Raw genomic sequence first — 72,089 nt, 5'->3', positions numbered from 1 at the left:
CCATGAAATTGGCTTTTGAAGAATGGCGACATTGGCTGGAGGGGGCTAAACATCCGTTCACAGTGATCACTGATCACAAAAATCTCGAATATATTAAATCCACGAAACGTATGAATGCGCGTCAGGCGCGATGGTCGCTGTTCTTTTCCCGATTCCGTTTTCAAGTCACGTACCGTCCCGGAGAGAAGAACACGCGCGCCGACGCTCTCTCTCGCTCCTTCCCAGAGAGCAGAGAGTCTACGGAGAAAGAGCCCGTCCTCCCAACGGAGTGTTTCCTAGGCGCGCTGGACTGGGAGATCGACCGGGCGATCGCGGCGGCTAACCCACACCCCCGGTGTCCTCCTCACCGCAGGTTTGTTCCACCTGCGCAGCGAACTCCTCTCATCAGTTGGGCGCATTCTTCGCTAGGTACAGGTCATCCCGGATCAACAAAAACGCCACAGGTGCTGGGAGCCCGTTACTGGTGGCCGGGACTACACCGAGACGTCATGCGGCACGTGGCCTCCTGTCCGGACTGCGCAAGGAGCAAGGTGCCCCGTGTGCCTCCCGCGGGTAAGCCACTGCCCTTGCCCATACCTGTTCAGCCCTGGACTCATATAGCGGTTGATTTCGTGACAGACCTGCCTGACTCAGACGGAAACACCACCATCCTTTCCGTGGTGGACAGATTCTCCAAGATGGTGCGCTTCATACCTCTACCAGGACTACCTACGGCTTGGGAGACAGCGGAGATCCTGTTTAAGGAGGTATTCTGGCAGTTCGGGTTACTGGAGGACATCGTCTCTGACCGTGGGCCTCAGTTCACATCTCAGGTATGGAGGGAGTTTCTGTCCAAACTGAACGTGACGGTCAGCCTCACCTCAGGATACCATCCACAAGCCAACGGGCAGGTGGATCGTATTAACCAGGAGCTGGGACGATTCTTAAGAGCCTATTGCAGTGAGTACCCGGACACATGGAGCTCTTTACTCACCTGGGCGGAGTACGCACAGAACTCCCTGTTCGAGCACAGGCAAAACGCCATTTGAGTGCGTGTTGGGCAGACAACCCCCTCTCTACCCATGGAACGCCGCCTCCTCGGACCAACCCATAGTCGAGGAGTGGTGCCAGCGAAGCGAGAGGGTTTGTGCGGACACTCATCACAAGCTGGAGGCAGCGGTAAGGAGGTTCAAAGCCAAAGCTGACCGCCGACGGAGCGAGGCGCCCGCATATCGAGTCGGTGACAAGGTGTGGGTGGCTACAGGCGACGGCCGCCTGGGACCAAGAGGAAAACTGACAGACCGTTACACAGGTCCGTACACCATCTCCAGACAAATAAATCCAGTCACTTACCAAATACACCTGCCTGCGGACCGCCGAATCTCGAGGATGTTCCACGTGTCTGCATTGAAGCCGTTCCGGGAGGGCCCGTTGAGTGCAGAGGGTGCACCACGTCCCCCTTCTCCGCTGCAGCTGCCAGACGGGCAGGCTTATGGGGTGAGTCGTTTGCTGAGCTCCAGGTGCAGGGGCGGTGTTCTGCAGTATCTGGTCGATTGGGAGGGCTACGGACCAGAGGAGAGGTCGTGGGTCCCTGCCTCCCAGGTGCTGGATCCTTCCTTACTCACCTCCTTCCATCGGGAGCACCCTGGTCTTCCTGCTCCGCGTGGCCCGGGGCGCCCGAGGAAAGCTCGGCTGGCAGGATCTTTGGGGAGGGGTTCTGTCACGGTGAGTCGGCCCGGACGCCACCAAAGGGCGTCCCAAGCGACCCGCACACGCACCACCACGCCCCCCATCTCACAACACACACCCTCACAGCGCAGGACACTCCCACACTCCCAATCACCTGTGTTCTGACACCTGTTCCGCGTTAGGCTCTCCCTTTATATTCCCACATGTCGATCCTTCCAGCGCTGCTCATTCACCTGCCTCAGCGCCTCGCTACGCGGGAGAGTCCTGCCACTTCAACTTAAGAGTTTTACTTCGGTGTTCACCTTTCTGTTTAATACCTGTTTTGCCTTTGAGCCTGAGTCCTTTTGTTGTCGTTTTGCTATGGATAATAAACCCGAGCATCCGATACCTCTGCCTCCTGCTGCCTCTGTCCCAGCGTCACAGTGACGGGGTTGAGACTAGGGTAACGGGGATGAAGATGGTAACAGGGTTGAAGGGACAAACAGGGCTTAGAGGACAGGATGCTGGAAATTCACAGGTGAGGTTAAATAATGATGGATATGTTAGTCATGAGATTCAGCATTGTGACTAATGTTAGTGTGATGATGATCTGAATGACAATGTGTCTCCCATGTGGCTTTGAAATCAAATCAATGAGTGGTGTTTTAAAAGGCCTCATCATGTACTACTAGCTTGTTTGTTTGATCAGTTCTACATGACATAAAATGATGAAAAAAACATCAACATTTAGGAGTGCTGCTGGAGGACTTTATTGTCCCCATCAATGTCAAAGAAGGACAACAGATAAATTGCAGTTGAACTGAGTTTTATTAACCCAAATTAAAAACAATGGCAACTACAACAACATCTAATCTAGAAACATTCTAAACCGAATAACTCATGTTGACAAAGTGGAGTGTGTGTGTGTGTGTGTGTGTGTGTGTGTGTGTGTGTGTGTGTGTGTGTGTGTTGTGTGTGTGTGTGTATGTGTGTACACGTGAGGGTGTGTGTGCGTACGTTGAGGGTGTGTGTGTGTATGGGTGTGTGTGTGTGTGTATGCCTGTCTGTCTGTCTTTGTGTGTGTATTTGTGTCCTGTAGTGAAAAGGAAGAATCAGCCTCGGTGTTTGTACTGAGTACGCGGGCCGTGACTTAAAAAGTGCATCACAGACACTTGTGGATGTTGGGCATAAAGGTAATCCAGCACAGGATGTAGGTGTTGCCATATTGCTGGAGCCTTTGTGTCTACTGGGGGAGATGGTGCAAACGCACACAGGCTCTGGGTGTCTGCCAACATACAACACACCTGTATGAAGGGTGGCCTGTTGATGTAAAGGCCCAAAGTGGACCGCCTGAACTTGGCAGCTGTATTTACAGCTGTAATTTTCTGAAAAGTCAACATGTATCAAAGCCTCTTCCCTTGACATGTTCTTCTTCAGTTCACAACAGAAGGCATACTGCTGCTTAATGTTAAAGTGATGCTGTTTAAAACTGTGGAAGAGCTCCATGAGGTCTTCTTCTGTGCTCTCCAGATTGACAGTTGCCTTTTCTCCCTCTTTCTTTTTATCCATCTCCTCCTTTTGGGGTTAACATGGCAATTTGCAGTTATTAGATTTATTTTTGACCATGGTGAATCAGAATATTTCCTTAAACGTTGGCACCTTTTTTTATTTTTCCTTCATTTTTCTTTTTTTCAACTTTTTCCTTGAGTTCTTCTATTTGCCTCTTGAACTTGTTTCTTTATTTTCTGTTCCTCCTCTGTGCCACCAGACGTTGCCTACAAAACAATACAATGAAGTTAAGGGTTATGTGCCTTGGTCAAAGACACTTCAGTCATGACATGTTGGCTCTAGTAATTAAACCGGCAACCTTCCTATCACAAGCCAAGTGCACTAAACACCAGGCCATGGCTGCCCCTAGTATTAGTATTGGTTAAAGAATGTTAATCAAATATAATAATTCTTAAAATAAGTAGGTAACAACAACCAAAATCTTAAAATCACAACCCCATCACAATCTCTCAACCCCGTTACTGGCAAACGTAACGGGGTTGTGATTTTTGCACAAAAAGGCAACTGCTCTACATACTGTATACCAGAGAGATAGCACAAGGCATGGATGAGATTCAGAATTAGCATATAATTTTGAAAAAAAAACAACTTTTTTTATAAGTAATAGTTTTCTGTCTTTTTTTTATGTGACGGTGTTGTCACTGAGTTTAGTGACCACAATATCACAAGATAAATGACCAAAATTTAATAAAAGAAGGAAGCCACTTGCCTGTCTTTGATGTCCTGTTGTCCAAAAGACTTGAGTGATGTCACTTCTTGATGTACATGCTCATACGGATCATACCATTGATTTTGTGAGGGGGATTAATTTGTGTTACGGGGTTGAGGTGTTACTCAGGTACAGAACTAAATAATGTGTTTTTAATGAATAATTATCAATTAATTTTGAAAAAAAATATCACAAACAATTAAACACAGACAGTTGTTTAGGTTGATAGCAAAAAATATAAACTTTTTTATAGTTGTATTTGGTATATTCTAATTATATTTTCATTGAAGGCCATGAGGGACATGACAAAATAGGGGGTGTCAGCAAAAATAAATAAATAAATAAATAAAGTTTTCATAAAAAGGTCAAACAAAAAAAATTATACTGTATTAAAGGAGATATTTCAATGTATGTGTAAAGCTGTTAAAATATAAATTTTTGTGACCAGATAGATAAAATACACCTAAAGAGGAGATAGGGACTCAAAATGTGCCATTTCCAAGGAATGACCCAGCTACTAAGATACAGATTGCATTTGGGCTTGTGATGCCAATGAAGTTGGGCCCTCTTTCCAGTGTGAGTGGTGAGTGAAGCATCAGAGTGAAGCTAATTTTTTGAGAAGTTGTCCATAGTGAAACATTCAGATCAAACTAACATCTCGACCAGATCCTGTGAACATCCCCCATGCCCATTGCGCCACTGTGACTTTGCATCCCCACTGCTTTTTCTATGACATTGCTGGGTCAAGAGAGGTCATGGTTCTGCACAGGCTCTTGATAGGCCAGGGGGCTCCTCTTTATACCCTTGCATCAGGCACAGTACCAGGACACCTATTTCCACAAACTTTCCCTGGTGGAAACTTTCACAGATATCTTACAGCTGAATAGAATGCAGAAACTTCCTGTTCAGGCAGCACTGTGCGTTGGCGTATGGGGGTTTTATGTGGATGTGGCGCTCGCTAATTTCACCAACTGCCAAGTGAGAAAACCCTGAGGTGATGATCCTGTATCCAGTAGGTGAGGTGATGACCCTGTATCCAGTAGGTGAGATGATGACCCTGTATCCAGTAGGTGAGGTGATGATCCTGTATTCAGTAGGTGAGGTGATGACTCCTCACGATCCCTCTGACTCACTCTTGCTCACTCTGGGAATGAGTGAGTTGGGAATATGACTTGTGAGCATGGGACTTGAGAATAGCAGTTGGACAGGTGTACTTAATAAACTGGCTGGTGAGTGTATATTACAAAAATATGTTAGTGCTGAAAAAAGGAAAATACAGAATGGTGCTTTTAATGAATAGAGAGACTTTTGTGGTGTTGTTGTGATATCATACATCACATGACACTTGAAATATGGCAGACGTATCACATTCAAGGTTATGTGCATAGGGCACTGCACACTCATGTGCTGAATGTGCTTTACTGGTCGAGTAGTGTATGCTGAATCTGTTTAGTTTGTTCTGTTTATATGCCATTTTGACTTCATCCATTGTTCTGTTTTTCACAATACCTGCTGAATCAAGTTTTGGATGTTCCTGGGTAGAATGTGGGCAATTTTTGGGGGGTTAAATTTAAATATTTTAAGCATAGGGGAGACCAGGTACAGTTGTAACACTTTTTGTGAGTTTTCCAATAAATCAAAAACCTTTTACACTGGAATAGCCAATTTGCTGTATTATGAACTTCAATGTGTCAACTACTGAAACAATGTATTTAAGTGGGTTTATGAAATATGTACAGGTTGCAAAATTGATTTTAATACAGTCACTCCACTGTTACAACCGTCCCAGGGTACAGGGACGGTTGTAACACATGCTAGGGACGGTTGTAACGTCTAAAATTTATATAATTAATCAATCAAATACTCAAAATGAAAAAGATTATTTATCATTTATGTTATTGTGACTATTCATTTCTTTTTTTTTAAATAGGCCTAATTATTACTTTCACACTACATGACAAAACAAAGAGGGGCACCACACATGGTGTAATGGGGAGGATGCTGCAAGTGGTGTGTAGGATGCCACTGTTGCCACAGTGGGTGTTGGAGCTGTAATACTTGCAACTACATTCACTGCAGCTGCAGTGAAAGATGGAACCTGTGGTGTCACTGCTGGCAGTGGGTGATCTGTGACCAGGGATGGTGCAAAGGCCCCGTCATTAAAAATATCTCTTTTAAAAGGCCAAATTCCAGTGCATACAAACCCTGCCTGAATATTTGATGGTGTTGCAGCCAGGGGAAGGGCACTCTTCACAATGCTTGGCAGATCATCATTGTCACTGACTATTTGGTTCGGGGATGGTTGTAACAAGGCGTTATAATCGTTCCAGTATCACCAGTTATGATTTCACCTCATGTGAACGAACCTGACTGCTGTCACGGTGAGGCGGCCCCCTACCGGCCGCCTCCATCCACAGCGGCTGTTGTTGTTGTTGTTTGGTGACGTCATGTGCGTCCCTCAGGTGGGCGGAGCCCGTGATCCGTCTCACCTGTTTGCCTATATATGTCTTGTCTTTGTACCAGTTGACCGCTGGTCATTATATCCTTAATTTGGATCTTTTGCACGGGTTTTGGTTTGCACACTTTCTATTAAACCATCCTTTTTCCCTGAGACTTGGCGTGATCGCTTCCTTTTCAGTTGCTCACACCGCCCGTCACAGAATGACCAGCCACCCTTCGGAAGCCGCCAGTCTCTTTTTCTTTCTCCTTCGTTCGTGGTCATGTCTCGTGGTAAGTGTTTGTCTGCGTAGTGTTTTGTTTGAAGAGCTCCGCCGTGCTTTTGTGTTTTGTGTGTATGTGTGTAGCACGGTGAGGACCAGGGCAGTCTGCCCTGGGAAAGCTCTTCGTGTCTGTTGTCAGTTTGTGTGAAGAGTTCCGCCATGTTTTCGTGTTGTGTCCGTGGCACGGCAAAGACCATGATTGTCTTCCTGGCGATAACTCTTTGTGTTGTTGTGAATGTCTGTATGCGTGAACGGACGTGTCGATCGGTATGCGCGCTCGTTGTTATATGTTACATGTTCTGTGTGTGACGCTGGTGCCGCTCCTCGTCGTCGATTCGCTCCCCGTTTTGTCTTGTGTTTCATGTGGGGAGCGACTGCGAACGTGAGCGGCGCGTCACTGTGTCTGTTTATGTAGAGCGCGCGTTTGTGGGTCCCGTCTGTTTGTGTGTACGCCGTTTTTTGTTTGCTTGTCTTGTATTAACGTGTGTGTCTTGTCCTAGCGTGTTGTCACCTGTTAAATGTAATTCCACATATGCTCCTCCCCTTAAATGTGTGTTTGGAGGGGGACCGGTTGTGGTCCCGTGCCACGGGGTATGGAACGGAGGGCGTCGGTGAGGCGCGTTTGTGTTGTGTGTGTGTGAGGTTGTGTTTTCTGTGCAGGTGCTTCTCCTTGGCAGTGTTCCTGGACCTTGTGGGGATCTCCACCTGGCAGGAGCCCCTAGTGTTGTGGGGTGACCGGAGCCCGGTCATGAAGAGCCCCTCCCTAGAGGGCTGGGGCCCCCGGATGTTTGGGGACCATGGGGCTCCGGTCTGAAAAGCTCCTGCTGAGGAAGGAGATCCTCCCTCCTGCCCGGGGTGACCAGGAGGCCCTTGGGGCTGCTCCCTAGCCCGCGTCGGGGGTGCTCTGGGCCTCGGTCTCTGGCGCTCCTGGGTTGGGTGGAGGAGTCCACCTTGCGATGAGAGGCCCCGGGAGGGGTTGGCTCCCCAGGAGGCTGGGGTGACCCCTAGCAGAAGGCAGGGGTCAGCTCTGGGAGGAGGTAGGTCCAGGAGGTGAAGTAGCCACACCTTGGAGAGGTAGCCTGCACACACACACATACACGAGGGACGAGAGGAGCCGTAGCCCCTCGTCCTCACACCTGTGGGGCTCACCGGCTGAAGGCCGGTTAGGGCGTGAGGGCCCTGCGACTGACTGGTGCGTGGTTTTGTGTTGTTAACGGCCCGGTCGGTCCAGGGTCCCGCCCAGGGAGGTGAGCTGTTTAATGTTGTGTGTTTTTGTGTTCCAGCTCCCGGACGGCAGGAGGTGTGTTCCTGCCTGTCTCTGCCTTCCTGCCCCTTCGTGTTTTGTGTGCAGCCGCTGTGTGCCACACACCCAGTGGAGGGGAGTGCGGCTTGGTGGGGAGGTCTGTCACGGTGAGGCGGCCCCTTACCGGCCGCCTCCATCCACAGCGGCTGTTGTTGTTGTTGTTTGGTGACGTCATGTGCGTCCCTCAGGTGGGCGGAGCCCGTGATCCGTCTCACCTGAGGGTCGTTTGTTTGCCTATATATGTCTTGTCTTTGTACCAGTTGACCGCTGGTCATTATATCCTTAATTTGGATCTTTTGCACGGGTTTTGGTTTGTACACTTTCTATTAAACCATCCTTTTTCCCTGAGACTTGGCGTGATCGCTTCCTTTTCAGTTGCTCACACCGCCCGTCACAACTGCTAGTTGGACACATGTTAATCATTTCTATTTTTAGCTTACAAAACAGTGATTCTAATAATACTTGTTTGGATTCATAGATATTTGATCTCAGGACAGTATCCAAAAAATACCTCTGATAGAAAAGTTAAATTTTTACATTAAAAAAAACACTTTTGGTGATTACTTTCTCTGGGAGTTTCAAATGTGGCTCCTTTTTTGTTAGCAAGAAGACTAACTGAGCATGTGCACAGTGTTCAACCTATATTCAACCCCATTATACCAATGTCATGTAATATTTCCTTAGTGTGACGCTCGAAATATGAGGCACGACGAACGTCGAACTGTGCAACACGTAACGTTTAATGTGACAAAACAAACACGCGAAGTTCCATGCGGAGTGCAAACAGTAAACATACCTCTCACACAGGCATGAAACTTTAGACAAAGACGAGCACAAGACATTGCGCGAACGCACATTTTATAGGTGATTAACACAGACCCTCGTGATCTCGAGACAAGGCACAGGTGCAACTACGAACACGCTCACAAACAACCCACACCCACGGAACTACAAACATGGACATAATTGCACGCAGAAGACATAATGACACGCCCACAGGGAAGGGTCCGGAGCCGTGACCGTGACAGAGCCCGCCACCAAGGGCTCGCTACTCCCGGAGCGTCCCGTGCAGTTGGAAAGCCCCGAACCTACACCGACGGGCAGGTCCGGAGCCGCTGGGATCACAAGCCTCCGAAAGCCGTCTCCCCCGATGGTGGGAACCGCCGCGAACAGCTCTAGAACACCCTCCCTGGGAAGACAGGGGAGAAAACATTAAACATGGGCACGTGGACGATCACACACACTGGAACATTCAACACAAGGGGCACAAAAGGGAATAGGGGATTAGGGATACATAACGGAACGGACAATCACACAGGCATGGGCAACCAGGAGATTGCTCTCCCCGCTTGCAGGAGAGCAGCCAGATGCGCAAACCCTCCCATTGCTGCAGGCAGCACCGGAGGCGGAGCCCCTCCATTCTGCGGATCCGGTCCTTCCGCGCGTGCAGCGCTGCTGGGCGCTCCAGGCAACCGCGCGCCCGCTGGCTCTGCTTTAAGCGTTTCCGGCTTCTTCCTGGGCGCTGGCGGGGGTTTCGCTTGATGCCGTTCACTGGCCGGGGTACGAGGTGCCTCTGAGGGCAACCCAAAATACACCCTCGGGTCTCGGATCTCCTCCGCTCGCCGGGGTAGCACCTCCTCGCCCCCTGACGTCTCCATCCCCTCCTCCTCATCCTCCGAGGCTCCTGGGCTCCGTGACATCGCCTCCTCCAAGGAGATGCAAGGCGAGCAGTCCATGTGGCTCGCCTCAGAGCCCGACCGTGCTTTGTCCTCCGGTCTCTCCCCTTTCTTCGTACGCACGGTCGCTTCTGACCGCACAGAGGGGAGAGAGCCAGGCGCTTCCTCGCCCTCACTGTGAGATTTGGCGAGGGTAGCACACACGGCCGGCGGAGGGCTGACGTCGGGTTCCTCCTCGCTGCCATCTCCGATGGAATCTGAGCAGACGGACGGGGAAGGACTGACGTCGAGATCGTCTGTAATACACCGTAGGTGCTGAGTGAACGGAGGGAGGGGGACTGACGTCTGGATCGTCTCCTCCGTAATACAGGGTGGGCGCCGAGTATAAGGAGGAAGGGGGACTGATGTCTTCACCCTCGCCTTCTCCGTAGTGCGCCTGCCTCAACACCTACGGAGGGTAGAGGGCTGGCTTCCTCTGTCACGAGGGGAACGGAGTGCTCTAACGGAGCAGAGCTGGCACCTCTCTCCGTCTCCTCCTTGGAGTCTTCGGACTGGAGGGGACTCTCCTCCTCCTCAGACTCCGCGCTCCCAAACTCAACCTCGGCGGGGGGGGGGGGGGGGGGGGGGGCGAAGACCCACTCACTGGTGCCTATGTAGAACGGCCCAGTCTCCTCCAGGTCTGCTGGGGGGAAGGTCCCTTCTGCAGGGTATGCCAGGGGCGGAGCTCCGTGCCTCTCGCTCCTTACCCTGCGTGCGGCCAGTCAGAAGCACTCTGCCTCATCCTTGGTCTCGGCCGCCTGGGCTTTACGCAGCAGGATCGCACAGATGGGGTCCTGCTGCATCCTCTCCTCCGGGTTTCGTACCTCGTGGCGACACGCAGGGAAAGAGGTATGATGACGTTTGGCCTTCTTCTTGCCCTTTTTGCATGCCGACGTGTACCCTGGCATTGTAAGGCTCGTCTTTCTGTGACGCTCGAAATATGAGGCACGACGAACGTCGAACTGTGCAACACGAAACATTTAATGTGACAAAACAAACACGTGAAGCTCCGTGCGGAGTGCAAACAGTAAACACACCTCTCACACAGGCACGAAACTTTACACAAAGACAAGCACAAGACATTGCGCGAACGCACATTTTATAGGTGATTAACACAGACTCTCGTGATCTCGAGACAAGGCACAGGTGCGACTACGAACACGCTTACAAACAACCCACACCCACAGAACTACAAACATGGACATAACTGCACGCAGACGACATAATGACACGCCCACAGGGAAGGGTCCGGAGCCGTGACCGTGACACTTAGGCCAAACAAATAATACAAAATGCTGGTTGCCAACGAAGCAGTTTTCAAGTGCAAGTGTAATAATCAGCATAACTGGTTCATGGACTGATTAATTATTTATTCTGTATTTAGTGTGATATGTGTCAAAGCCTAAGAGGGCAACATCAGTTTCAGTTACCTAATTAGCACAACCTAATGTTGTTTGAATAGCTGTTGGCTGAAAGACAGACAGGAAGGCAAAAAAGTATTTAAAATAGTCACTTTCTCAGTGTAAACTGTTTTCTATAGACTGGTGAGCTGTCACTCATACATACAGTTCTCAGTCTATAGCTTCCAGATGTCCTCCTTTTTAAAAACGACTGCTGTTAAAGTTATTTATAATGACAGGAGACCCAAGGTTTGAGTTCCCCAACAAAGTTCCTAGTTACTCTGTATGTGTCCTTTTTTCTAACCTAGTCATAGACAAAGAGAATCCATACTGAGTATGTTTACACAACCACCACTGGCTTTTATGGTGAGAAATTACCTAAAATTATTCAACATTAAGATGCCAATGAGAACAGACTACTACAAACTTATTTCATTATTTCCTATTTGCACAATAATGTCATGATTATTTCTAAACTACTCATGATTTAAAACACAAGTCAACTAAATGAAGGCAGAAAGGATTTGTGGTGCTTTGCATGAATTGTTTGAGTTAACCATATAATTTTATTATATAATTTCAGAAAGGGATTTCGTGTCATTAGAATATCTTCACAGAAAGTACAGATGACTAACACAGCCAGCTGAACTCAAAGAGTTGTGATTTAAAAGGCTATGACAGCTCTCTCTCTCTAGCAATTCAAGCGTCATCAGGTGCCCTCGGAATGAGTTTATAAGAGGCACTTAGTTCTAATTCTGAGCTGGCACTTGTAGTTACTGTCATCACGAGCATCAGGGTCGACTGCCCCCCCCCACCTGCAATGCTCACTCATTCATTTATATACACCCCCCTCGCCCCTTTTCCTGGGATCTTACATAACCAAGCAGGAAAGGAAAAAAAACATAGCTTTAATGTTCTCTTGTGAGATTACAGCCACAAAAAACGAAGCAACATCGTGATCAGACTTAAAAGAGGAGTGGGAATGCCTTGTACTGACAACAGCTGTGTGTTGTGGTGGTAGATCACACCCAGCTCTGAGTATCCCTAAGTGGAAAGAGATGGAAGAGGGTTGTAGGATGAGACAGTGAGTCTTAACCACTCTTACAACTAATTACAGTGGACTAACTAACACAATTCAAAAATAATTCAACACTTTAACAAACACATTCAAAATTGGAAATGAACCTAAAATTTGAGAAGAATCTGAGAAAGTCTGAGAAGTCTGAGAAGTCCCAACAAATTCCCCAAGCACTGCGACTTCACCAGTCCTTCTTTGGGGCTGCATTCTTGTTCCAGTCAGACCCCATAAACCACTTTGCCTAAACACTCCTTCACAGTGTAAGGATGCTTCCACAGCGACTGAAGTTTGGGGCAACATCTTGACACGGGTGGTTTGGCCCAGGGCCGGAGTGGGCCCCTTTTTCAGTCCGGGAGTTTCATGCCCAAATCCGGCCCAAAATTATTTTCCCTCCCAATCGGCCCAAACTAGAGATTGACATGAGCCGGCCCATCGGGAATCCTCCCGAATCTCCCGATTAGCCACTCCGGCTCTGGTTTGGCCCCATTCAGAGTGGATGTCCCTGCCAGTGTGAGTTGAGTATGAAGTAAAAGGGGCAACTAGCCACGTGGGCATTCTGGAAAAATCTATAAGGACTCTCTGTCCAGCCGCCATGAGCCCTGCTCCGTGGTTCATCAACCGTCAAGTCTCAAATAGTGTGATACTGACAGTATTTGCTAAGCATAAAAAGCTCAATGAATCAAACAACAAAGAAGACAGCGTTGTAGGTTATCTTTGTTTCAGTAGACATGGTAAGCAGAAGGACAAAAGGAGAAAGCAGTATACATAAAGAAAAAGCCATTGTGGAGATAATGCTTCGAAATGTATAATGCTGATGGAGCTATTTAGATGTGTCACAGCCACCATAAGCAGCGATGTCATGACTGAAGAACCGAACGAGAGTGTTGAGGGCCAAGCAGTATCCACAGGCTGCTTATGTCAACGAGGGACAGACAGCAGAGAGACAGCCAGCAGAGACATACAGCAGAAACAGAGATGGCTGAGAGACAGATAGCTGAGGGACAGACAGCAGAGAGACAGACAGCAGTTCCATGTGAGCCAGTGGTGCTGGTGAGGGGTCAAGCAGGTATAGTTACATTTATTCAAGTTATTGTGTCCTCATTTTCCATTGTAAACTTCTAGATCTGTGGGATTAGCCTACATTACATACTTGCTGCCTTTCCAAAGTATTTTAGGCAGAGGTGGGTAGGAACGCGTTACATTTACTCCGTTATATTTACTCAAGTAGATTTTTAGACAAAAATGTACTTGTAGGAGTAGTTTTAATATGAAAGACTTCTACTTTTACTTGAGTAAATATGTGGTGAGAAAAACTTTTACTCCGATACAATCGGATTTGCGCCGCGCTCTACCGTTACTTTCGTTTTGTAAATAATTCGTCTTTTCAGTGAGAAGACTGACCAACCTCTCGTCACCCGAGTACGAGTGACCAATCAAATGAAGCCGGTCAATCACGTGATCACATACGCAAACTTTCTCCACCGTAGTAGGAAAGTGACAGAAAAACCTCCCGAGCAACCCTGACCTCACATACAGCCAATGTTTACATTAAAAACGTGTAAAAAGGACAGCTATATAATGCGCTGCAGGGTTGCCAAGTTTTCAAGATCTCTTTTAGTGAGATTTAAACCGGGGTGGGGGGTGGGGGTTTGGGTGGTGAACGTAAATTGTTGACGGGGGGTGGGGGGGGGGGGGTGTAAAATGGACACAAATTAAGTGTTATATCGCGATCGATCGATCGTCAGTGGTTGGCGCCAGAGCGAACTAGTAACTCATTGAATCATAAATATGGATCAGAGGTAAATAAACTACATTTTTTTCGGCGTGAGAAATCGGATGTGTGGCGTGTAAGCGTGTGAAGACAGTCAAATGCGTGTGTCTCACGCTCAATGCGTGAGAGTTTGCAACCTTGGCGCTGCCAATCGTGTCTGCAAACGTGTGGACATTTCAGCCTACAAGAACTCAACATCAAATATGAGGAAACACGATGCGATAAGTTTGCTGTATGTATAATTTTGTGTAATGCTATATCTCTGAGGCATAACGTTTGTATGATGTAATTATTAAATGTAACGCAGTGCAATACTAAAAACCAGTGTATAGAGTGTATACACTAGCAATATATGATGATTAAGTCTGCTACAAATTCAGACTGATTCAGTTGGTGTCAAGTTGTAGCTACACGTATTGGCTGACAGTCTCATCAGTTAGTGCATTTGTGGAACACATTAAAGTTACACAGGCCTAATAATTAGGAACAAACAAAAATACATATTATTTATAATATATAATTTATATATATAATATTTATTTATAATAAATTATTTTTATCATTAAAAGTCATTGTTTCCCGTAATTCAATTTCCCATGATGTAATTTACTGACACGAGACAGTACTCATGCATTTACTCACTACTTGAGTAGCTTTTAATCAAAGTACTTTTTAACTTTTACTCAAGTAATTTTTTGGGATGCATACTTTTACTTTTACTTGAGTAACATTTGGTTCAAGTAACTGTACTTTTACTTGAGTAAAATTGTTGAATACTCTACCCACCTTTGATTTTAGGTTTACTATAATGAAAGAAGAAAAAAAACTTTTTTGTTTGTTTTCAATCTTCCCATTTACCATATCCACTTTTTCAAAACATTTAACACAATCACCATTTCTATAGACTATATGAACTACTGTCTATACTTTTGCACTAATACAAATGGCATTTAATCACAATTTCTTCATCACTGTTCACGAAAAACTATCAGTGTTCACAGCAAAAGTCTGTACTACTGTGACGTTCGGGGTGGCGCGAAGGACGAGACACGGGATCCTTGTCTCCGACAGACGTCACTTTTATTTACATAGATAAATATGTACGTGACAGACGCCCCCTCCAAGGGCACTACCCGTCCCGGGGTGCCAACAGGACCGAGCGCCCCGAACCCACGTCGACGCGCTCAGTCCTGCGTCTGGGAGGTGACCGCCCTCGGCGAAGCGTCCGCCACGAACCGCCTAGAACACCCTCCCTGGGAAGATGGGGGAAAAGACGTTAGACAAACACAACGGAACTTTTACGAACACACAAACAGGTATATTCACACAAAAAGGAACAAAAGGGAAAAAGGGGTTTGGCACACATACGGGAAGACTTACAAACACTGGCACACACACAAACGAAACAGGCACCAGGCTGCGCGCCAGGAGGAGAGCGATGAGGGGAGAGAGATCGGGAGCCGCAGGTGCTGTGGTGGGCGGTCCTCCTCCAGCCCTCGCTGCGAACCCTCTGCTGGGGGCAGCGTGACTGGCAGACGCGCCTGGTGCAGCGTGGCTGGCGGACGTGCCTGGTGCCGCGCAGCCAGTCTTTCTCCTCGGTGAGCCGTAGGGCACATAGGGCATTCCCCCTTCTCCTCTCGACCGCCCCCTGGAGCCGGCAGTGTGGTCTTCTTCCTCCATCTCCATCGCCTCACTGCCCTGGCTCCAGCTCATGGGCTGCTCCGGGCTGTCACCCCGGGAGTAGTCTATCTCCTCTCCTCCAGAGCGCTCGGAGGATGGGCCCACCTCGGGAGTCCACTTCCCTTTCACAGTCCCAGCAGATAGCTCAGAGGGGGGAGGGCTCTCCTCTTCCTCCTCAGTGTAGGAGCCCTCCTCTTCCTCCTCCTCCCCACCGTAGCCAACGGTGGACACGGAGCACTCCGAGGGAGGGTAGTCCTCGTCTTCCTCTTCTCCCCCACCGTAGTCAACAGTGGGCGCGGAGTACACCGACGGAGGGTAATCCTCATTCTCCTCCTCCACCTCCCCACTGTTTTCTACGGTGGGAGAGGGGCACACGGGCGGAGGGAGGTAGTCCTCCTCCTCCGACTCCTCCTCCTCACCGTAGTCTATGGTGGAAGCATCGCACACTGACGGAGGATGGTCTTCCTCTTCTTCCTCCAAGTCCTCCCCCCAAACTCCTCCTCCGGGGTTGACGCAGTGGCGCCGATCAAGCAGGCGCCAACCCTCAGAGGCGAGAGGTCGCAGGAAGGAGAGGGGTGTCGCTTTCTCCACATCCGTACCACCCCCTGGTAGAGCTCCTCCTTCAACTCGGGATCCTCTGTCACACGAACCGCGCACAGCATGAATGCGCATACCCGGTCCGTCTCCAACTGCTCCGGTGTAGGCGCGGCGTCTCGGTGCGGCGGAGGGGAAGAAGCGCGGTGATGCCGCTTACTGGGGCACTGACTCTTTTTCGGCCGAGTCGTGTAGCCTGGCATCTTCTTGGTGTCTCTTGTCGGCTCGTCGTTCTGTGACGTTCGGGGTGGCGCGAAGGACGAGACACGGGATCCTTGTCTCCGACAGACGTCACTTTTATTTACATAGATATTGCGCAATAGCGCACGTAGAACATGTACACAAACACAGCAACATGTAGACTGTAGACAACGACGAGCACAGGACACTGTGCGAGCGCACATTAAATAGACAAACCACATAATCCCCACGTGATATTGAGATAGGCCACAGGTGAGATGGATTATCACAAGACACAACCACAACCACAAAGATCCACAGACGCAGACGATGCATGTGGACAACGTAAACACACACCCAAAAGGGAGGGGCCGGGGTCCTCAATGTGACAACTACAGAGAAATAAGTTAAACAAAATTATAAAATAAAACTTAATAAAATAAAACACTGAAACATTACAAAAACATGGACACTGCAATAATTCAAAACTGAAGTGAAGCACACATGGTTTCAAGAAAAACTAAACATTTCTCCTTTCTAACGCAACAGGTTACAGGACAAGTGAACTGGACTGGTTCTCATTAATAAATCATCGCATATCCACTGGAATTCTAATTGTTCTGGCTTTTGTTAAACAATTACGATTCTCTCTTGAACAACAGCAGTGGGGACCATTCATGAGCAGAGAAGCGACTGTCTGATCCGTCTCAAGTAAAAGCGGTTTGCACCGGTTCTCCCGAGGCCAAAGCTCCGACTGCTCTGAGAGGCACACAGCCCTCAGTAGATGTCTGATGATCTGCGCAGCCGCGCCGACGCTGGGAAAAGGGCGAGTTGTTAAGCTGACAGCCACATCATTTAATCTCTTTAAGTTGGACTCTGTTTTGTCAACAGGCTCTTGCTTAGGGAGGTACAGTGAGAGCATTCTAAGGATCTGGCTGATTTTCCTGAGGTTGAACACTGCTACAATACTGATTACACAATATAGATACAGGCATAAAACAACGTCTTAAGGATAGCATGGTGATGTACAGTCAACAGTACAGTACAGCAAATACAAACATGGATTAAATTAGTAAAAATACTGAGGGAATACGATTTATGTTTGTGGCATGTAGCATACTTACAATAAGTGCTTCAGTCGTCTACTCAGAAAAGGTATCTTTAGCTAGCCCAGAGAACTTGGAGTCCAAAAATACCTTTAAACCTACAATACCGCCAGAAACAAGACTGAGTGCTGAAACAGACTGAGAACCAGTTAAATTAAAATACAAGACAAAATGAATGCTATTACTTGACAAGACACTTCAAGTACAAATCTAAAATCAACAGAGTACCTAAACTAAATACTAGTGCTATTAGAACTGAGACAACACAACTTGTACCCTACTTTCTGTAGCTCTAACCAGTTTGGTAACAGGTCACACAGATAAACGCTTTCTGAGGAGCTGCTCTGGTGTGCTGGTGTCGCCCCCTAATGGCAACTGCAGTTTTTACACTATAACCATCTGAGGGAAGCACATCTAAGGGTAGCACAGTCTATCAATCAATCAAATTTTATTTATATAGCGCTTTTTACAACAGTTGTTGTCACAAAGCAGCTTTACAGGTGCCGAGTCCTAGCCCCCAGTGAGCAAGCCAAGGGCGACAGTGGCAAGGAAAAACTCCCTAGTTTTTTTGCATGAAGAAGAAACCTTGAGAGGAACCAGGACTCAGGGGGGGAACCCATCCTCCTCTGGACAACACCGGTCACCATGACAACAACAACAACAACAATTTAGACAGAAATAAATAAAGAAAAGGAAAAGATATAATAATGTCCATCTTGGTGTAGGCATATCCGGTTAGGCAGGAGGTGGCTGGCCCAGGATGGATCGCTTGTCTCTCCTCATCTCATTGTTCCTCGAGCAGGCGGGCAGCCATGTGGAGAAAATAAAACAGGGAAAATTAGCTCTGTATGAGGACATATACAGGACAGATGAAATTAAACACATTTCTGGAGTGTGGCAGCAACTCCGACATTAAGTTAAATTATTACAGCCTAGCTAAAAGACTTCAGAGCATTCTGAGACAATGGCATCCATCCACTGCACTGTCAACAAACTTGAGTGACCACGAGCAGTGACAGGATGACAGCACCAGCGCCCCAGTCTACCATAAAACCCTTTGTCTATGAACCCCTGGATCTGTACCCTTATCTAAGGGGGAATATTAATTTTTTTTTTATTGTATTTTTTTTTGTTTTTTTAATCAAATGCTAAACTAAATAAGTGGGTTTTCAACCTATACTTAAAGATTGTGACTGTGTCAGAGTCCCAGACGCATTTTGGAAGGTTGTTCCGAAGCTGGGGGGCCTTACAAGAAAAGGCTCTTCCCCCTGCTGTTACGTTATTTATTTTTGGAACTAATAAGAGACCAGCACCCTGTGATCTTAGTGAACGTGGGGGTTCCTAATAGGAAATAAGTTCCTGGAGGTATTCAGGAGCAAGCCCGTGCAGTGCTTTATAAGTTAATATAAAGAATTTTTAAATCAATACGGAATTTAACTGGGAGCCAATGCAGGGATGATAGGACTGGTCTAATATGCTGAAATTTTCTAGTTCTGGTCAGAACTCTGGCTGTGGCATTTTGAACTATTTGAAGTTTATTTAGATTCTGATAGTAGTGAGTTACAGTAGTCTAATCTGGAGCTAACAAAGGCGTGCACCAATTTTTCTGCATCATCCTGTGATAATGCATTTCTTAAATTGGCAATAGTGCGGAGATGTAGAAAAGCTTTCCTAGTAGTATTATCTATGTATTTATCAAATGATAGGTCAGAGTCAAGTATGACGCCTAGGTTTTTGGCTACTGTGCCAGGTGTAATGGGGTAGTCTGTGAGATTAAGCATTAGATCTGGAATTTTCTGTCTTGAGGCCTTAGGGCCCAGGAGGAGAACTTCTGTTTTGTCCTCATTAAGTTGGAGGAAGTTTAGAGACATCCAGCATTTAATATCTCTTACACAGGCCTCAATTTTTCCTAAACTGAGTTTGTCATCAGGTTTGGCTGATATGTAAAGTTGAGTGTCATCTGCATAGCAGTGAAAATTGACACCATGTTTGTTTATAACTGTGCCCAATAGTAGCATATATAATGTAAATAAAAGTGGTCCTAAAATGGAGCCTTGCGGGACCCAATATTTAACTTTTGTACTTTTGGATGGAATATTATTGAGCTCTACAAACTGATAGCGATTTGTTAAGTAAGAGTAAAACCATGAAAGGGCTGTGCCTGAGACTCCAACCCAGCGTTCTAACCGCTTTAGCAAGATCCTATGATCAATTGTGTCAAAAGCTGCACTAAGATCAAGAAACACTAACAGTGATACATAGCCTTGATCTGAAGCAAGGAGGAGATCATTTGTTACTTTGACTAATGCTGTTTCAGTACTGTGATGGGGCCTAAAATCAGATTGGAACTTTTCAAATATGTGATTCTTATGCAGATATAGGCATAATATTGCTGGGCAACAGCTTTTTCTATGATCTTAGATATAAATGATGTGTTCGAAATGGGTCTATAATTAGATAGCACAGTCGGATCAAGATTTGGTTTCTTGATCAGAGGTTTAATAACTGCAAATTTACATGATTTGGGCATGTGACCTATTGTAATGGATTTACATTGGAGTTAACTATAGTTAGAAGAGGTTCAGTTACAGCTGGTAATACCTCTTTTAATAACTTTGAGGGAACCGAGTCTAGTGTGCAGGTAGTACAATTTAAGGAAGAAATTATTTTCTCTAATTCTGATTATGGGAGTGGATGAAAAGCATCAAAATTTTCTCCCAGTATGTAATTTAAATCAATATCAACCAAACCAGATGACATACCAGTTGTATTGCTAATAAAAGGTTTTATATTTTGTCTAATATTCTCTATTTTATTATCAAATAAATCTATAAATACATTACTAGTGAGGTTTACTGCAATCTGAGGTTCTGCGCCTGCTTCATTTATTGTATGTTTAGAAATAGTATTAAAAAGAAATCTAGGATTGTTTTTATTTTTCTCCATCAGTGAGACTAAGTATGTTGAGCGTGCTTTAGTGAGTGCTATCCTTCCAGGCACAGTGGAATACTTCCAACTTAGTAGATCGCCATTTCCGCTCTAATTTATGTGCTATTTGTTTTAAGTTTCTAGTTTGGTCAGTGCACCGCGGGGCGAGCTTTTTGGATCTAGCCTTTTTATATTTGAATGGAGCTACTATATCTAGAGTTGATCTGCAGGTATTCTCTATGCCAGGGGTACTCAACTGGCGGACCGCGGTCCGGATCCGGACCCGAACGCAGTCCTGTCCGGACCCAATCTCATTCCTGTTTAACTGGATACGGACCAAAACAAAACCGGAGCATTTATTTCAGGGCTATTGAAAAAACACTCCGTCACGAGTGTTACGTTTGCCACCCCCGCTCAACAACTTACGTTCGCCACCCCCTCTTAACAACAAGCCTGCCTGGTTGACGCTTCGCGAGCGGCGCGAGGGTCCGCGCGGCGAAAATGACGTAATCGCTATGGCTCCGCGTGTGCGCGAGTGCCTCGCGCGCTGTCGGTTCGCGAGGTCTTGCACCTCTCGAATTTTGTAACTTCGCGCCGCGCTTCAGCGCAATGAACAAAGTCACGTTTTCTGGGTTCATACACCTTTATATGGTGGAATTCAAGCACTTGTACGTCACTTTCAAGGTCCATTTCAGTATTTCCCAGCATGTTAAACATAATTAAGTTAAATATTTATACATATACTCGAAATAATTCGCTTTTTATCACATTATTTAATGGTTGTTTATTTAAAAAACGCCCAATCTTCACGTCTTCACGTTCTCTCATGTTTCGTTCTGGAATTACAAGAGGCTCGTATTTGTTAACCTAATACAAGAGAACTATTCAGTCAGACAGATATTTGTTGTGAAACCAAGTAGTTACAATTTCAAGCATTTTAAAGTACTTTAACCTAAATTCCAGCACTTTTCAAACCTGAAACATATAGCAACATTAAAATTGGTCAGGTAAATGTTCACTCCCCTGTTTTGAGGGGTGTTTCTACCACATATCGTTTCGGACAAAACGCCTATCGTTTCGGAGAACACTGCAGTGACGCTCGCGAAAGTATAAACGCCTCCACCGTTCGCGCAACCCCCCCCCCCCCCCCCTCAACAACTTACGTTCGCCACCCCCGCCGCACCGGACCTCAGGTCACAGGTATCTGCCAAAATTGGACCGCGGACAGTTTTAGTTGAGTACGCCTGCTCTATGCAGTCGGTTAGACCAGTGGTACCCAAAGTGGGGGGCGCGGAGCTATTGCAGGGGGGGCGCGGAGCTTGGAAGTAAAACATGTGCACATGTGTCAATATGGGGGTGTATTATATTCTCATCTACTAAAGGGGGGCACGGCAGAAAACGTTTGGGAACCACTGGATTAGACTATCTAACTCTCCTGGATCAGATGGTGAGTGGGCTAAAGCAGTTAAGTCAGGGAGGGTTTCAATAAACTGTTGCTGTTGATGAATTTATCAAGCGCTTTATACACTGCCGAGGATACGAGCGGGTATTTATGTTAAGATGAAGCTTGAATTCGACTTAATAGTGCTATGGTTTGCAGAAGTATATTTATATTATCTACATCGATATCCAGCGATAAGATTAAATCTAGGGTATGATTTCGATAATGTGTAGGTCCTACTACATTTTGTATAATGCCGACAGAGTTCAATATAGAAGTAAAAGCCCTTGTCAGTGAATCCTCCGCATTATCAAAATGTACGTTAAAGTCTCCTACCATTATTATTTTGTCACTACATACTGCTAAATTTGCTGCAAAAAGTACAGTAGGCTATACGTATCCGCATGGTTTTTCTTGTTAGAAAATTTGTCAAATGATGAAATCAAAGGAACCTCTTACAGAAGTTAACATAGTGTTAGCACTGGAATCAGGGCCGGCCCTTCCATTAGGCGATATAGGCAAATGCTAGGGGCGCCGGCTGTCCAGGGGGGCGCTCGCGTGCATGCGGTTTTTTTTTCTTTTTTTAACAAATGAACAATTAATAAATGTGAAAACAAGCAAAGTCCACATAATCATAATTTCATTGTTTAATAATATTAGTCAAATTAATAATTCTTATAATAACAACACACGACACCTATCACCCGCGCGCCAACCCGCCCTCCCCCGCGCGCTCTGCGCACCTCGTTACTGTTTCTCTACACCGCAGAGTGAGTGACATCTCCCTGTAAAGACGTCAAAAAGGCAGAAGTCCTCTGGTGCCCAGGGTAGAAAAATGAGAAACGTGGAGGAGGAAAGGCGGCAAAAAACAGGTAATATAATGGTAATATGTGGTGAATTAACACTATACCATTGGCGAAGCGTCAGGGACTTCAACGCCTTCTCTGAAGGTTAATTGATCTTAAAAAGGATGCTTTATCTATTATATGTAATATATGTTAATAACGCTTCACCAATAATTTGTATTTTTCCTATTAATCGGCTTTCAAATCCACTTTTCGTACTTGTGCTTGAAAAAAACCTCAGCGGTGAAATAAAAAATCAACCAATCAGAATATTTCACACCGTTGTTTCTAGGTAAAAGAGAGAAAGGCCCTTTTACATTGAGAGCTTTTATTATCTAGCTTTTATTATGAGATCAACCAATCATATTATCGAATTAGAATCGTGGGGGCGTGCTCCAATGGTCTCTCATTTTTATTTGAAACAAATCCAAAATGTTGCCAATCTGTAGCTGTTGTGTTTTTCTTTGAAACCAGCTCGCTTGACTCACAACTAACACTCAATCGTCATTGTGGCTTTTTTCCCTCTGTATGATCTTAGTGAAAACCGCCACTGTCATCATACTGCCCAATCCTAGTAGGTGCTATGATTAGCTTAGCTTAAAATAAATATATACTACTCCTCTGTTCATTGCGGATGCACTTTTGAAATAATAATGTTGCGGTAGGCAAATTGCCCTGATTTGCACTGGTGGTAGTTGTTGTTTTTAATTTATTTTTTTAATTTATTATTAATATTTAAAAGTTGTTCTCTGCACTACGTTATGTAAAATAGTTTAAAAATATTTTTTGTGCAACACCTTTATATTTATTGCTTGTTATATGGTAATATTTAAGTCATTTGCTTTTTATTTGTTTCTTTAATAGTGACACAATCAACCCAATGATTGATGATACAGGGGGCACCAACCAAAATCTCGCCTAGGGCACCACATTGTGTCAGGGCTGGCTCTGACTGGAATAATAGATTGCAATCATAGATGTAATCCTAAATTATAATGCACAAACAATATGAATGTTTATATATGAAACACTGCAGCTAAAATTACACATGTTGCTATAATTTTCTGTAATTACGTTCAAAACCCACAGGCATATCTTCTCATGGGAAAAGTCTACAGAGCACATCAGCCCACATACCCAGACCACACTTACAAACCAATCAGAACTAACAAGTCTGGGCACAGTCTGTCAGCGGCAGGCAGAAGGATGCTCAGCGTTACTAAGGACTTGTCACATCTGTGAAGAGACAAAGAGGGAGTTTAAACCGAATGTGCCAGGAACAGCCAGTAGAGGGCACCATCTGAAATCCAGGAGGTTTCCTGCTGAGGTTGATGCCTCTGTGGAGTCAGTGGAGCGTGATGTAGAAGCTGGCAAACAGGAACAGGTGGGCTTAGTGAACCAGGCTGAGAGCGGCCCTCTGGGTGGAGACAGAGAAAGGGGGCTTCACATTGGGGTTGTCCAGCATCCAGTACAGACTGTTACAGTGAACCTGCTCATCAAGCTAACTGCATGAAGTTAGGCCTGGAGTTAAATTATGTGGAGCAGCAGGTCTCCAGGATCAGGGCAGGTTAGCCCTGTAGTGAGGAAAGACAGAGTAACTGTGATTGCAGTTCTGGTCTGAGAGAGCTTCACTTTCTTCAGATCCAAACCCAAAACGCCCGATGTAATGGCATAGCACTCTGTGTGCCAGGCTTTGCTAACAGGACTGTTCATCTAAAATAAAGAGGGTAGCTGTCAGCGTGAAACCTCTTTGTTTGTTTTTTTAAACTTGGAAACAAACCCAAAAAAGGTTTCAGCAGGTCAGGTCAGTAGCAGCTGTTTTGAATCAGTTAGATTTACAGAGAAAATCAGAGGCACGAGGTCTCTGAAACTGACGAATTTCACTCTCCCAACATGCGTGTGAGAGTGCAGTGTAAAACTGAATTCCCGAAAGTAGGGCAGATCTCATGCCATTGAGGTTGCTCAAGTTCTTTGTTTTGTGACGTTCCTGTCCCAGCAGCAGGCAGGCTCTAACGAGGAGGAGTGAGGCTTCTAGCAGAGCCAACCGCTGTCTCTGCTCACACGAGGGCTCAGTGCTAATCCCAGCCCCACGCTCACCACGCTACACTCTAACAGGAGCCAAGGGCCATGAGGAGGAAGTGCTCATTACTGGGCAGGATCTCGTTACTCTGATCCCTTTTCAGTCACACCGGCTGCTCTCAGCTGGTGGCATACCTGTCAAGTGTCCCGTTTTGGCCGGGACAGTCCCGTATTTTACTGCTCTGTCCCAGCGTCATCCCGTATTTTTATTTTCCCGTATTTGTCCCGTATTTTCAGTTTTCAATTTTTATTTTTTTAAAGCATTCATGTGCCGCTCCAAACAGAATTCTGTCACTAGCATCGCGAGAACTGCCACCCAGACTACTGCAGGTAGCAGTTCTTGCGAGGCTAGTGACAGAATTCTGTTTGGCGCGGCACATGAATGCTTAAAACAATTAAAATTGAAAACTCACGGGTTTAGTGTCGACAGTGGGAGCAAACCTGGAACAACAAATGCCAAAAAACCTAAGTGTACGTGTAAGTACCTTGACGAATGGGACAGGGAATTTACTTTTCTAAAGAGGAGCATGAAGGGGCATAGCTACTCATTCTGTAAGATATGTAGCTGTGATTTTAGTGTCCCTCATGGGGGAAGGAACGATGTCCGTCAGCACGAACAATCTGCCAAGCACAAACGCGGGCTAAAGGCACAGAAATATGCCCAGGAGATGTCCCCATTTGTAGCTAGAAATACTACTAGAAAATTTTAATTTTTTAATTCATTTGTAGTTCAAAAAATATTTGGGGTGTTTTTTCTTCACTTTTTGCCACTCCAAAGATGTTTTCATCTCTCCTACAGCCTCAATTGCAGCTATATGCAAATAACTGATTATGCAAATTAGGCGATGACGTCATATATGGGAAATGTCCCGTATTTTTAAATACAAAACTTGACAGGTATGGCTGGTGGCACAGCTCATGACCTGCGTGAAGCTGGCCCCCCCTCAAACCCAAAATGCTGAAATAACACTGCAGTTCGTTTGTGCTGGTTTTGTGGTTTTTGGTATTTGTGCTGTAAATATTTTCGTTTGTGCTATTAAGGCTTTTGAGTAATTTAAAAATACATTTACAAATTTTCTGACCTGTGATGTTACGCAGCCCCCCCTCCACGTCCAAATTTCTCCAAAGTAGTCTCTATCGAATGTACGGCGTTTGTGCTCGCTTGTGCTGTTAAAATTAACGCTTCAATCACTTACTTTGTAAAGTTAAAGTCGCTTTATTTTTCACACGCGTGACGTCACCAGCCCCCCCCTCCACGTCCAAATCACTCCAAACTAGTCTCATTCGTTTGTGCTATGTTTGTGCTGTTAAAATTAATGTTTGTGCTTTTATGGTTTTTAAAATATAACCGGTTCTTTTTCATACGTGTGACATCACCAGCCCCCCTCCACGTCCAAATCACTCCAAACTAGTCTCATTCGTTTGTGCTGGTTTGTGCTGCTAAAATGAACGTTTGTGCTTAACGCCACGAGCGCACCTTTCACGTGTTTTAACTATAGCTATACAATAGAATGGGCTGGATGATCCTGGAGTACAGAAGGGACAGGAGGTGAGGGGTAAGGCAGAGCTTCTGGATGACATTGTAATGTCTGCTCCGCCCCAACCTATGTGAGATCTCTGTTTTCCTTAGTTTTTTTTTTTTGTTGAATCTCCGTAGTGTTCTCCTGTCACGCCCCCTGATCCTACCGCCCATTATTAGTCTCTATCAGCTGTTTACGTTTAATTTCCTGATGTGTTTGGTTTATATTCCCATGTGCCCAGTCCTTCCTTGTGAGTCAATCTGGTGTGTGCTGTTGCTAGTGTTGGTATGTTCTGTTCCCCGTGTTTTGATATCGGATCTACCCTTGGTGTTTAACTTTGATCATTGTGTGTTCAGCGTTTGGTTGAAAGTATTAGGTTTGTTTCGAGTCGCTTCATAGATCGTCCCATGTTGGGTGTTGTGATCTTTATTGAGTCCGTTCGTTATTGTCCCTTGAGTGTTAGTTAGTACGGTTAGTTTCTTTTGTATGGTCTGTTTGGCGTTATTCCGGTTTATTGTATTTTCCATTTTGAGTGTGTTTGTTTGTCTATTGTTTGTGCAATAACCTGTTATTCATATGTGTATTCTCTGCTGTGTCTGAGAGGTGTAACCGAAGTAATCTGTGTACTAGTATACACGCTAAGTTTTACTGTTGCATTCGCAGTGTTTCGTTGTCTGAAAGCTCAGAGTGTTTACGTGAATGTAATGCCTCGCCGTTCAAGAGCAATTCGAGCCGATCTAGTTAGGAGACAGGAGGAAACTCCTACTCCTACTAATAAATCTGACTCTCAGCAGCATTTGTGTCCTTCTCCTAGTTCTTGCACGTTACAGACATCAGTGCTTCTGTTGAGAGATTTATGAGGATCTTAATGTTCCCTTATGCAGATCAACCACATCTTTGTCTAGAAGGCCTCTGTCTAGAAATCTTCAGAGGTGTTGTGAGCAGTGGAAAAGATAAAGAACTGTCCTCTTGCTTCTTTGCTGAATTGCCAGAGCCAGCTCCAATGACTGTTTTATGTTGACATCTTGAAATTTTCTGCAACATACAAAGCAGGGCATCCACATTCAGGGACCACTCCTTCTCCTGGCCATCTATTTAGCTCAATGCATTAACATTTAAACATTTGCATTGAACCATTTTACTAGTACCTTTATTATATTGCTATAATTCTTTTTTTTTTCTTTGTCGCTTACTGAACTTGTTTTTTTTTTGTCTGAACCACCAAGCAACACCATCTCATTCAATGTATGTGGTGTATTGTTGATTGACAAAGTCTAAAATGTTGATTTATATGTACAGTACATTCAATGCATGGATATGCAATGCAAACCATTTAAGGATACTGCTCTTTATTCACATTCAATAAAGAACTGTTTGTGGGGTTTTTCCTCTTGAGAACTACTCCATATATTTTATCACCTGTTTCCACTACAAGGCATGTAGTCTTTCTCGTAGTCATGTTTAAAAAATCCCATACAGGACTCGCCGTTTTCTCCCAACTTTTGTTGTAATTTTGCAGGCTAGCATGGCAAGCAGGAGCTCTAAACAAGAGACGTGACGGACCATGAGGTGTTGCACGCTTCTGCCAGCTAATATAAAACTGCTAGTGAAAAAAATCCATTTATAAATAAACTGACAAACACGAAAACGAAGGGTATCCTATCTATAATTTCAGAACGTTTTAGTTAGTTTTCATGTAATTACAGTTAGTTATCATGTAGTTACAGTTAGTTATCGTTTTTTTTCTTTTAATTACCGTTATTTATTTCAGTTAACACAAAATGTTTTCAATATCAGTTTTCGTTTTTTCGTTTGTTTTCGTTAACGATTATAACCTTGGATTGGAGTGATATGGACGTTGGGGGGGGGGGGGGGGGGCTGGTGACATCACGCTTCAAAATAACGATTCAAGGGGCGGATGTGACGCAAACGCAGGTATTTAATTGATTTATTAAAAAGATAAATAAACAAGACACTAAACACAGGAGAGCTAACAAGTAAGGCGGTAACAAGGGAAAACATACAATAGACTAAACGGCTGACAGAACCACAAGGAAACTGAACTAATATGAGCCAGGGAGAAGACCATCAAACACTAAACTGAAACGGAGAGTGAAAGACGGCTAGGAAGACACATACACAACGTACTATGAAAAGCCAGGAGGGAAACAGCAACTAATGGGGAAAGAGATGTAAATAACAGGGCAAGGATACAGACAAATAGTGATGGCAAAACGAGGCTTCATAAACCAATGGGGCTTTCCAGCTCAAAGGTTCACCAAAAACACGCGCCTCGAACCGGGGCTTCATCTGGCACGCCCCCTTTTGCTTGATACAGGCTCCGAGGCATCGCTTCAAATGTTACATCACTACAGACAAATAACTAAACCAGACTACACAAATGAAGATATGCATAGGGACAGAGAAACTAACAAACAATACAACTTTAAACCGGGACAGACTATGCGCAGCTGGGAGGCAGGGCAACTAGGAGAACAACGTATAATCACGATAACTAGCAGGGTTGCCAACTCTCACGCATTGAGCGTGAGACACACGCATTTGACCGTCTTCACACGCTCTCACGCCACATTTACCTCTGATCCATATCTATGATTCGCTGAGTTACTAGGGAACAATGAGGATAGGGGCGTGTCAGACAGAGGGAGCAGACAGAAGGGAAGCTAGGCATGACCAGGGAGGAGGGAGGGGCTGGACGTGACACTCTTAATAGGACAAACGAAAATATTTACAGCACAAACGGGCACAAACGAACTGCAGTGTTATTTCAGCATTTTGGGTTTGGGGGGGGGGGGGGGGGGGGCAGCTTTCTGTCCTTATTGCATGTAGCCTAATACAACTTGACAGATAGCTAAACAATAGGGTTTGAATAAAGAGCTGGACCAAAGGCGTTTCAGTGTCTTCAGTGTTTACTTTTTCCAAATTCCCATTTCACTTGTGAAACTGCAAACAAACATCACATATCTTAATACAGTGTACACCAACATTTGTAAAGCACCATGACCATGTATCCACACAGAGCATGAATCAGAAATGCAGTTAACTGTACTAACAGGTCACAGATATATGTAATGTTCTACTAATGCATATCTTAAAACATACTGCAATAGGTTTTACTTACAAACGGTGAAAGATATGGCACAAAACGTGAGGATGGATAGAGATGCTTGTAGAGTCGTTACACCTACTTCATCACGTGCACAGGTCAGTCTAAGATGGCCACATTGACCTATGAACCTCACCATGTGACTAAGCTAGCAAATCAGAATTAAGTGACAGAGCAGTAATGCCATCAGCAGCGGCACCAGTGGCTGTAAAGGGGAATAACCAAAATAGCAGTCAGAACACTCCCCGTCTGGAATTGTAAAATACCACTATACCCTATCAAAATTATTGCCATCTATGATGGTGACATGAGATAGATTATTTGGGAAATTGGTCTGAGGTAAGTCTTTGCAGTACCACCTTTAACAACTTTCAGCTCAACTTTCCTGACGTTCCCATCACTGCCAGGAAAAACTTGTGTTATGCAAGCCATAGGCCATTTGTTTCTCTTAACTTGAATGTCCTTCAGCAAGACCAAGTCCCCCTCTTTGACAGAAGACCTCTCGGTCTGCCATTTCCTGCAGCTCTGTAGAGTGCTGAGGTATTCAAGCCTCCACCGCTCCCAAAAGACATTTGCAAGATGTTGTACTTGCTTCCATTTTTGTCGGAAGAGATCTTTGGTGTCGAATGTACCTGGCACAGGAAGAAGAGGGCTGGCCTTTTGGGTTAGCAACATGGCTGGGGTCAAGAGAGCAGGTGAATCAGGATCGCTAGAAATGGGAGCCAAAGGTCTTGTACTCACTATTGCAGAGACCTCTGCCATAAGTGTAGACAACACTTCATGAGTGAGCCGTAACTCGGCGGTATGCAGGAACATAGAGTCCAATATGCGTTGACAGATGCCAATCATCCTCTCCCAAGCCCCACCCATATGGGAGGCATAGGGAGGATTAAAAACCCAGTGACAACCTTCCTCACTTAGGTAGGTTTTAACACTTGGTTCCTCCAGGACCATGAGCAGTTCTTTACAAGCACCAACAAAATTGGACCCACAATCAGGGCGTATTTGTTTTACAGGGCCCCTTAGGGCAAAGAAGCGTCGAAGTGCGTTCAGAAAGCTGGATGTGTCCATTGATTCAATCAACTCAATATGGACAGCATGGACACACAAGCATGTGAAGATGACTGCCCATCGTTTGTTATGTGCATAGCCTCCTCGAGTGCACTGAGAGACAACTGTCCATGGTCCAAATACATCTAGCCCAATGTAGGTAAAAGGAGGATCTGTTTTGAGGCGGTCCTCAGGAAGATCAGCCATTTTTTGTTCTGTGGTTTTTCCTCTGAACCTCTTACACTGAACACATTGGTGGATAACCCTATTAATGCACCTTTTTGCACCAACAATCCAGAATCCTGCACTTCTGTAAAAAACGGCCTTGGTGCTTGATCCGCTCATAAAAGTGATTCACAAGTACAGAAACGATGTGGCTTTTGCCGGGGACAATGATGGGATGTTTCTCATCAAAAGGTACCTGCGCATTATCGAGCCTTCCCCCAATTCTCAGAAGACCTTTATCATCAATTATGGGATATAATTTCCTCAACGTATTTCTCTTGGGAATTTCTCTTCCTGCCTTCAAAAGCGTTAACTCACCTGAATAGACGTCTTGCTGTACACATCCAAGGATAGTACTTTTTGCTTGAGATACTTCATCTACAGTGCGAGGCCTTGGACAATAATGCCACCCACTGCATGTGCTCCTCTCAGTGTTGGGTTTTAGAGAATGAATAACATGGATAAGGCAGGCGATAGCACGCAAGAGAGACTTCCAGCTGGAAAAACGATGGAAGCGATGAGATCCGAGTTAGTCTTGAGAGACATGGACTGTTACACTGATGCAGTTTGGCCGAATTTCAATGTCAGAGTCCGGGTTGATGAGCTCATAAGATTCCTCTTGAGTGAAGGACCCATCAGGTACAGAGAGAAAGGTAGGTCCAGATAGCCAGATAGAGTTATGCGAGTTATGCAAGTCTGAAGCAATTACAGGACGTGTAGCAACGTCTGCGGGATTCAAACTTGAAGGTATGTAATGCCACTGTTCTGGCTTGGTTGACCTTCGGATCCTTTGTACCCTATTACTGACATATAAGTGGAAGCGTCTTGTTTGGTTACAAATGTATCCTAATACCACCTTACTGTCTGTGTACAACTCAATCACGTCTGGTTTGACATCTATGTCTTCTACATTTACATTTACATTTATGGCATTTAGCAGACGCTCTTATTCAGAGCAACTTACAAAAGTGCTAAGTGTTTAGTCAGAATATGCATCTCTATCTAGTATAAACAGGTTTAAGTCCAAACTACTCAAGCTCAAGCACTGCCATAAACAGTTGTCAGTGCTGATACCTAGAAAGAAGACAACAAAATATAAGATTAGACACAGAGTAATACCTAGCAAGACTGAAATACCTACAAGACTACATTAGCAAGTGTTCCCAGAGATAAAGTGCAATTACGATTTATACCAATGCTTCAGTAGATTAGTGCTTATAAGTGCTTTACAAAGAGATGGGTCTTCAGTCTGCGTTTGAAAACCGTGAGAGAGTTCGCTGTTCGGATAGCCAGTGGAAGTTCGTTCCACCATCTGGGAGCCAGGACAGAGAAGCATCTTGTCGCGTGTCTTCCATGAATCTTGAGGGATGGTGGGTCAAGCTGAGCCATACTTGAAGCGCGAAGGGCTCGAGGTGCGGATCGACTCTTGACCATTGCCATAAGGTATGAAGGAGCTGGTCCATTTTTGGCTTTGTAGGCAAGCATCAGAATTTTAAACTGTATGCGAGCAGCCACGGGAAGCCAGTGAAGGGAGCGCAGCAGTGGAGTGACATGAGTGAACTTGGGTAGATTGAAGACAAGCCTTGCTGCTGCATTTTGGATCAGTTGCAAAGGCCTGATGGCCTGCAGAGGAAGACCAGCCAGGAGAGAGTTGCAGTAGTCGAGCCTTGAAATGACAAGAGACTGGACAAGCACCTGGGAGGCCTCCTAAGAGAGGAAGGGTCGGATACATCAGATGTTGTAGAGAAAGTATCTGCATGACCGAGTCAGGTTCGTAATATGGGCAGAGAATGACAACTGGTCATCCAGAGTCACCCCAAGGTTTTTTTGCATCTTTAGACGGAACAATCAAAGAGTTCTCGAATGAGATGGCAAGATCCTGCTGAGGACCTGTAGCTCCAGGGATGAACAGCAGCTCAGTCTTGCTGGGATTGAGCTTTAGATGATGAGCTGCCATCCATGAAGAGATGTCACTCAGACATGCCGAGATACGGCTGCAAACCTGAGTATCAGATGGTGGGAAGGAAAGCATTAGTTGAGTGTCATCAGCATAGCAGTGGTACAAGAAACCATGAGAGGTAATTACATCACCAAGAGAACGGGTGTAGAGTGAAAAGAGGAGAGGACCTAGCACTGAGCATTGAGGGACACCAGTAAGGAGCCTGCAAGGAGCAGATGTAGACCCTCTCCCTTGTAGAAGGATGACTTGGCAGCAGTAACCTCTGTTGAGAACTTGTAGAAGAGAGCTTGATAGGAGTGTAGGTCAGAGTCAAGCTGGGACTTCCTCCACTTCCTCTCTGCCTTTCTTAGCTCTCTCCGGTTGCTGCGTAGGACTTCAGTCAGCCACAGGGCAGGTGGGGAGGATCTGACTGGCCTGGAGGAAAGAGGACACAAAAGATTAACTGCAGACGAGAGTGAAGAAAGCAATGTATCTGTGGCTGTATCCAAGGAAAGAGATAGAAAGGAATCAGGATGTGGAAGGGTAGTAAGGATAGTTGAAGCCAGAGATGAGTGAGAGATGGAGTGCAGGTTACGTCGAGAGAATGATGAGCCTAAAGGAGAGGCATTGACAGGGAGAGCAGTAAGGGAGAATGTGAAAGATAGAAAGTGATGATCTGAGCAGTGCATGGGGGTTACTGTCATATCCAGTGCTGGGGCCGGTCTGCTGAAGATCAGGTCTAGGATGTTGCCTGCTCTGTGCGTTGGAGGGGTCAGGTTGAGAGCAAGGTTGAAGGATGAGAGCAGCGGTTCGAGACATGATGATTGCAGCTTGTTCGATGGAAGATTGAAGTCACCGAGGAGAATCAATGGGGTTCCATCAATGGGGAAGAGACTCAGAAGAACATCCAACTCGTCTAGGAAGTTACCTAGAAGAGAAGGAGGGCGGTAAATGACAATTATATTAAGTTTAGTGGGGAAAGATACAGTAACAGCATGATATTCAAAAGAAGATATAGACAGATGCGAAAAGTGGAGTAAAGTTCCACTTCCTAGACAAGAGCAAACCTGTGCCACCACCTCTGCCAGTCTGTCTCGGAGAGTGGGAGAAGTTAAAGGCAGAGGATAGGGCTGCTGGAGTCACAGAGCTCTCAGGAGTGATCCAGATCTCAGTCAAAGCCAGGAAGTGCAGTGAATGATGAGATGCTAAGGCTGAGATGAAGTCAGCTTTCCGAACCACAGATTGGCAATTCCAGAGTCCACCCATCACCCTGGTCTGAGAATGTGACGACCTTGGGGGATGGATGAGATTCCTTGCATTGCGCTTCTTGTGGTAACGATGGGAATGTCTGGCTCTGTGGGATGAAAGAGCAGGTATTGAAAAACACATGTTTAAAGTGCAGCAGTGAAGTAACTTGATGGTAAAGTAGTCGAGTGAGAGAAAGAAATACTTAGCCAAATTTGAAGGAGATTGCCTCTGTGTTGATGTATAATGGGACGAGGTAGAAGTAACCTGTCTAGTCGCTGTATACCGAATATATCTGCCTGGTGGCTAGTAAGGCCACTCCCAGCAGTTTCACACCTTGGGCTAACCTGAAACCACACCTGAAACTAGTAATAGCAATTAGCTCTAGAACCAGCAAAACAACCTGGTAACAAGCAGTCTAAGCCCAAAAGTAAATTGAAATACTCAGGCCTATCTTACCAGCAGAGAAGACAAATCTAATCAGGACACACTTGCACACTAATTCTAGTAGGGAACACCTCTCAATATATCTGCCTGGTGGCTAGTAAGGCCACTCCCAGCAGTTTCACACCTTGGGCTAACCTGAAACCACACCTGAAACTAGTAATAGCAATTAGCTCTAGAACCAGCAAAACAACCTGGTAACAAGCAGTCTAAGCCCAAAAGTAAATTGGAATACTCATGCCTACTTTACCAGCAGAGAAGACAAATCTAATCAGGACACACTTGCACACTGTTCACATAAGTTCTACAACAAGCTCTGCTAGTTCAGCAGCTAAAACAGCAGCGCCTAACTCTAGACGGGGAATTGTATGTGCAGCGGTAGGCGCCAATTTTGCCTTCCCAAGAACAAACCTGGTCTTGCATGTCCCGCTGATATTTTTCACCTTCAGATAGGCCACAGCTGCTATGGCCACAGGGGACGCATCTGAGAACACATGGATCTCTATCCTTTGGGCTTTGGAGAGCGAAATGTTCACATAAGTTCTGGGAACTTCCAAATCTGTCAGATGTTGTAACGAGTTCTTCCATGATTCCCAATTAGCCTTCTTTTCTAATGGTAGTGGAACATCCCAATCCACGGAACTAGAAGTTAGTTGACGCAGCAGAATCTTTCCCTGGATTGTAATGGGAGCCACAAATCCAATAGGATCAAAAATACTATTCACTGTGGCCAGAACTCCTCTACGTGTGAAGTGATATGGAAGACAAAAGGTATCGCTCTTGAGATCCCAGCCCATTCCAAGGCTCCTTTGGGTAGGAAGAGTGTCCACTTCTGGATCCAGGTCTTTCAGATCCTTTCCATGATCTTCAACTGGGAATTCCATGAGAACTGCAGGACAATTTGAGGCTATCTTATGAAGCCTCAAGTTAGAGGTCACAAGCATCTCTTGAGTTCTTCTCAGTAGGTCTACTGCTTCGTCGACGGTAGGTAGACATGTAATCCCATCATCAACATAGAAATTGTATTTTACTAACTCCTCTGCATCCTTTCCGAATTCATACACCCCAAGCTGAGCTGCACGGCGGAGTCCGTAGATTGCTACGGCAGGTGAAGGACTGTTACCAAACAAGTGGACCGTCATTCTGTATTCACCTACCTATTTTGTCATGTAATTTTCTTTGAACCATAGAAATTTTAAAAAATCACGATGGTCTTGTCGTACAATGAAACCAGGTTTGCCAACTCTCACGCATTGAGTGTGAGACACACGCATTTGACCGTTTTCACACGCTCTCACGCCACACTTCCGATATCTCACGCCGAAAAAAAATATCCAGTTTATTTACCTCAGATCCACATATATGATTCAATACGTTACTAGTTCGCTAGCTCTGGCGCCATCCACCGGCGATATAACACTGAATCTGTGTCCATTTTACGTTCGCCACCCCCCCCCGCTCAACAAAATACACTTGCCACCGGCTCCAGGTTAAAATCTCACTCCAAGCGAACGTCAAAAGTTGGCAACCCTGTGAAACTGTGGTACATTTGTTCAATATCGGCAGTTATAGCAACTGCTTCTTGGTGGAAGCGTAGCAAGACCCCCAACAAGGTGTTATTCAAATCAGGGCCTGATAGGAGTACCTGGTTTAGGGACATACCTTTGTCCCATGCGCTTGACTCAAAAACAACTCTAATTTGGCTTGGTTTACGGGGATGGTAAACACCGAAAAGAGGCAGATACCAGACTTCTTCTCCTTCTTTGGGAGCTGGTGCCAACTCTGCATGACCAAGATCCAGGATTCTTTGCATGAAGTCCACGAAATGTTCTTTCATCTGTGGTTTCTTCTTCAGTGTCTGACAAAGTGAATGCAACCTTTTCATGGCTAGATCTCTGTTATTGTGAAAACGGGCCTTAGTGTACGAAATGGAAGTGGCGCCACCCAACTATTCGATTCATCTATGAACATTTCTTTGTCCATTATTTCCATGAACAATCTGTCTTCAATGGATGGTGCAATCTTTTCATCGTCTATTGTCTTTTCAAAGACTGTGCTTCCCAATGTGCATTTTGTTGCATTTGAAGTGACATGAGCAACATGGTTGAAAGGAGATGTTTGGTGCACCTTAATGCTGAACTTCTTTTTCACATAAATGACATTGGGGCATGGAAAGCAAATGCTAGGACGTCCATTTGACAAGATGTTAGTGCGAAACGTGTTCACATCAGCTGGTCTGTGTGCAGAACCCAGGCAGACATCCCCAACTATAACCCAGCCCAGGTCTAGTCGTTGTGCAAAGGGGGTGTCATTGGGACCACTGAGCTGCGCCCTGACCTTGTGTAATTGAAGGATGTCTCTTCCAAGAAGTAAAAGTATCTTTGCATGGGGGTCTATACTAGGAATCTCATGAGCTATGGGTTTCAGGTGTTCAAAGTGTCGTGCAGCTTCGGGAGTTGGAATTTCAGAACGATCATCAGGCATGTGATCACATTCAATAAGTGTAGGTAGTGACACTTACGTCGCCATCTAGGGACTCAATCTGGAATCCAACTGCCCTTCTCCCTGAAGTTTCAGAAATACCAGTGCAGGTGCGCAAGGTGTAAGGAGTGTTGTTGCCCTCAATGTTAAACAGATCAAAAAACACAGACTTGGCTAAGGATTTGTTACTTTGTTCATCTAGAACAGCATACATCTTCAGCATGTTTTCTGGGCAGTTCCGAGGGTACACGTTAACCAGGCAAATTTTAGAGCATGATTTGGGGCTTGGACCAGTACCACAGACTTCTGTGCATTTTGACGTGATATGTGTAGTCTGGGTTCGTTCTTCCTCCCCGCCATACTTTGGCAAGGCTTCCTGGTTCCACGGAGCTGGTCCCGGATGAAGGGCTGAAATGTGTCTCTCACTGTTACATTCATAGCACTTGATTGAAGCTTTACAGTCCTTTGCGATGTGACTCGTGGAAGAATAGCACCTGAAGCATATTCCTTGGTCCTTGAGGTAGTTCTTTCGCTCTTCTAATGGTTTTGCTCTGAGACCTCTACGTCTCAAAGGGTGAGCCTTTTTGTGCAGTGGGCACTGTTTCTCAACGTCTGTTATCTTTATAGCAGATGTGTGTGTTGCATACTCATCCATTTGTGCTACTCCTGTTTTATGAGTGGTGATAGAAAACTTTGCAGGGCTTGGTCTTTTGACAGTCATATCTGACCTTGTGTGAAATGCACCAGAAGAAAGGTTAAAACTTGGGTCATTTCTTGCATCAGCTTTACAACAGACAAATTGCGCAAAGACAGAAAATGGAGGAAAAATGACTGTGTAGCTTTTTATATTGAGACCCAGAAGAAATCCATCTTTCCTGCAGATTGTGAGGTAACTTTTCAACAATTGGATTAACACCTCTTGATGTGTCCAAGTATGAAAGCCCTAACAAGTAGCCTTCCGATTTTGCAGACTCCACTTCAAGCAATAAATCTCCAAGCTCTCTGAGCTTTAGGGGATCTTTGTTGTTGAGTTTAGGGAAGTTTTCAATTTTGTTTAGAAGGGCCTTTTCAACAACTTCGGAGGCTCTGTAGGTCTCTTCTAATCTTTCCCAAGCTTTCTTGAGACCAATATCAGGATACCTAACATGCACAGCTCGGATTCTCTTCACATACTCAGCTGACTGATGTCCAAGCCACTTCATCAAAAGATCTAGTTCCTCACTTGGAGAAAGGTTCAGACCTGCTTTGGCATTCAAGAAAGACGTCTTCCAAGCCCAGTAATTTTATGGGCGATCGTCAAACCTGAGGAGCCCAGAACTTAACAGCTCACGACGGACAAGGAACTTGGCGATGTCACTTACTGCTGTGTTTTCATGTGGAGGAGGATGTGTTTGAAAGGCTGTATATGCTTGTACAGGAGCTTGTACATGATGATCCTCTTCTTTTTTTGGTTCTTTGGGATATAAAGTGGCCTCTTGAGCGAACCTTTCACCATAAAATGAGAGGCTAGGCATATGGGATCTAGAGCCTGCCTGGACTTGATGAGCCTCATCTTCCTGTTTGACATCGCATTCTTGAGGAGAGGGTGAAGGAGGTGGGCACTGATGTGCTTGTGTTTGAAAATGCTGTTCTACATAATTGCTGGTGTGCTCTTTTGGATCTACTGCAGGTAAATTAATTGAGGTGTTCTTCTGACTACCACCAAAGCTGAGCTCGGCAGCCTCTTCGAATACTTTTGCTTCAGCCAAAGCAGCAGCAACATCTGTTTCTTGTTGTATCGCCATCAAAGTACCCTCCATACGAACCTTTTCTAGTTTAACAGCTGTTTCTTTGTTGATGAAACTGGCTCGTGCACACACTGCCTCTGCTCTTGCTTGAGCTTGAGCAGCAGACAGACTAGCTGTGGATCTTTTTGACCCCAAAGATGAGCTAGAGGTGACTGACCTCATCTCATGAGTTTGCTGTCCCTCTGTTTTGTCCGCTTCCTCCATAATTATTGACTCCTCCAAGGCATATCAATCAGCATAAACGAGTGCTTCACCACTGATCCTGTGTTAGGTGCCGGCTTTGCAGTGTTTTTTCACTATTCTGTCCTTATTGCATGTAGCCTAATACAACTTGACAGATAGCTAAACAATAGGGTTTGAATAAAGAGCTGGACCAAAGGCGTTTCAGTGTCTTCAGTGTTTACTTTTTCCAAATTCCCATTTCACTTGTGAAACTGCAAACAAACATCACATATCTTAATACAGTGTACACCAACATTTGTAAAGCACCATGACCATGTATCCACACAGAGCATGAAACAGAAATGCAGTTAACTGTACTAACAGGTCACAGATATATGTAATGTTCTACTAATGCATATCTTAAAACATACTGCAATAGGTTTTACTTACAAACGGTGAAAGATATGGCACAAAACGTGAGGATGGATAGAAATGCTTGTAGAGTCGTTACACCTACTTCATCATGTGCACAGCTCAGTCAGGGTTCATACACTTTTTTGACAATCAATTTCCATGACTTTTCCATGACTTTTCCGTGACTTTGAGGCAAATTTTATTGACTATACATTCTCTAAACATATGTGTAGACATGAAAAATAAGAAAAAATCCAGGCCAAAATTCCACAGTATATAATAAATTAATGACAAGCCACGTGGTTTAATTGAAAAAATAAACATTTACCGTATTTTCAATATCAATATAAACCGGAGTTACCTACTTTTTTTTTATTTCGCGCGTGCACGGAGGAGCAGTGGCAGCACAGTGGAGTGTTGTGGAGTGTTGTGTACGATAAGCTGAGGCAGCACAGGCTCCACTGCAGCCCATCTCGGCAACACGATCGCTCTTTCTCGCGTTGTACGCACGAGGACATCGTTAGTTTTTTTTCTATACTGTGTTTACGATCAAAACGTATCTAAATATTTTCAGTCTCTAACTCCATCGTTAACCGTGCACATTTTGCACGCCCCGTGTCCTTGTCTTTCACAAGCCATAGCTTGTATTTGTCCAACTGAAGCAGTCATTGTTTAATCGGCATTTACCAGCATTACGCTGATTTACATCAAAGTACAATCTACAGCTCCGCTTGGAGTCCGACGCTAACGCAGTGAACTAATGTGTGAAGTTACGTTAGCGGTCCGCACAATGAAAAAAAATGGCTATATTATATTTATTAATTTTTTCTTCCGGTTATCAGAACAACATACATTTATTGTGTCAAGCAAATTTCCATGACTTTTCCAAAACATTTGAGTATTTTTTATTTTTCCAAAACTTATCCAGGCCTGGAAATTGCTATTTTCAAATTCCATAACTTTTCCAGGTTTTTCATGACCGTACGAACCCTGTCAGTATAAGATGGCCACATTGACCTATGAACCTCACCATGTGACTAAGGTAGCAAATCAGAATTAAGTGACAGAGCATTAATGACATCAGCAGCGCCACCAGTGGCTGTGAAGGGGAATAACCAAAATAGCAGTCAGAACAGCTTCACACAGGTCAGCTCATGTTGTGTTGGAAAGCAAAGTGCAAACAACAACAACTTGGCCTGTGCATTCTGACAATACTGAATGAATATATGGATATGGATGTTTCATAATGAATGTTTCACTATGCTTAATGCTGAAAACAATAATAATACAATAGACACAAGGAGGAAACATAATGAAGTAAGGCACATCAACTTTTCTTTTATATATATATATTTCTTTTCCCTTCACTTTGCTCTCTCTGATGCTGAAACCTCTGAGAATATGAAATCAGAATATATTTAAATGCATTATTAATAAAAATCAAGCTGGTCATTGATTTATATATATAATATATGAATGTATTGTATTATATTATGGAATATACAGTGAGGGAAGTAAGTATTTGAACACCCTGTGTCTTTGCAAGTTCTCCCACTTAGAAATCATGGAGGGGTCTGAAATTTTCATCTTAGGTGCATGTGCACTGCAAGAGACATAATCTAAATAAAAATTAAAACCAAAAATCACAATGTATGATTTGGAAAAATAATAATAATAATAATTATTATTATTAGCAACAATAACAATAATGATAACAATAATAAAAATCTTATCTGGGAAAGACTCAGTAAAGCCGTTGCTCCTCCCTGTAGTGAGGAGCCAGCTGAGGTGGTGCAGATACCCCATCATGACCCCAAATGACCCATTATGCCCCACAGATGCCCTATCATACCTCCAGATGTCCCATTATGCCCCCATATACCCCCGGATGCCTCCCTGGTGAGGTGTTCCAGGGATGTCCAACTGGTAGGAGATCCCAGGTGCTAATACAGAAAAGAGACTTATCAGAAGTCACTTACTTATCAGAAGTCTAACCAAGAGTTTTATTAGGACCAGACATCTGTTACAGTGGGAGGAGGCAGGCACGACGAGTGGGTACTGTGACAAAAAACGTTTAATGGTGCTCAACAAATAAAGTGCGGCGCGGACAGCGCAAGCACTCACACACGACACTAACAAGGCACAAGCTTTAGACAAAGACGAGCAGAAGAAATCGCGCGAACGCACATTAAATAGGTGATTAACACATACCCTCATGATCACGAGACAAGGCACAGGTGAGACTACGAACACGCTCACAGACGACCCACACCCACGGGACTACAAACATGGACATAACAGCACGCAGACAACGTAGCGACACACCCACAAGGAGGGGTCCGGAGCTGTCACCGTGACAACATCAGGCAAGTAAACAGATTCTCTGGAAAAAATGGACAAATCCTCCTGTAGTTATACAAGATATAACTGGATGTCCAGATCATGTAAATACATACATACACATATGTATTCATGGCAAGTTTTTTTACCTTATACATTTTGGGAAACACATTTATGATGCCTGTAAATGCAGAATGTAATGTAGTTGCTCGCTTGATCCACTAGAGGGAGCATGGGAAGATCATATATCAGTTGAAGCTCTGAACATGAGTGGTTTTCCTGTGGGCTAATGACCTGCTTCCTCATTCAGGGTCTTTTCTGAGACAGACACCTCAGTGCTTTCACTTCATCTGAGGACTGAAATGGCTCTGATCATCCTTCTCCTCTGTGTCATCTTGAACGTTTATTCACAATGTGAGTGTTTTTAGTAATCCGTGATTCACTCATTTATTCTGTGAGGTTGTGCTACAATGCTACAATGAGAATAACACAGTGGTACAAAAGCTACTGCACCTATATCTACTGACTTACTGATTTCTTGCAAATGTTCTTGGAAATGTTCTAGAGACTTTTAGGCTTGTTTATTTACACATCTGTAAAGATGAGAATAAATAAATAATATACCACACTAATTCACATTTACCAATACTCCTTTATGGTGTATTTATCCCCCTGCAGATATCAGACCTACACTGAGTGGCCACTATGACCAACAACATGATGAATTCTACCTTATATGTGAAGTACCAGTGGCAGAGTCAGTACATGGTGATTTTAGCTGTAATATCTACACTGGACACCAGCGGTTTCTAAAGGGAACATCTAGAAGGAGGACTGATGGAACATCTGCTTGCAAGTTCACAGCAACTAAAAATGACCTGATCAATAATCTACAGTCAGCAAAGAGTCTTGAAATAAGCTGTGATTATTCACTAAATTCTGACCCATTCATCTCATCTCCAATGAGTGATAAAGACAACATAACAAGTAAGTTACATAGAACTATATGATTAAGCTTTAATATGCATTTCTTATTATTTTTATTGTATTGTCTGTATGTTCATGTTTGTATTACAAATGTAATAACTTTTTAACAAATTTAATCTTTTTCTAGAATGGCTTCCTGCACTAACTCAGCTCTTCATAACAGAAACATCTACTACAGGTATCCCTGAACTATCACACCTTAGTTCTGTCCAGTTCAAATATCCTTGTTGTTCTACTTTAGTAAACTGTGAAACTCCCTCTGTAGCTTTTCCACATTCTACCAGCACCATCACCACAACACACCCCACAACCAGTGAGTATTTCTACACTTATTTGGGTGTCTCAAAGGTATATATATATATATATATATATATATATATATATATATATATATATATATATATATATATATATATTAGGGGTGGGCAAAGATACATTTTTAAAATCTAGATTAATCTCACTGAAATCTTGAAATTAATCTAGATTAATCTAGATTCATCTATATTAAAATGGCTCAAATGCGTGCTACCCAAGTAATGACTAAAAGTCAGTTTTGAGATAGGGTTTCTTAATACAGAGGGTGCATTAGACCAGGGACTCATCTCCTGTTGTCACGTCCAGCCCCTCCCTCCTCCCTGGTCCCGCCTAGCTCCCCGCTCCCATTCGTCCCTCCGTCTGTCTGTCACGCCCTCGTCGTTAGTCTCGCACACCTGAGTCTTGTTTCTCCATCTTGTCCACTTGTCCCTGTGGTGTTTCATTCCCATGTCGGTCATTGTGGTTTTGTGAGTACCTCCCTGTCTGCCTGCTCATGGTTTTTGTATTTCCGTGCTTTCGTGTTCATGTTCTTGTTGTCTACCTCCCTCCTAGTTTTAATCTACTGTCATAGTTCTCCTTGTAACCCAGCCTCCCAGCTCCACGTAGTTTGTATCGTTTGCTAGTCTCTCTGTCTCTGTACTTATCCCTAGTTTCTTCATAGTAGTCTCGTGTAGCTGTTCATTTGATTCCTTGCCCTGTTAGTATCTCCTTCCTTTTAGTTGCCGTCCTCCCCGTTGTTACTTCCCGGGTTTTTCTTCGTGTGTTGTGTATGTGTCTCCCTCGCCTTGTTTGCTCTCTCTGTTTCAGTTTAGTGTCTCATAGTTTTCTGCCCGGCTCATGTTAGGTTTCCTTATGGTTTTGTTAGCCGTTTAGTTTAGTGTATGTTTTCCATGTCTACTTACCATATCACTTGTTAGCCCTCATTGTTCTGTGTTTAGTTTCCTGTTCTTCTAATAAATCATTTGAATATCTGCATGTGCGTCATCCCCGCCCTTGAATCGTTACACCTGTTTCCAAAATGCATCAATGACTGCTTGAGAAAGCTGTTCTACTTTGATACTTGAAGAAAAAAAACATGCTCAATGAAATGTAGGCTACTACTCGTGTTCAACGGTTTATTCAGTTAAACATGAATTTGTAAGCCTACATACTGTACATTAAAAGGGGTTGATAACATGTTTATTCAGCTAAACATGATATTTGAAATGTAAGCCAACATTTAGTACATTTAACCTCACGGACGTAATTTGGGGGTGACTTTTTCAAAAGCCGGTGTTCTGAAAATCTGTGCTACCCCTTGAGCTGTCCTACCTTGGGCTACTGCGCATGCGCATGCTAAGTTTACATCACTGTCAGCGCACACCCGTAGCGCAAAATTATAGACATATCTATCGATTCTTGCTACCGTGTCAAAATGTAGTACCGCAGTAGTAGCTGTACGTACGATCATTTTATAGGCTATATGACCTTATCCGAACGTGCTTCTACCATTGATAATGTATGTACGATCATTTAATAGGCTATATTACCTTATATGAACGTGCTTGTACCATTAATATTGTAGGTATGATAATATTATAGGCTATATTACCTTATCCAAACGTGCTTCTACCATTAATACTGTAGGTACGATCATTTTATATGCTACATTACCTTATCAGAACGTGCGTACAGCATTAATACTGTAGGTATGATCATTTTATAGGCTATATTACCTTATCAGAACGTGCGTCCAGCATTAATACTTTACGTACGATCATTTTATAGGCTACATTACCTTATCCAAACATGCTTCTATCATTAATACTGTAGGTACGATCATTTTATAGGCCACATTACCTTATCAGAACGTGCGTCCAGCATTAACACTGTAGGTACGATCATTTTATAGGCTACATTACCTTATCCAAACATGCTTCAACCATTAATACTGTAGGTACGATCATTTTATAGGCTACATTCAGAACATGTGTACAGCATTAATACTGTAGGTATGATCATTTTATAGGCTATATTACCTCATTAGAACGTCCATCCAGCATTAATACTGTAGGTACGATCATTTTATATGCTACATTACCTTATCAGAACGTACGTACAGCATTAATACTGTAGGTACAATCTTTTTATAGGCTACATTACCTTATCAGAATGTGCGTACAGCATTAATACTGTAGGTACAATCATATTATAGGCTATATTACCTTATCCGAACGTGCTTCTACCATTAATACTGTATGTATGATCATTTTATAGGCTACATTACCTTATAAGAACGTGCGTCCAGCAATAAAAGTTAATTAAGTCATGTACTGATTACTGGAATGCTGTGCTTAAGGAATGTCTTAGAAACAGAATCAACAAATCAAACTAAAATTAAACTTCATATTGTAAATATTAAGCAAACAGACATCAGAATTGTTTTTAAAGAAAATATTTAATTAAAATATTCTGAATTTGACAACAAGAAAGACCATAAATAAAAAAAAAAAAATTATTAAAAAGCACATTGTACATCCCTTTGTGCTGCCACAAGTGTAATGAGTCTAAATGAAGCTATATATTTTTCTATGAACATTTTTTTTAACAGTTTAACAGTTTTTTTAACTTTTTTTTTTTTTTGTCGTTTTTCTGTCGTAATGCGCACAGTCAAAGTGTGCCCTATCTATTGCACAGCTCACACTGCACCTGAAAATAAAATCACAAGTCATTATTGAAACAATGCACTGGAGCAAAACAAATTAAAATTATACATTATGATACACAGTTATTGCAAATTATTCTATAATAAAACTGTGAACATTAAAAATACTACACTGCAGTCTTGTTTTCTCAGCACTGGTCTGTTAAAATTTCTGTACTGCATCGGTAGTTGTACCATTTCTGTTATGTTCTTGTCGTCAGCATCACCTTCTAACATGGAGCAGATTATGCAGTAATCCACTGCATTGCCTGGATAAATATGATATGTCATCAAGACCAGTACACTCATGTACCTATGAGAATAGCGGGTCTTTTTAAAACAGTGTGATGCATAACATTTTGCAGATGTAACGATCTGCGCTGGGCAGAACAGGGAGGCGGACACAAACGCTGAGGAGAGCGAGATTTATTCAAGGAAATACCAAAGGCAGAGTTGTAGTCACGGGCATGGGTCATATCGGGCAGGCAGTCAGAACACGAAATACGGACAGACATGGCGAACACAACAAGGAAGACTCACGGAACAGCAGCAATATGGCGAACAGGCAAAACACAGAGAAAACAAAAAGACCGATGACCAGACTGGGGAAATCAGGGACTATATGAACATGAACTAAACAAGGGACAGGTGACGGCAATGACACAGGGGCGTGGTAACTATGACACAGGGGCGTGGTAACTACAAGGAAACACGGAGACAAACGAGCAGGGCGGGATGAACATGCAGGAAACACAGACACAAGGGAATCCGGAGTGACAGCCAAGGGAGGGGGCGTAGCCCTACGTGACAGCAGATATTGTTCTGCAGCTTCAGGTAATGTTTAAATCAAATATCACAAAGTGGAAAAGTGGTGGTGGTGCCAGGTGGGAAATTTGTGGGAATTGCATGATGCAACCATGTCAACATGGACCACCATCTCAGTGTCTAATCTTCCTAATGAAGTTTTTAATAAATCACTCAGCAACAGTAAATGCAGTAAAAAACAGTAAATGGAATTACTATAAAATTCACCTCGACATTCAAGCAAAGAACATGCTATCTCCATTTGTGCACTCTTCATAGCTACTTGTGTCATCTGCAGTTTGCTGATGTCTTCTGTCAAAAGGAAAGATTCTGCAAACTGAATGAAAAAATATTATATATTAAAACACTTGATGAATTTATCAAGTTAGTAAAACCATAATCGGTTATGATTAAATTGTACTGAAATCCATCAGTCGTTTTGGGTAAGGGCCCAGTAAGGTCCATCCCAATTAGCTCCCAAACAGCAGACACCTACCAATACATATAAAAATATATATACATTTCATATATTTCTACTGACAAAGCTTTTCTGCACATTAGTGAATGCACTTACCTTGATACATTGCAGTGGTTGTGCAACAGTCAGTGGTTTCCCCACTTTCTGACACCTGTCACATTCCAAGACCTAAAGACATACATTTGTTAAGATATTATGACACTTTCTATAAATTATAAAATAAAATAACCACAAAAACCATACCCAATTTTGGACATCAACCGTCATGCCTGACCAGTAAAACCTGACACACATGGCATCCCGTGTCTTCATGATGCCTGACTGGCCACCCATTGGGGAGGAGTGAAACTCACTAAACAAAACCCTGGCCTCCTCCATTGTTTTAATGGCCTTTCTGCTGCCTTCAAACAAGAGGTCTCCTTCTAAAATGTAAAAGAAACCACACAAAGATTCATAGTATAAGCATATTTTGATAAGGTAATATAGTCTGTAAAATATAATATAGTCTGTCCTACCTGGTTTTAGTTGATTGACCTTAAAACGAGCACTTCTTAACGCTTAACATTCGTTCAGTTTGGCTATTTTATATTTCTGAAGCAATTTTCTTAAATACAAGTAAATAACCATGTAACGTTCATGACGTTTGCGCTGTCATTTCTACAACGCTCAGTTATGTACAATGGAGGAAAAGTGGGACACCATGCACCAGTTTCTGCTAAAGGGATCATACCCAAAGACCTTTAATAAATCACAGAGGCAATACCTCCGAAGATATGCCTCCAAGTTTTAAATTAAAGGTCAGTAAAGTTATATCATATGTTAGTCATAGACTGTTAACCTTATAACAATGTGCTTCCAGCACTAACACTGTAATTAGTGTAGGACACTGGAATGAACAGATGGATAAAATCAAGCACGGCGAGGCTACATTTCAAACAGACATTTGAAACCTCCACTTGTTGGAAACACTCAAGCAAATAGTAATATTTATGAGGTCTTTCCTAGGATATTCACAAAAATATTTAACAATTGTCGAAAAAACACAATAAAATGCAAAAAGATTTACATTGCAATATGATTAAATACGATAAATGGGCAATACTCACCGTTATTCCAAGACAAAAAACAGCTGGCAGTGCAAAATTCTGGGCTACGCTGACAGTGACGTAAACTTAGCATGAGCAGTAGCCCAAGGTAGGACAGCTCGAGGGGTAGCACAGATTTTCAGAACACCGGTTTTGGTCCTCTGCAGTTTTAACGGTTAAAAAGAACTATTTAAATAGCGACGAATCTAGCGCTAGGACCATGCAGAAAACGACCGCTCCAAGCTCCGCTCAGGTAACACTTTACGTTCTAGTGATGGGATTTTCGGCTCTATTTTGAGATGCGACTCCAATAGCTCTTCTTACTGCGGAGAGCCGGCTCTTTCGGCTCCCAAACGGCTCCCCATATATTTTTTTTACATTATTAATTAATTAATAGCTTAAACCTAATTTTAGAGTAAAAAATGCTGCATAACAATGCTTTATAGATAAAACTTTTATTATAACCAATAAATTATTACAGAATAACACCAAAATAGAACGCAACACAGCTTGGCCAATTGCCTGCCTGTTTCCACAAAAAAAGTGGAGATAACCTTTTTTCTCAGTGTTTTACATTATTAATTGAAAGCTGCATGTGATTGTTCAGATGTGTGGAGCACACGCTTGACATGCAGACAGTGGAGACATGCTTTCCAGTCTTCTCCGAAACGATATGTGGTATCGTTTGCGGTTTTCACGCCAAATTGGGCTTGTTTGAAAATCCAGTCATTAATGATTAATATAAATAGCAATACTGATAATAAACAAACAAACAAAAAAGTCATAGACTCATAGTTTTTGCCATTTGGTATAAAATTTGTGATAGACATATACTTTGGGCTAGTTTAAGCTTCTGGAGGGGGGGTTTTACACTGACTTTGGGCTGAATATTTTTGTAGGACCTGGAAACCCTGTGTGGTAGTATAAAAGAAACACTTTTTAAAAACAGGGGAAGGAACATTTACCTGACGAATTTTAATGTTGCATTGTGTTCTAGGTTTGAAAAGTGCTAATGTACTTGAAAATGCTTGAAAATGCAACTGTATTTCGTTTCACAACAACACTGACTGAATCGATGTGATAAAAAAGCGAATTATTTTGAGTATATGTATAAATATTTAACTTAATTAAGTTTAACGTGCTGGGAAATATTGAAAATGGACCTTGAAAATTACATACAAGTGCTTTAATTCTACCTTGTAAAGGTGTATGAACCCTGCAAACATGACTTTGTTCATTGTGCTGGCAGAAGCAGAGCAATACGCGCAAGGAGAGGCAGAGACAGTGAGGCACCGAAGGACAAATAAAAATGACGTTGGAAAAAAACTGGCACTGTGGCACTTGCAGAGCACAAGCGCAATGACAGGGAGGTGGAGAGACAGTGAGATACTGAAGGAAAAAAACGGCTCCCAAATAGGATCCTAAAACGACTCCCATTGCGGAGCCGGTTCCAATCGTTCAATTCAAAGAGCCGGCTCTTACAGCCGGATCGTTCGCGAACGACACATCACTATTACGTTCCTAAAAATGAATTTTCCATGAAGCAAACCTGGCGACTTCGTGGCTGCATCCATGTAAACACACGTACGATTTGTAATTCACAGGTTTGAAAACTTGTTCTCGCCCCTACTGTGCAATTTGGTTAGGTATACAGCCGAGCTAAACTATCAAGTTGAAAGTCATCATAGTTTGCTTACCTATTTTGACCCAGTTCCCAACTCAACTTTAAGAATAGATTAACGGTGATAATTTTTATATCGCCCGATAAGAGTATCAAATTAACGAACGCCATTAACGGCCCACCACTACTTAAAACATAAATATATATAATATAATTTATCCAATTTTATTTTATCTACTTACAGTTTGACAGTCGACATCTAAACAATTACAAAAATATAAGCAAATCAATTATTCAACCGTGTCTATTCAATCTGTGTTGGAAGGTGAGAGGTTAAATGGAAGCCTGTGAGCCTGTGTCTCCCCCTATCAGGACTTTGATGCCCGCTGTTCGTTTACAGAGGGCCTGGCAGTTATAATTCAGCAATACCACTTTCAAATGACAGTAAAATTGATCAATCATATCTTCCCTCTTAATGGGCGGGCTTAACTGTATGATAATTTCTGCCCGCTGTGGACGCTAGCTACCGTTAGCGTACCACCGCTAGCTAGCGTAACTGATTTATAAAGAACGTTCCTGGGTGATACGGAATGCCTCTTGGGGCCCTGTAGCGTGTTCTGCGGGTTCTTGAAAAAGAGAGAAGAAGAAAAGTTTTGAGAATAAAACAGAGAATGGTGCGAAGTTCCTACTTGTGTCTTCTGAGTTAATTTGTTTTATACTGCGACTTGAACCCCCGAGAAGCTCGGTTACACTAGTTTTGATTCATTCCTTTGATGCCCTTGTGCGCGTTGTTTACATATTCTGCTTCCGAGGAACACGAAGCTGTGAACCTCATTTTGTTTGGAACCTTATTTTGCTTAAGAAGTTATCTAGTACAGATATTATTGTTTATTGCATTTCTAAAGCTGTACTGTTGTCTCAATTTTATAATTTTTTTTTATTGCAGTTAATTAGGAGAAGAAACTATTTTTTTTTCGGGGGGGGGGGGGGGGGGGTGGGAGCGGGCCCAGGTTTAATGGTCATGGTTCCCTACTGGTGCTATACCTATGTGATACATTTTGTCTTGTATTCTCACCTGTTCCCCAGGTTTATCTGTGGGTTCCAGATCACATTTTGTGACAGTAACAAACCCTGTAGTTTCAGCTTCAGGTCTTGTTATAATGAAATGAGTATGCAAGAGAAATAGCTTGCAAGAGTCTAATCTGATTCCCACTGGAATTACCAGCATATAACAGGTTGATTGTCTCTGTCTGAATTTTCTCTGGTAGCTGAAAGTACCAAAGATGACCATCATCATCAACACCATTGAGTATGTCCTACAGAGAGTGTGTTGTTTGCCATTAACAGTACTCTGAAGAAACAGGAACTTAAAAAAATTGGTGTATATATATACACATCATTGTAACGTAACACTACACTTTAAAATTTATTTTCCCGTCTCGGTCCGCCAGTACGATGAGGCTCAACTGATGAGGCTCAGGGATTCCGTGTCATGCAGTGCCGTGCTCAGGGTCCTAGTGCCTGTAGAAATAATGGCCCGATGCACTTCATCATAAAAAAAAAAAAAACCCGGGACGCCGGACGTGAAATACGGACATGTCCCCCTAATCTATGCCCACTAAGGATGTATATCTTCACCACTAAGGTAGATTCGATACACATCTCGATACACTGTCACCGAAACGATATAACTGCGATACTCTGAAACCCCTTGTCGATACGATGCGATACAAATCACTCCTGTTCACGATATGATGCGATTCAAAATGATTTGATAACGATATGACTTATTATATGAGGATTCAGTTTTATAAATGATCATTCGATACAGTTAGTTGAGGTTTGAGGATGTATTAGCCTAACCCATCAATTTTCTTAACTCAATAGCACAATTCTACTTTACTCTCTAACAATTTAAGGGATGTATGCATCTGGGGTGGGTTTCCCGAAACCTTCGTAGCCCTTCGTAACCTCGTATGAAACGTATGAGGTTAAGAAGTACTTAGCGCTAAGGACATTTCGGGAAACTCACCCCTGGTTGTTTTCAATGGAGCAAAACCAATACATAATATAAAAAAATGCATAATTCAGTATATTCAGACAGAGCATTAATTTATTCAAGTGAATTATTCAGTTATTTTCTCCATCTATATTTATACAAAACGTTTAAAACATAAGATGAACAGTTTTTAAAAGTACTGTATTAACATAGTGAATATTATGATCTGCAACACTACTGTCTGCTAGACTTACGAGGGGGTGGCGGCCGCAGAGATGTCCACACTGTGCCGTCTTTTCATGTGTGTTGCCAGGTTCGTTGTGCTACTAACGTATTTGATAGTCCCATGGCATTGTTTGCAGATTGCGTACGTCTTGTCAAGTTGACCACCTCGCTTAAAAAACCCAAAATATTGCCACACGTTTGATTTCTGTGTCTTTTTTGGTGCATTAAAAATCTTTGTCATTGCTAATGCTCTTGTTTCCCTCCATCTTTTCGTTGTGTACGTCTGCGTGTTTGCCTTAGTACCTGAGGACACGATGGTGCATTTATGTTGCCTCGAAAAAAAAAAAAATCAATAAAAATAAAAAGTATGTTGCCTCTGTAAATACATTAGAATAAGGAATAGATACTGGAAAACAAAACACCCGATTTAACCATGGTATTTGCCGATGCAAAAAGGCTAGAATCGATGCACAGTAAATTCGCCCGCAAATTAAACCCGATGCATGTTGAATCTACCAGTGCAGTCGAATCGCAGACGTGTGCCCTAATGCCCACCCCTAATATATTGTCAGGTCCAGCTCCGCCCTCCTTCCCAGTCCTGTGTCGTCTGCCCTAGCCCCGCCCTGTTACCTTGTTTTACATTCTGTTTGTCACACCCCTGCCCAAATGGTTTCACCTGCGTCTCGTTTCTCCTTCCTGTTCACAGTATATATTCCCCTCAGTTTTACTCCCCTGTGTCGGTCTTTGTGTTTCTACGTGTTCCTTTCGCCCCGTGCTGGTTCCTCGTTCAGTTGTCTGCTCCTCCCTGTGACTCCTTCTGCGCGTTGTTCTGGTTTGTCCTGTTTTGTCTTTCTGGTTTTCTAACTCACTTCTCTTAGCTGTTCATTTAGTTATTCCTTCCTACGTGTCTCCCCGGTTAGTTTTGTTTCTCCTTAGTGGTTCCCTCTCTGTCTCCTTGGTTAGTGTTTTACATCTGCGTGTTTTAGTCCATGTTCTGTCGTTGCTCCGTATTGTTTTGCTATAGCGTCTTAAACGGTTCTGGTTATTGTGCTTTATTCTTGTACTAGTTAGTTGTATCTTTATTCAGTAATCTTTATCATGTTTGTATTGTGTTCACGTCATCTTTAGTCTTGTCGTAGTATGGTTTGTTCAGTAGTACTCATCCTGTTTGTATTATGTTCACGTCATCATCAGTCTTGTCGTAGTATGGGTATAGTCAGTCTCAGTAGGTTTATTTAGTTGTTTTTCTGTCTTTTGCTTGTTCTCCCCGGTCCTCCCACCTCCTTACTTGTTGGCTTACTTGCGTTTGCGTCACCCGCCCCCTTGAAACGTTACATATATATATATATATATATATATATATATATATATATAAAGATAGATAGTTTATAGTTATATAGTTTATAGTTATATAAGACTGATCACTTTGATAATTTCAGCAATGTTCCATGCTTCCACAGCTGAGACAACAGTGAACACATACCCAACAACCCCAACAGTGAAGACTTACCCGACAACCCCAACAGTGAAGACTTACCCGACAACCCCAACAGTGAAGACTTACCCGACAACTCCAACAGAGAAGATTTACCCAACAACCCCAAAAGTGAACACAAACCCAACAGTGAACACAAACCCAACACTGAAGACTTACCCAACAAACACAACAGTGAACACAAACCCAACAAACCCAACCACGAAAACAAACCCAATAAACCCCAATACAGGTAACAACTGAAACCTGAATAAACAGCTTGCCATGCAAAGCTACAGCAATTTTCATTTTGTTGCTTTTATGTTTTCAGTAATTTCTAAAATTTCATATACATTTGGTATATTTATCCAATATCCTCATATATAGAGAGAGAGAGAAATTGTAGTAACATACACAGAAACAGGACGTTTCGGATAGAAGTCCTTCATCAGCTGTGCAAGCAAAGTGCTTCTGAATTAATAGGAGGAGGAACCAGTATATACACGTCCTGTTTCTCTGGAAACTGTGTACTTTGCTACAATCTCTACATATCTTTCCTAATTGCACTGCAGTTACTTAATTAATATAAAATTCCTAACAACTTTAATTCCTCGACTGCTGTAGACGGTTTATACAATACAGATAAAACTACATTTTCAATAATCCCTGTTATATTTGTTATTTTGTATAATATTCTAGATTTCAGTTCAACATCAAACATCCTAGATACCAGTAGGTAGATCAGTGTTTCCTTAATCTTGTGATGCTCAGATTTTGCCACACATGGACTACTGCAGTTGTGAACTAGCACTATTAGTGTTGTAGTATTCTAATAAGTTTCTGTTATGATTGGGCATTTAATAGTGCACTGTTGCTTTTGTATTCTGCTGTATTTTTATTAAAGGATATAAAGAAACGCATGAACCAAATATGAACATATCTACAATATGTTATATAATGATGGAAACCACTTCCAAAATTGTTTGACACAATTTTGTGTTATTCAGGAGCATGGATTATCCTGGTGATGTCTGTGATTGGTATTTTAATCGCTGGTGTGATGATCATTTATCTGGGCTGTTTCATCAGTAAGTCAGCTAATACACAAAGGAAACTGATGATCTGTTTGCTTGTTGCTTCTGATTCCAAAATTGTGAAATGTGTTTGGAGTTAAAGGTGCAGTATAATGGTATGTGTTATGGGCACCACTTTAAGAATACCCTTCTGTTTCAGTGAAGAAGAGGACTAAAAGGTAAGAGATTTCCACAGTGATGTTTGTTTGCACCATCACATTCTAATTCATGGGGATCCACAATCTATAATACCCATTTTATGTTTGTGCCATTTTGTGGTTATAAGGTCACAGGACAAAAAAAAACATATGTTCAAAATATTCATACATTTTTCGTAGACTTGATTTCACCTCAACAAATGGCAATCAGGGTATGTTTATCAAAAGATTTTGTTAAGTGTATAATTTCTACTGTCTAAGTGGGCCTATCTAAGTGAGCCTGGATGAGTTGACATAATTGTTTTTTTTATAGGACATACGATGGCTCTGCTGAATGTGGAACATGTATGTAACTTTTCCTGTATCCAATACTGTCACATGCTTTTGATAAGTCAAGATGACGTATTGTTAAAGCAACGCTTCACAAAGCTTAAGACACTGTTCTGGTTTTCAGTGCGATGCAGGAGCTGGAATATACTCAGAGATCAGCTCACTGCCCACATCGTCCCAGTATTCAGGTAATAGACATGTCTAACACACTAGCAGTGTAAGAGTGTGATGCACCGCTGGTGTGATTCTCCTCTACTTAATACTCAGACTGACGTTTGTGCGATCTGGACGCTTGTGTGCAAGCAGCAACGTGTATGTAGAAATTTGAGCGTGGTGAGGGGGTGGGTGGATAGCTATGTAACTTCCTCTCCAGCACCCTAAACACACGCGCACACACACACACACACACACACACACACACACACTGTTTCACATGCCTTGACGTTTATTCTCCTCTTATTCATAATGGGGGGGGGGGGGGGGGGGGGGGGATATAAATGTGCTGTGTTTGAATTACTGCTAAAAACACAAACAAACATAATGAAACTAAGCATAAACCAAACGAAAACCCACAAGAGGAACTAAGGAACACGAAAGAAGAGCAAAACCATTGGAAAACAGTTTAGTAAACACCCATGTTCTCTATTTAACGGAACTGCAACAATTAAGAATATTCACACGAGAACAACGATCAGAGACCGATGAGAGAGACACGCAAATGAGGAGTATAAAATGCACTAATGACACGCAGGTGTAAGGAATCACCGATGGGGAGGAAAATTATACATTACATGAGGCACTTTGATTGCTGATGAAGGGACCTCTGAAAGAAACGTCAGGTGTTTTGGTGGAACCTCTGTGCACTTCACTACTATATTTTAATATTTATTTACATACCTCCCTATAGTAGGCTGCAGTTACTCATCTGGAATATATATATAGGCAGTCTCTATACTGCCTTAATCCTTCGTGGCATAGATTCAACTAGGTATTGGGAACATTCCTCAGAGAGTCTGGTCCATATTGACATGATAGCCTCACGCAGTTGCTGCAGATTTGTTGGCTGTACATGCATGATGTGAATCTCCCGTTCCACCACATCCCAAAGGTGCTTTATTGGATTGAGATCTGGTGACTTTGGAGGCCATTCAAGTACAGTGAACTCATTGTCTTGTTCAAGAAACCAGTCTGAGATGATTTGCGTTTTATTACATGGCGCGTTATATATATGCACACACACACACACACACACACAAACATGTAGACAAAAGAATGGGCTTGGGACATTGGGACATGTGGTATCAGCTGGACGCCTTATTTATTTGCAGTCGATGACTGCATATTTTCATCCTTTAATTGCAGGAGGTGTGAGGCCAGTTCATAGTGGAAATGATGTAAGTTTGAATAATTTGCTTGATAAACTTATTTTGTCAAATAATGTAACCTACTCAGAGAGAATAAATGCAGCTCAGGTTTTCTGTGAATGGTACAATGGTACTTTGTCACAGATTTCTCTCCTCACCAGTAACTGGCAACTTGAGGGCTGTGTCTGTTTACACACACTCATCCATTATTCATTGTGTTTTAGTAATATCTGCATTCCTGCAGTCATGTGAGAAGGTTCAGTAAAGTACATCACCTCAGTCATGATCATCTTCATCTTCTCATATCCTTGATTTCAGCTTGTGGTCTAATATGATATGACAAAATTCCCCACATAGTGCTGATTGACTGAGGTCCAAACTTGTACCATAAAAGACTGAATGTAAAAAGACATCCCTTCACATTTTTGCTTGTTTGTTTGATATCGAATGTTTTTTTCCTAGTTTGATGCACATGCTTACTCTGAGATCACCACAGTGCCACCTACTCTACAGTCTTTTGGTAAGAGAATGGTCCATGTATCTTTTATTAACTGGTTTTCTGTTTCTGATGTTAAAATAGAAAAAAATGACTTCTTATTCTGCAATATATCAGACATCAAAGAATTTTTTTTTTTATTAATTTTATGCACATGAAAGAAGAAAAAAGAGTTTGCCCAAATTGTTGTTATGTCTACAAAGTGAACATGTGGTTCTTTTTTATTGTGAAATGTCTTTGGTCAGTGTGAGGTCACTTGTTAAAATAAGTGTGTCGTTGAGCAGGATTGGAGCAGTAAAGGTTTTAGTGTCCATTTGCGGCAAGCAAACATAAAAACAGCTGCCAACAGGCAAAAATGAGGTTAGGCGCAAGAAGCGCTACAATAACGTCTGGGACACCCACCGTAAGGGTCAAAATGCAGTTCCACTTGACAAGCACAAATATCCGCCGATTCAGGGCTGAAGACAACAGTCTCTCTCACTTGTGGCGCAAGGAATACACAGCACTGAATGGTGGGACCTGCAGGGCTAAATAGGCGTGGTGTTAATATGAAACAGGTGATGGTGATGAATGCAAATAAACGTGTGACTGTGAACGTGGAAGTGAGGGTGTGGCTGAGTGAAGTGATTGAGTCAGATCTCCTCATACTCTCACAGTAAGAAAATTCATGTAATACCTTTTGACTTCATACCATTATTTTATTATCAATATGTAATTTCAGTGCCAGGACATGTCTCAGAAGAGAAGTGTACAACAGAGGTGAGTGAAATTGTGTATGACAGTTACAGTGTGCACTGTGATGCAGTGAGCACAGACAGCGGATGCTACACACCGCTAAACCACAGGATCCATCACCACCACTTTCCCTTATGAAAGAGCTTCAAAAGACAAGAAAGCAGCTACCGCATGTCACATGTCTCAGCTGCATCTGAAACTGCACCAAGTCCTGCATGTTCAGGGCCTGTTTATTCAGAGCTGCATGTTCAGGACCTGTTTGTTCAGAGCTGCATGTTCAGGGCCTGTTTGTTCAGTCCTGAATGTTCAGAACCAGTTTGTTCAGTTCTGAATGTTCAGGGCCCATTTGGTTAAATGTGGCTCCCCAGACTCCTAGCAAATACAAAACCAACCACTTTTTCCTAGTTAGAATATAATGGAGAAATATGTACACTACACTTGGATCAGACTTGATATGTGCAGAAAATCAGGCACTGCTTTTTTTTTTTTTTTCTTCATACCTTCAGGATAACGTGCATCATGTGTACTGCTCAATACCGGACATACATGTGATTTCCAAAGAGAATGATATGGTATACAGCCTTCTGCAGAAGCAACAATAACCCTCTATTGCACCTGTCTGCAATGCATTAACTTCTGGTGCAAAGGTGTGTTGAATATCTCGTATACCTATGTTTATTAAAAAAATAAAAACATCAAATACAGCATTTTGAGCAGTCTCTTTTTTGCTCAGACAGCAACTGATATTTACATGATGTGCAACAGAAATACTTTTATGTCCTGGCACTAGCACCCCCTAGAGGTCTGGGGAGCGCACTCTATTTAAACATGTCCCCTCTTTACCTAAACATATAAACCTTAGTCAGTGAGATCTTTAAATTAGGGTTTCATTTTTAATCACCATGCACCAACGTTTCTTATAAACTATAGGTTTACAAAATGAAATTCTTGCAAATTAAAAGCAATGGACTAATACAACATCTGTTACATGATATTTTATACTGTGAGTATAATAGTATTTTTCTTTGCAGTGTAAGATACTGCATTTCTCATTAAGACCAGGTTGCAGTCGTAGCCATATTACCCAGCACTAGCACACTCCAGGCTGCTGTTGAGACAGTAGTGCCTTTAGTAGTGCTCACAGCTTTCATGTTGTTCTTAGAGGTGATGGAAGACTAGCAGAGCATCATAGAACGTAATTTAGCGTGGTTACGTTTTTGTCGAAATCGGTGGCATTCCTCGAGATATTCCCTCCAGACTGCTAATAATATAATAATAATTCTGAAACTTTCTAGATTAAGAGTTTATAGAGCATCCAACCCATGTCCTTACAACTCTTAAAATTGATATGTTGTACTTTTTGTGTATGCCTAGCTGCTGTTCACTGCCAGCGTCATGATATGAGCATGCACACATGCTCATGTTGGTTTTAATGACTACATTCACACCCTCATGAGTTCACACAGGAAGCACAGTGACACACACGCATTATACTTTAGCCAACTGATGTGCCTAGGGTTGCCACCTAGGTCTGACAAAAAACAAGGACACTGTCATACTGACACAGGGTGGCGAGTGTAATATGTTGACCGGGGGGGGTAGCGGCGGCGAACGTAAAATGTTACCGGAGGAGTTTAAAATGGACACAGCGAGAAAACAAACAGATTTAAAGTGTGCAGAAACAGTCTGAATCGTGGTTTGAACTAACCTAGTTTTTTTGCCGGGACCGAATATTAAAAAGAAGAAAAACCGGGACAACCCGGTAAAACCGGGACAGGCACGTGAAAACCGGGACAGGCACGTGAAAACCGGGACAGTCCCGGGAAAACCGGGACAGGTGGCAACACTAGATGTGCCTTTCATAGTTTTGGACCTGCGTGAAGCTGCCCCCCCTCATACCCAAAATGCTGAAATAACACTGCAGTTCGTTTGTGCTGGGTTTGTGCCCGTTTGTGCTGCAAATATTTTCGTTTGTGCTATTAAGGCTTTTGAGTAATTTAAAAATGCATTTTCTGACCGGTGACGTCACAGAGCCCCCCCTCCACGTCCAAATTTCTCCAAAGTAGTCTCATTCGTTTGTGCTACGTTTGCGCTCGTTTGTGCTGTTAAAATGAACGCTTCAATCACTTGCTTTGTAAAGTTACAGTCGTTTTATTTTTCACACGCGTGACATCACCAGCCCCCCCTCCACGTCCAAATCACTCCAAACTGGTCTCGTTCGTTTGTGCTACGTTTGTGCTGTTGAAATTAATGTTTGTGCTTTTATGGTTTTTTAAATATAACCGATTCTTTTTCATACGCGTGACGTCACCAGCCCCCCCTCCATGTCTAAATCACTCCAAACTGGTCTCGTTCCTTTGTGCTACGTTTGTGCTCGTTTGTGCTGTGAAAATTAACGTTTGTGCTTTTATGGTTTTTAAATTAGGCTATAACTGGATCTTTTTCATACGCGTGACGTCACCAGCCCCCCCTCCACGTCCAAATCACTCCAAACTGGTCTCGTTCGTTTGTGCTACGTTTGTGCTCTTTTGTGCTGTTGAAATTAACGTTTGTGCTTTTATGGTTTTTTAAATATAACTGATTCTTTTTCATACGCGTGACGTCACCAGCCCCCCCCCTCCATGTCCAAATCACTCCAAACTGGTCTCGTTCGTTTGTGCTACCTTTGTGCTCGTTTGTGCTGTTGAAATTAACGTTTGTGCTTAACGTCACGAGCGCACCTCTCACGTGTTTAACTATAGCTATACAACAGAATGGGCTGGATGATGTTGGACTACAGAAGGGACAGGAGGTGAGGGGTAACAGAGAAGGCAGAATTTCTGGATGACATCAAAGCTTCTGTTGAGAGATGTATGAGGATCTTAATGTTCCCTTATGCAGATCAACCACATCTTTGTCTAGAAGGCCTCTGTCCAGAAATCTTCAGAGGTGTTGTGGGCAGTGGAGAAGATCAGGAACTGTCCTCTTGCTTCATTGCTGAATTGACAGAGCAGCTCCTATGACCATGCTTTAATTAGCTTTAATTAAATGTTTTATGTTGACCTCTTGAAAGTTTCTGCAACATGTGAAGCAGGGCATTCACATTCAGGTACCACTCCTTCTCCTGGCCATCTATCTGTTTAGCTCAGTGCATTCACATTTAAACATTTGCATTTAACCATTTTACTAGTACCTTTATTACAGGGCCGGAGTGGGACACTTTTTCAGCCCGGGAGTTTCATGCCCAAATCCGGCCCAAAATTATTTTTCCCTCCCAATCGGCCCAAACTAGAGACTGACATGAGCCGGCCCATCGGGAATCCTCCCGAATCTCCCGATTAGCCACTCCGGCTCTGCTTTATTATATTGCTATAATGCTCATTTATTTTCTTTTGTCGCTTACTGAACTTGGTTTTATTTGTCTGAACCATCAAGAAACACCATCTCATTCAATTTATGTGGTGTATTGTTGATTGACAAAAAGTCTAAAATGTTGATTTATATGTACAGTACATTCAATGCATGGATACACAATGCAAACCATTTAAGGATACTGCTCTTTACTCACATTCAATAAAGAACTGTTCTTCTGCACATGCAAACACTCTTTGTATAATGACTTGCTTGATAGCTGCCTTAAGAAAAATACTGTATTACTGACACAAAAACATTTAACTGAATCTAAACACCTTCATTATTTTTTAACTTCACTAAAACAGTTGAGCAATGGCTTACATTTTCATACTAGTTCAAGCTGCCAATAATTGCAAACATTTGAGTGAAAAGTGAAAGTAATATTGATCTTCCAATAATGAAATTGACTGACAGGAATCTTTGTGTGAATCATTGTTTCTGTGGGGATGCAAAAACACAAAGACACAACCCTCATGCAGGAATCTACACTTCTGTGCTAATCATTTTCTTGGCGAATACATGAGTACATGAGTCAGAGGTAGGAAATAATGCATCTTATTTGACATGGACACTCAATATTGAAGTAATTCATACAATGTTGTATGTTGTAATGTGATTAAACCATACATATTGCAGTAAGTTGTACTGTATTGCCATTCCCTTAAATGCGGGCACAGCTAAATGCAGGCACAGCTATGATTTTATCAAATACACAGAGCATGAAATTATGGTTTGTATTTAAATATCTACAGCTATGATTAATTAATTGATCAGAAATAGCCTACAAATTTAGCATGTAATAAAACTAGCAAGCTGCAAGTGAACTAGCCTTGCTAGCCAACTATTATGGGAAAATCTTTGAATGTATCAGTTTTGGAACTAACAGTGGGGGATGGGCTATTATCGACTTCATGCGCAACAATTTTGTTTGTCCAGTTGGTGGCAGTAGCGAACCAGTACTCAGCCGTATGTAAAGACTAAGTAAATAAGGCTGCACATGAGAAGATTGATCGTGTTAACATAGTAAAAAACAGACATCTGAGAGATGGACCACACACAAAAAATTCAGAACAATAAGGTTTAATTTCTAACATGAAAGAGAACAATAGCAATTGAACTGAAATGAATTCTGGAATAACATATTACAGTTTTTTTGCATTTGCTAACACACAAAAAGTGGTACTTATAGCACAATTTCTGAAACAACTAACCCATGTAGCCTATCTATTGACCGGGTGTGCTAAACCTTAAGCACATTCCCTGCCTTACACTCATGTAGAAATGCTAAAACACACTATTTGCTCAACTTTAAACACAGTTGTTCACATAAGACACAACATTCAAAACTGAAAACCATGTGATTCTTTTAGAAAACACTGCCACACAACTGCTACACTCACCTACCAAAATATCATACCCAGTTCTCACAGGTGAAAACACTTCTAGCTAATTTTTACAAATCGTTATCAGAACTTGATCCCTATAAAGAGGCCACAAGTTGCAAGCCTTGGTTTGCACAACAATGGAGGCGAATACTTCACAGAGAGGTAGAGGACGAGGAAGAGGACAAGGAAGAGGACGAGGACAAGGAAGAGGAAGAGGACGAACACGAACAAGCATCACGGATGAGATCCGGGCCACTTTGGTTGACCATGTGGTCAACCATGGGTTGAGTTTTCGGGAGGCTGGGCAAAGAGTCCAGCCGAATCTGAGCCGCTACACTGTAGCAGGCATCATCCGGACCTTTCGACTTGAGAATAGGTAAGTAGACCCATCCTGTATACCACACTACTGTATACTGTAGTATACCACACTACTGTATACTGTAGTATACCACACTACAGACCTGAACTGTGTGTACCACTGTACTACTGCTGTCTAGTTTACTGTAACATACAGCAACAATTCATTTCATGCTGAAAAATCATTCACATCATGTTTTTGCAGAACTGCTAGACTACCCCATGCTGGGGGAAGAAGAAGGATATTCACCCCTGAACAGGAAGAGGCCGTCGTGAACACTGTCATATCAAACAACAGTATATCTTTACGTCAACTACAACAGCACATCATTACTGACAACACCACTTTCAGCAACATTCAATCAGTGAGCCTATCTGCACTGGCACGACTCCTGAGAAGACATCAAGTGCGTATGAAGCAGCTATACAGGGTACCATTTCAGCGCAACTCTGACAGGGTGAAGGAACTGCGCTATGAATATGTGCAAATATGCTCTGCTATCCTCTTACCTATACTTTATTCCAGTGTCCTGTGCCACACAATGTTGAGTATGATATATGCCCATTTCATTCGGTCATAGACAGTACTGTAATACTGTAATGTTTGGTTTCAGAGAGTAATGGAGCTAGATGTTGCTGCAGTGGAACACAAGTTCCTTTATATTGATGAAGCTGGCTTCAACCTTGCCAGAACAAGACGCAGAAGAAGAAACATCATAGGACACCGTGCCATAATCGGTGTCCCTGGGCAGCGTGGTGGCAACATCACAATGTGTGCAGCCATATGCCACAATGGTGTTGTCCATCGTCATGCTAAATTTGGTCCTTACAACACTGCTCACATCATCACCTTTCTCAACACACTACACAACATACTGATTCCACATCACCAGGGAGATGGACAAGAACAGACCAGGTACGTTGTCATCTGGGACAACGTAAGTTTCCACCGTGCTACACAAGTACGACAATGGTTCACCGAACATCCACGGTTTGATGTGCTTCACCTCCCACCATACTCACCTTTCCTCAACCCTATTGAGGAGTTTTTTTCGGCATGGAGGTGGAAAGTATATGACCGCCAACCCCACCATCGCATACCACTTCTGCAGGCGATGGAGGAAGCTTGTGGGGACATTGATGAGGGTGCATGTCAGGGCTGGATACATCACGCAAGAAGATACTTCCCCCGCTGTCTTGCCAAAGAAGACATCGCTTGTGATGTTGATGAAATCTTGTGGCCAGACCCAAATACGAGACGAGATGCACCCTAAATTTGTCTGCTATTGTACAGTTTTTTTTGTCCTTTTTGTTTCCATGTGTACTGCTCAAGCAGAAAGTAAATAAACCATCCCCTTGTAACTATTTTACTTCATGGTGTTTATGAATGTGCATAAAAACCTCTGTATATGTGAACTATGGTATACTTTTGGAACAGACTATACACTGAACATTCAAAACACATGGTAGTAGTGTTTTCTATTTATCACATAAGTGTGTAGTCACATATAAGAAAGGCTAATCATCTGATATTTGTGTGTAGCGTTTATATGCAAAAATATGGTTTTGGCAAGAGTGGCAAGAGTTTTGGTTGAAGTGTGTGCTTTTTCCAAAAGTGTGAGATGTTTTGCCTGTTGTGTGTGTAGCATTGGCTTCTGTGTGTTAAGTTTCGACTAAAGAGACACAGTTTCAGAAATTGTGTGTTAGCAAATGCAAAAAACTGTAACAGAACTAAATTCTTAACTTCCCACTAGATGCCAAAGCCACCCTCTTGTGACCCTGATGAGGTCACCCAAACTATATTGGAGGCCAAGGAGCATGTAGTGCATGGAAGTGACATTACCAGACCCTCACATGCAATCTGGACCACTCTGAGTGAGAAGCTTGGGGGTAGAATGACGCCAAAATCCCTGTACACATTCACAAAAATGAATCGGCATGACATATGGGAAAAACTGGGACTATGGGCTCATGACCTTACTGAATCCACAGAGTCCCCCAGCTCAGATGTTGAGTGTGCTGCCGTCACCTTCCAACTGCATATTCCCTTTCGGGAATGGAAGGAGAATTTTTTTGAGGAAGTGGTGTACCAGTCCAAAGACAAAAAAAACAATGAACGACACTACCAAATTCTAAAGCCAGGGACCTGGACTCACCTTCTAAATGAAAAAATCTGGAATTCAACAAGGTCAAATTGTACACTTAGCTTCAAACGGGCAAAAGTGCACCCCAACAGTGTCTCAAAATGCATTAATATTGCTGGTCACTGCACAGAATGTATGGGAGCCATCACGAAAACAGCAGATGCACTGCCAAGGGAAAATGAGCCAGTGATCTTAGACTGCTCACTGGAACAGGTGAATGACAGCCTCCACACTGGCAAAGGAAAGCGTGCTTTGGCTGGTGAAGAGAGGGCAAAGGTAGCCGAGGAGCTGTGGAGGGGGAAAGACCTTCCTCATGTGTGGAGAGCATCTAAGGCTCAAAAACTTATGTCTATGGGTGACCCTGAGCCAAGCCATCTGCCCAGCCTGCAGACACTAAGAAAGGCAAAACAAGAGAGAGGCAACAAGGAGTTGCAGCACAAAGATCCTGTTCTATCACTGCAGTATCTTAAATACAGTGCTGGTATGAGTGGGAGCATTTTTGACATTGGGCTGGATAAATTCTTCTGCCATTACTGGGCCCCTTCTCAGATTGAGGTGTACAAGTCCCTCTCCAAGATTCCTGGTGCAAGTGTCAGCTTTGATGCCACTGGTTCAGTGGTGAGAAAACTCAACAGACCGATCGATAAATCTGGTCACATTTTCCTTTATCAAGGAGTGCTCTCTACTGACGAAGGTGTGCACATTCCTGTTGTGCAGATGCTGTCAGAGAGACACGACACTAACAGCATTGCTAACTGGCTGAGTGTATGGCATAAAGCAGGGGCACCAATTTCTAAATAGGCCGTGTCCGATTTCTCCCTGGCAATACTTGGAGCTCTTGTCAAGGCCTTCACACCTTTACCAGACCTTAAGTCATACATCAACACCTGCTTTGGTGTACTGCTCGGTCAGCCAAACAGCCAGCTACCTCCCTGCTTCATAAGAGTGGATGTTGCCCATTGCATTAAACAAATTTGTCAATGGGAATGCCTACGCAAGAAGGGACGACGTGTCAAGGATTTTTATGTAAGGGCATTAGCACAGCTGTTGCAGTGTACATCACTGGATGATGCAAAAGAGCTCATATCATCCATTTCAGTTGTGGCCCTAAGCGAATCTGAAGGGCTTGACGAATTTAATCAATCAAAGTTTCAATCAAAGTTTATTTGTATAGCGCTTTTAACAACTCAAGTTGTCGCAAAGCAGCTTTACAGGGTTTACAAGGTTAACAATACTATGGGTCCAGAACCCTAATGAGCAAGCCAAAGGCGACAGTGGCGAGGAAAAACTCCCTATGATGGTGGGGAATAGGAAGAAACCTCGGGAGAACCAAGACGAATTTAACCACCCAATCCTGTCCGAAACCTGCAAGCAAAACCTTAAGAGGAGAATTGCTATCGGATATCCTGACACCGACCACCACTGCCTGGATGAGGACACTGCCACCGCAGACACGACCACCCATCCAACCACAACTGACACAGAAATGAGAGCCTGGGTGGCTGAGATCTGTGACGAAAGTTTAAGTCGTGCATCACACCATGGAGACCATGACAATTTGCATTACCTTCCTGAGCTCATACCACAACTTGTCAGAATTTGCTCCTACCTGCCTCTGTGGACCAGTGTACTTACACCACTTTTTCTTGGGAGCAAGGCCACAGCCAGTTCCGCAAATGTGGAGGCCGAATTCAAAAATTTTAAACGTGGCCTCTTCAGGAACGAAAACCTGCCTACACATGTGGATCGTTTTGTGGGCAGACACCTAAATTACATTGAAGGGGAGATGTGGCTTTCCTCAGCCAAACACAACAAGCCAGACAGTGATGATTTTGGTTGCGACAAAGGCCTGGCAGTGGACACACCCAATCAGCCAACACTGGAAAACTGGAGGGGCCTGGCAGTACCCCCAAAAAAGAGGCCAACCTCCTATCTTATCCCACAGCCAGAGTGGCTACACACAGCTCCAAAGCAAACCAAAATTCAAATTGGACTTCTACAAAATGGAAATATGTGCAAGTCTATTAAGATTGGAAAAACAACAGTAAGCCTGGCCAACACGTGCGCATTTGACTCTTTCTGCCAATGTTTATGCTGCGCTTTCTGCGACAGTGTGTCACGTAGGGCAACGCCCCCTCTCGTAGCTGTCACTCTGGGTTCCCTCATGTCCGTGTTCCCTGCCTGTTTGTCCCGCCCTGCTCGTTGGTTTTGATTCCTCGTTTGTTACCACACCCCTGTGTCATTGTCATCACCTGCCCCTTGTTTAATGTCTGTGCATATAAGCCCCTGAGTCTCCCTTGTCCTTCGTCCTGTATTTTGTGTTGATTCGCAATCGTGTCTGTTTCATCGCTGTTCTTTGCACCTGACCGTATTCCTGTTTCTCCTGTGTCCCGTGCTCCCTGTCTTTGTAATGCCCGTCTTTGCATGTTTCTCGGACTGCCCTCCTGTTATCGACCCTGCCTGGCTTTCGGATGACGATTACGGTATTCCCCTGAATAAATCTCGCTCTTCTCAGTACTTGTGTCCGTCCTCTCGCTCCGTGGCGCGAGCCACGTTACATAATACCGGACCACACAAGGACACAGCGAGAGAGCGAGACTCTGGTGAGTTCAAACACTGTGAATGGATGTCGGCTGGTTTAATCCGGTTCGACTCTCCGGTATTTCAGTGCGAACAAACCAGAGACAGGAATACCCCTGGCGCTGCGGGTACAAGGAAGTCTCGTCGCCAACCAAAGAAAGTGCAGTCTCTTTCTACTGGCTTTCGCGACGAGACTCCATCTGAGCGCTGTGTGTCTGCCCAGTTTTGCGAACACGACAGGGAAAAAACCCCTGTAGTGCAAGCAGCGGGCAGACGGTCTGAGCGCACAGACAAGTTTTCGCTTAACCCTTGGTTGACTCTCTCTGACCACCGCGAGCTCCCGGCGCCTCAAGGGAGGCGGAGCCGCAGCAGAGAGAGCAACCGAGGAGCTTGTGTGTCTGTGTGTTCTGCCAGGCTCACCCAGGACCCTGAGGAGGAGGACCCACCGCCTCTGATCCTGCCGGCTACTCCTCATGACAACCCCAAGTATTTTTTGGGGGGGAGTACAAGCCACGTCGGCTTGGCGGTCCCGCCCCCCGATGACGTCAGTATGGCGGTCCCGCCCCCGATGACGTCAGTATGGCGGTCCCGCCCCCCGATGACGTCAGTATGGCGGTCACGCCCCCTGAGGACGTCAGCCCGGTGGTTCCGCCCCCTGAGGACGTCAGTCCGGTGGTTCCGCCCTCTGAGGACGTCAGCCCGGTGGTTCCGCCCCCTGAGGATGTCAGCCCGGTGGTTCCACCCCCCGAGGGTGTCTCATTCATGCCGGTTCCTGTACCCGCGACCCAGGAGGGGTCGTCCACGCCAGTTCCTGTCCCCGCTGCCCGTCGGCAGTCCACGCCGGTTCCTGTCCCCGCGACCCTGGAGAGGTCGTCCACGCCGGCTCCCGTTCCCGCTGCCCGCCAGCGGACCCTGCCTGTTCCCGCTGCACGCCAGCGGACCCTGCCTGTTCCCGCTGCACGCTATCGGACCCTGCCTGTTCCCGCTGCACGCCAGCGGACCCTGCCTGTTCCCGCTGCACGCCAGCGGACCCTGCCTGTCCCCGCTGCTCGCCAGCGGACCCTGCCTGTTCCCGCTGCCTGTCTGCCGGCTCCTGTTCCCGCTGCCTGTCTGCTGGCTCCTGTTCCCGCTGCCTGTCTGCCGGCTCCTGTGCCCGCTGCCTGCCGCCCAGCCGCACCTGTCGCCCCAGAGACTGTGCTGCCCACGTGTGGGCAGTGTGTTGTCTGCTCCGCCCCGTGTTCCTGCCTCTATGCCTGTGTCCCCCTTGCTCCCGTGTTCCATCCCTGGTTTTGTTTTGGTCCCTGTCCCCGTGGTTATGTCTGTCAAGGTCTGTGTTCCTGTTCCCGTGTCTGTTTCCTGTGGTGTCGTCTCTGTCCCCGTCCCCATGTCTGTTCCCCAAGTCGTCACCCACCTTGTGCCTGTGCCCGTCTCTGTTGTTCATGCTGTCTTTGCCTCCGTGTTCTCCTCTGCCCTGTCCCCTGGCCCAACTCCCGTGTCTGTCCCCAGTCCTGTCCTGTCCAGTCCTCCTCCCGTGCCTTGCCCGGTCACTGCCTGTGTGGCCGTGCCCCGGCCTGGCTCCTGGCCCGTCTCTGGTCCCCCTGTCCCTGCCGTGCCCCGGTCTCCATGCCCTGCTTTCCCCCTGTCTGTTCCTCCGGTCTGTCCTGTGTCCGCTGTCCCTGTCCTGTCTGCCCTTGCGTGCCCCGGAGTGGCACGCTTTGAGGGGGGGTTCTGTCACGTAGGGCAACGCCCCCTCTCGTAGCTGTCACTCTGGGTTCCCTCATGTCCGTGTTCCCTGCCTGTTTGTCCCGCCCTGCTCGTTGGTTTTGATTCCTCGTTTGTTACCACACCCCTGTGTCATTGTCATCACCTGCCCCTTGTTTAATGTCTGTGCATATAAGCCCCTGAGTCTCCCTTGTCCTTCGTCCGGTATTTTGTATTGATTCGCAATCGTGTCTGTTTCATCGCTGTTCTTTGTACCTGACCGTATTCCTGTTTCTCCTGTGTCCCGTGCTCCCTGTCTTTGTAATGCCCGTCTTTGCATGTTTCTCGGACTGCCCTCCTGTTATCGACCCTGCCTGGCTTTCGGATGACGATTACGGTATTCCCCTGAATAAATCTCGCTCTTCTCAGTACTTGTGTCCGTCCTCTCGCTCCGTGGCGCGAGCCACGTTACACAGTGAAAATTTCAACAAGCACGTAACCACCACTGACCAGAGAAACACCCAGATATTTCAGCTGATCACAACCATTGTGACAGGTGGAGTACATTCTGAAGCCTATCGGCAGAGGGCAAGAATTCTGCACAACATATTTGAACACAACACATTAAGATCTGGAACACTGAAGATCAACGCAGCATGCAACATTGCCCAGATCATAACAAAAGCAATGGATCATTCTCCAAGTTTCATTACAAAGGCACAGTGTGGGAACCCAGAATGCTCAAGAGCAATGGCCAGCTTCAGAGCATGTCTCCTTGCACCCATAAACATACGGCACATAGAAACAGAGGGCATCAAGGGTCTTCAAGCAGCTCTTGAGAACGGAGTGCAGTTGCAGTACTCAATTTGCCAGCGACCTGCAAAAGCAGCACAAGACCAATCAATTACTGACGAGGCCTGCAATGGTGTGGTCACCCACAGCCACACTGCTGGGGCAGCACTGTCCATTGAAGTTGCTGCAGAGAAGGATTATGTGCTGCAAGACTTCCCCATCAACCTCACCTTCTGCAATGAGCCCTTCATTCTAAGGGGTGTTGTAGCATTCCGCCCGGGGCCTTATTGGGCAGCCCTCGGGCATTATGTCGCCTACTGCCGGAGGCCGTTCTCAGGGTGGCAATGCTTTGACGACCTCTCCAAGGGGGTTTCCACTGTGCCTGACAAGCATAGAATTACACCACATGTTGTTTTTTACACAAAAGAGTAGGTTGGGAAAACAAGCAGCAAATTTTAGTTAAATTACATTACACTACATTTAGCTGACATTTTTTTTATTCAAAGCCAGTTATTTACATACAGTGTGGGATCCAAACCTGCAACCCTCTGACCTAAAGAAAAGTATATGTTCCTATAACACGTTCATGTTCATATAACTGTAACGCTGGGTGTGGGCGAAAGGACGAGACACGGATCCTTCTTTTTGCAGCCAACGTCACTGCTTTTATTTAACATAAGCGCAAGACAGCGCACACAGAAACACTTATACGAACACGTAACGTGGAGAACGACAAGCACAAGACACTGCGCGAACGCACATTAAATAGACAGACAACATGAGCCCCGAGTGATTACGAGACGTTCCACAGGTGGGACGGATGAACACACACAAACAAACCACACCCACGAGAATCCACTGACGCAGACGGCAAGACGCAGACGACGTAAACACGCCCACAGGGAAGGGTCCGGAGCTGTTCCGTGACAATAACAGGATTTTCTACAATAAAAATTGATAAAAAAAAATGTTGTACGTATTATTTATGTTTTTGAGTGTCCATGTCAAATAAGATGCATTATTTCCTACCTCTGACTCATGTACTCATGTATTCGTCAAGAAAATGATTAGCACAGAAGTGTAGATTCCTGCATGAGGGTTGTGTCTTTGTGTTTTTGCATCCCCACAGAAACAATGATTCACACAAAGATTCCTGTCAGTCAATTTCATTATTGGAAGATCAATATTACTTTCACTTTTCACTCAAATGTTTGCAATTATTGGCAGCTTGAACTAGTATGAAAATGTAAGCCATTGCTCAACTGTTTTAGTGAAGTTAAAAAATAATGAAGGCGTTTAGATTCAGTTAAATGTTTTTGTGTCAGTAATACAGTATTTTTCTTAAGGCAGCTATCAAGCAAGTCATTATACAAAGAGTGTTTGCATGTGCAAAAGAACAGTTCTTTATTGAATGTGAGTAAAGAGCAGTATCCTTAAATGGTTTGCATTGTGTATCCATGCATTGAATGTACTGTACATATAAATCAACATTTTAGACTTTTTGTCAATCAACAATACACCACATAAATTGAATGAGATGGTGTTTCTTGGTGGTTCAGACAAATAAAACCAAGTTCAGTAAGCGACAAAAGAAAATAAATGAGCATTATAGCAATATAATAAAGGTACTAGTAAAATGGTTAAATGCAAATGTTTAAATGTGAATGCACTGAGCTAAACAGATAGATGGCCAGGAGAAGGAGTGGTACCTGAATGTGGATGCCCTGCTTCACATGTTGCAGAAACTTTCAAGAGGTCAACATAAAACATTTAATTAAAGCTAATTAAAGCATGGTCATAGGAGCTGCTCTGTCAATTCAGCAATGAAGCAAGAGGACAGTTCCTGATCTTCTCCACTGCCCACAACACCTCTGAAGATTTCTGGACAGAGGCCTTCTAGACAAAGATGTGGTTGATCTGCATAAGGGAACATTAAGATCCTCATACATCTCTCAACAGAAGCTTTGATGTCATCCAGAAATTCTGCCTTCTCTGTTACCCCTCACCTCCTGTCCCTTCTGTAGTCCAACATCATCCAGCCCATTCTGTTGTATAGCTATAGTTAAACACGTGAGAGGTGCGCTCGTGACGTTAAGCACAAACGTTAATTTCAACAGCACAAACGAGCACAAAGGTAGCACAAACGAACGAGACCAGTTTGGAGTGATTTGGACATGGAGGGGGGGCTGGTGACGTCACGCGTATGAAAAAGAATCGGTTATATTTAAAAAACCATAAAAGCACAAACGTTAATTTCAACAGCACAAACGAGCACAAACGTAGCACAAACGAACGAGACCAGTTTGGAGTGATTTGGACGTGGAGGGGGGGCTGGTGACGTCACGCGTATGAAAAAGATCCAGTTATAGCCTAATTTAAAAACCATAAAAGCACAAACGTTAATTTTCACA

General features: G+C 43.7%; 1 protein-coding gene and 1 pseudogene across 3 annotated transcripts; one reads left to right on the top strand and one right to left on the bottom strand.

The window, feature by feature from the left end:
* Positions 1-32,488: 32,488 nt before the first annotated feature.
* LOC143512437 (uncharacterized) lies at positions 32,489-34,128 on the bottom strand (annotated as a pseudogene).
* A 7,707-nt stretch (positions 34,129-41,835) lies between these two features.
* Positions 41,836-58,024, top strand: LOC143526986 (uncharacterized). 3 transcript variants are annotated; one of them, XM_077021868.1, is made up of 15 exons: positions 41,836-41,913; positions 42,178-42,486; positions 42,614-42,664; positions 42,752-42,799; positions 53,157-53,423; positions 53,870-53,902; positions 54,178-54,258; positions 54,404-54,422; positions 54,582-54,613; positions 54,715-54,746; positions 54,856-54,919; positions 56,094-56,125; positions 56,558-56,615; positions 57,313-57,350; positions 57,833-58,024. In XM_077021868.1, the coding sequence occupies exons 1-15, from the start codon at positions 41,862-41,864 to the stop codon at positions 57,926-57,928; spliced, it is 1,212 nt and encodes a 403-aa protein (XP_076877983.1). In that variant the 5' UTR covers positions 41,836-41,861; the 3' UTR covers positions 57,929-58,024. The 3 variants fall into 3 exon arrangements, with proteins under 3 accessions (XP_076877983.1, XP_076877974.1, XP_076877991.1); XM_077021859.1 differs by having other exon boundaries at positions 57,313-57,955; XM_077021876.1 differs by lacking the exon at positions 53,870-53,902 and having other exon boundaries at positions 57,313-57,955.
* Positions 58,025-72,089: the final 14,065 nt, after the last annotated feature.

This window comes from Brachyhypopomus gauderio, chromosome 1, assembly GCF_052324685.1.
Source record: "Brachyhypopomus gauderio isolate BG-103 chromosome 1, BGAUD_0.2, whole genome shotgun sequence".
Taxonomy (NCBI): Eukaryota; Metazoa; Chordata; class Actinopteri; order Gymnotiformes; family Hypopomidae; genus Brachyhypopomus; species Brachyhypopomus gauderio.
The sequence above is the reverse complement of the archived record's forward strand: the minus strand, read 5'-3'. Positions and strand labels throughout refer to the sequence as shown.

Bases quoted from the DNA above. Each gene is read 5' to 3' on its own strand.
- LOC143526986 (XM_077021859.1), top strand. From the start codon at position 41,862: ATGGCTCTGATCATCCTTCTCCTCTGTGTCATCTTGAACGTTTATTCA. The intron at 54,614-54,714 runs GTATGTTTATCA...TTTTTTTTATAG, and splicing joins CTCAACAAATGGCAATCAGG to GACATACGATGGCTCTGCTG. The intron at 56,126-56,557 runs GTAAGTTTGAAT...TTTTTTTCCTAG, and splicing joins CAGTTCATAGTGGAAATGAT to TTTGATGCACATGCTTACTC.